The 72089-nt window shown below is 40.5% G+C and overlaps 1 protein-coding gene across 1 annotated transcript; it reads left to right on the forward strand.

Annotated features, from left to right (window-relative positions):
• The first annotated feature begins 249 nt into the window (after positions 1–249).
• ptp4a2b (protein tyrosine phosphatase 4A2b) lies at positions 250–19579 on the forward strand. Its single transcript, XM_079258807.1, has 7 exons — positions 250–346; positions 15425–15725; positions 16106–16214; positions 16327–16419; positions 16505–16635; positions 17971–18045; positions 18293–19579. Exons 2-7 carry the CDS (start codon positions 15721–15723, stop codon positions 18402–18404), a joined length of 525 nt encoding a protein of 174 aa, XP_079114933.1. The 5' UTR covers positions 250–346; positions 15425–15720; the 3' UTR covers positions 18405–19579.
• The last annotated feature ends 52510 nt before the right edge of the window (positions 19580–72089 follow it).

A 72089-nucleotide genomic window follows, 5' to 3' on the forward strand; every position in this document is an offset into this window, starting at 1 on the left:
TTAGCGTTTCGTGTTTATTTATTCCTCAGTTGTTTTTTAATGGTTTGTCTTAGGTAAAATATTTTGCTCGTGCTGCTTGCGTCTATCTACATTCCTCAGAATCACAAGGCACGACACTAGCTTGCCTCGCTTAATTAGTGGAATCTTGTAAAACATTTTCTCCTACAGTCCCTGAACATCTCGAGGAAGAACAGAATAAGCTCCTCCCCACCAACAGAGCCCGACCTCCAACGAGAATCCAGTCTGCCACATTGAAGAGGAACAAAAAGGCGACCTGACAGCGGTGTCTGCACTCCCTCCACTTTCTCCGGGTAGTCACGGGATTTCAATGTTTAGCCTGCTCTTTGTAAGTATTTTAATTAAAAATAACCATTCAAACGAACCATTTCATTTTTGTTATAATAGTGTACGGTTATAATATTATATGCTAGAGTCCGATCTTGAAGTTGTGTCTGAAATTGTAAGATGATTTCTATACAGTGCTACAAAATAAGTTGCATTGGTTGTCGTCTGAGTCGACAAACCATTATGTAGCCTCGCTAGCTTACAAAAGAAAAAAGAAAAAGCTTTGAAGCATGATCGCTACATTTATTAAGTCTTCGACAGGCATGTGTGGTTTTTGACTGTTTGTTTAGTTTATATTTGCCACTTTGAGATGAATTCACTGCAACACATGGAGTTAAATATCTATAGTCTGGCTTCAAAACGCTCATAGTAAAGGCAGGCAAAGTGCGAAGCTGAGCTAACCTGCTAGCTAATGTAGCATTGCTAGCTTGCTACTCTGGCTGTTACTATTTCCAAAAAGAAGAACATCAGAAACGAACTCCTTCATTGTTTTCTACTTTTTATTGTGAGTTACGTCGCACGCTGGCTACTAGTTATCGCCATAATATTTTCCAAACTCAGTGTGACCCGGAGTTTCTGAGACTTCACGTTACCCTCAGCTATACAATGAGCTTGTGCATCTGTGCAGGTAATGTTAGCATGTCGCTCGCACAATTTCCAGCTTAAGGTTTACTAGTGCTTGACAGCTTTTGTAACTATCATTCACATGACCAATTACACGGTAGTGTGTGTTGATTGCTTTGGTGCTTTACTGGTGGTCTCGACCATCTTGAGGAGTATTGAAAAGGGTGGCTAGAGGTAACCAGATGGCGACTGAGCTAGCTAACAGCCTTCCGCCCTTTGTGAACAGTTTTGACCCACATCATGGTTGAACCCAGGAATTTCAAGCCATATATCGGACTTTTTTTTTTTTTTGATAAACAAACTGATATAGAAAATATTTTAAAATCAAAGGTTCCCGTCGTACCAATAAGTCACTGTCCTTATTTACATTTAATTTGACCCGTTTTATTCGACACGCTCACACGGAAATATGTTGCTAACTCTGAGGTTAGGTGGGTCTGTAATTTATCCTTCTCTGGTTTTCCTAAAACGGAAAGCACCCGTCCATTTAGCCATGTGGGTTGAAGTGAAAGGAGGAAATGCACTTTGGGAGGAAGTTGACTTGAGCAGCTGTGACACTAAAGGCCGCGGCACATTCCCATGCCTCTCAGTTTTCAATTTATGACCTCCCAATGATTTCAGCTTCCTTGCTGCTTGTAAATCCGAGTGGGCCGCTGATACAATAGGGTCGCTTTGAACATCCCTGCCAACATGAGCGGATGAGTCAATGAGTAACTGGTGTAACAGGTAAGCTAATTATACATTCCTGCTGATGAGTCACAGCAAGGTGACCTGTTATACTTGGAGATTATATAGAAGGTAAGGCGTATTGTAGCAGTTTTCAGAACAACTTGAAGGCATGAAGTTCTTAACTCTATCCGAAACCTGTTATTCTTTTGTTTAGATTTATTCTAAGCAGCAAATACTCTGGTTTGTTCTGTGAAAGGGCAGGTTTTCACACATTATGTCCATGTCATCTTGAGTCTCCGTGCTCACCTTTTTATAGTAGATTTAAGTCTATCAATATTAAGAATTAACACACAATGTACTTGCCAATCTAGAAATAGCATTTAGCTAAACAGTCCCCATACGACATATCTTGCTTTTGGAAGCAGTTATTCACAAGATGGCTAACACACATAGTACTACATTAAAAGTACTACATACTACAATTAAAAGGCTGTAACTTAACAGCCTTTCAATTGTTTACTTTTAAATTTACAGATACGCAATGCGGGCCTATGATGTCAGAGAAACTCGTAGTGTTCTATTTGCGTCACTTTAAGATCTCTTGCAACGTTCACAGCATTTGCAATATACTGTCCTAAGCTTAAATCGGTATGTAGGAATTACAGTATGATAATTGGTATAAATTTAGCTCTGTGTCTGCATTCTGTTTAACAGTAATGAAAGGGTTGTATACTGGCAACATAAAAATACACTGACAAGAAGGGAAGTTCTCAGCCTTGGTTACTGTAAACTGTGAAAGGTGAACACAGTGTACTGCAACATGATGCCAAATTATCAAGGCGGGTTACTGGGGGAGAAGAACACCTATGTTGTTGCCTGCTGGCATTCAGCCCAACTAGCCACAGGGTTCCTTGTGAGTGTTGAAAGGTGGCTTGAGGAGGTTTTAAGAGATATGGCCAACTTAAAATCCAGTTTTTTATTTTGCCTGGTCACTTGCCTGTGGTGAGAGTGCAACACAAGATGTGGTTTTTAACTGTGGGTTAGCTTGCTACAATCTCTGGCTCCATAGGAAAAAAATGTATTGATATCAGGCCAAAGCTTGGAGTATGTGCCCAGTCTTGTCTCTTGAAGCCATTAAGTAAAAGTCTGTGCATAATTATGCCATTGTAGCCATGGGCACTGTTTGTGTGCATCTCATGTGTTTCTTGCGCAGCGCTTTGGGTAATGAATTGGGCCCTGGTCGGCACGGTGTTCGTTTACAGTTGTTGCCACAGCGTTCACATAAAGCAAAGACACAGGCCCTCTAGCATCCACAATGTGTGTGACAGACTGATATCTTGTTGATGCTGCTGCAAAGCTGTCTCCTGATAGGAACAGGTAGGGATAGGATCTAGCTTCTTTTCTGTGTACATCCCCTATGTCTTGCTACATCTGGTAGAGCTGCAGTTTGCAGGGAAACACTCTGTTCTTTGCCTAAATTTGCAATCGTAAATACAATTTTTTTTTTAAAGCAGTTGTCACATGTTGCTGCTCACTTTTTTTTTATTTATTTTTTTTTAATAAATGTAGAAGGTGTTTGAGAGTAGTAACAGCTGTGTTAAAGTGCTGGGCTATCCCACAAAAACAACCATGCTGTGTTTTTCCCATTGCATCTGCACTATTAGGCCTTTCAGAACAGCTTTTTTTTCCAGCACTTCCTTAAGCAGCTTATTAAATGCTGGAAATCAGCGGCCGTTTCTCGCAACCTGACTCCAAACCATGTTCAATGTGGGCATAATCTTTAAAAAGCAAAGGCAGGCTAATGTGAGATCACACGTTGGTGTTAGTTTTCTGCTGGTGGAAGTGAGTTTATGGGTTTAAAATGCCCTTTGATGTATGTGCAGCCATCAGTTTTGAACCTTGACCTTAAACGTGGACATCTAGCGCCTCTTCATCTTTGCTTTGTGAATTTTTAAAAAGAGCACCATTTGCTCTGCTGTGATCTCCTCACAAGGGACACAAGAATTCCCAGCTGAAGTACTTGTTGCTACCACAGAGATAATTGTTGATATGGCAACAGACATCTCCTGATGCTGCTGTCAGAAGGCAAAGTTTGTTTCCAAATGTCAGAAGAATTGATGTTGCAGTGTGACTGCACCACCTGGCAAAAATGTGAGCAGACATTCTCTCATCTGGGTCTGTCTGTTGCTATGCACTGGTCTCCCCAAGTGCAACTGGATCTGTATTGCCATGGATATGAGCATATTTTAGAAAGTTAAACTGAAACATTTTCCGTATTTATTCTTCTATATAGCAATAATATCAGTTATAAGATGAATCTACAGCCCACACACTAACAAGTCCAGTTTTCCTCCTTCAGTAACAGATCAGTAGAAGCCAGTTAATGGCTTGCATGAACACCTGCAGGCACCACTCAAGTCTGTTCATACTACAATGTTGCTAAGTGACATTTTGTTCCGCATGTTCACGTTAGAAGGAGAAAACGGCCATTTTTCAAAGCAGGATTGGCTCTGGTTATTGCAGAAGCACAAAAATAGAAAAGAACCATGTCTAGTCAAAGTGTGGGCAGATCTACAGTCCACACCGACAAAGTTAGATCAGTACTCCTTTGCCAGTTATGTCATATTTCTTTTGGGAAACATGCACAGGTGAGCTTTCTTGCATTATCAATGACGAAAATCTTATTTTAATTGACTGGTGTGGTACTGGGTTTTGATTTGCAAAGTCTGATATGCAAAGCGTCACCACCCTGCATTTAACCATATCAGCTTGCTACTGAAATGAAAGGTCTTGGCTTGTTTTGTTAAGCATTAAACAAGTGTATAGTGGAATGGGAACAATTGTGTCTCCAGTGGCCTAATCTTTTAGCAGTCATCTTGCATGACAAGTAGAAATATTAGTGGAAGAAGGTTGGAGAAAGATTTGCACTTATCTAGAGCAACAAGGCTGGCTGGCTTGGTTAGGATGTCAACAGAAAGATCAACAGGTTTTAACCAGAGAGCTGCAAAGCTTTTTGTTGAGGTACTTTGTCTTTTCTACTTTCCAGCATTTGATCGTCAACATTTCTGTTATCTTTCTTTTTTTTTTTTTTTTTTTGTTGTAGCATATATACTGTGCATGCTAATAAAGAATTGTTTAGGTTTGTTGATACTGATAGTGATTCTTAATGAAATATGCTTTTAATTTTCCTATTGGCTGTATCACCCTGTCCTTTGTCTTGGAGTTGTGCAGTTTTTTTTTTTTTATGTTACAAGCCACCTAATACATATTTTATGTTGGCATACAGGTAGAGGTATGGCTTGTTGCCATGGCACCGTTGCTTGGAGATGTTGTCCAGGAGCAGATTTAGGATTGTGACGAGATTATGACTTATCAGAGGAGCTCACATGGCCGAATATAGGCTCCTGACCCACATTTTAGATTAAAGCAAAGTTAGTTTTCTTCCCTGTGGGGGACTGGAGTTGGAAAAGTTTGTGCTTTTGATGCTATTTTCTTGTAATCGAATTTAAATTTGCATTTATTGTTGTCTGCCAAACCAGGTTAGTATCCCTTGATGCTAAATCTAAATCTGCTATGCACTGTGGTGTGAGGAAGTGCATTCTGCATGGTTGCGTATAGCTATTAATTCTGTTCTCATAGGATTATTTAAGGTACTTTATGAACTTAAAGCATGCTGGTAAATGTATATCTGAGAATTTCATGCTTGTGAGAAGTTAAACTTTTCCAGCTGTGTGTACCATCTGCCTTTTATCGGTTACTGAGACTTCATTGCAACATCTCCATTATTGTTCTGAATGGTTTACTTTCAAGAACTATTTAGTGATTTATTGATGCATTAAGAAGAGAATTGTTCATATGCTTTGAGCTCTACCAGGTTAACATTTCAGACACTTGGGCTCTGTGAGGCTGTCCCGGTGAAATCTGTAAAATTTTAAAAATGGCTTAAACCCTGTTGAATGTAAACATCTTCCGCTTTCTTTCAGTTATTGTCCACAATGACTCTGAAAATAATTGTGTACCTTAGGTGCCAGCACTTTGCATATTTATTAAAAATATAGCAAAACATCAATGCTGTGTGAAATGTTGTCTTTTTCCATCTTTTCATATGTAGGTGTTTGCTGTTTGTGAAGCTTAACTAGTAGCATTGCTTGGCTAGCTTGATGAGTACAGAATAGGGCTTTGTTTCTCTGTTTTGCCCTGTTTCACCCCCCCCCCCCTTTTTATTTTTTTTTTATTTTTTTATTTTTATTAAAGATATTGAGCCTTTGTGTCTTTCAGTCTTCTCCAGCTCTTGTCTCTCCCCCCTCGCCCTCCGGCTTGTAGGCCTTTGATTGTCACACTGTTTATCTGTGCACACTCAGAGGCTGCGGAGCAATGTGATAAGTGGGCTTTGCCATGTGGTAGGATATGTGTGGTGGGTGTTTTTTCCTGTTCATAGAAATAGGAGTGGGGTTTACATGTTCCCTCGCACCCCCTCCCCCAGTATAGGGTGGAGAAGGCTGTTTGTTGTTCTGGCTCTGTGTGTCAGAACAACAAGGACTCCTGGGGAAGATTAGTTTCTGTCCTCTGGGAGTACAGAGAAGTAACCTGTTGTGCTGAATGGGGAATACAGTTAGGATGCCCATTTATCAAAATGACAACAACACCGTTGTTGGGCAATTAAAAACAATGCTGACAATTGACTTTTATGCAATCTAATATTTTTTTAACTTTTGACATTTTCAGCTAATAAATTAACATTTAGCTCAATTTGCATAGTTTCCGCACACAGATGACTAAAATAAATCCAGGTTCAACTAAAAATCAGTTGGTGAAATTGTAATTACTCCATAATATGCACTGTTTTGGGTTACAGCTACTCATAATGTATTGAATTATAAATAAATAAGTAGACATATGCAAGATATTTGAAAAGCAAGACGCGATCGTATCTGACTTAACATTTTCTTTCAATTCAAGCGACTTCTTTGGCAGTATGAACAGACTACAATACGTGGTTTCATGTAAAAATACAGAAAGTAGAAGAGGAGAAAATATTATCAGACCAAAAACAGTCTTAAAAAATGCATGTACATGTTAGTTCGACCAGAGTTTGAGACTTTTTGTCTAAACAAGCTAAATGGTTTAGAACATTGTGTCACCCCGTTTTGTGCAAAATGGGTGTAGGTGCTCTGCATATGCTCCAATGTTATATATTTTTGCATCTTTTTTTTTTTTTTTCTTAATTGTATATTAATTCTACAAAATTCACTATAATGGTATTCTCATCCACATGCTAAGTTTCTTTGGTCAGTCAGTGAAATTCCTCGGTAGCTGAGTTACTTTACTAAAGCAGCCCATTAATAATCCATTTCAATTTGTGGTCACTTTAAGCATTTCAAGACTGTTACTCTGCTCTAATAGTGTCGTCATTTTATAAGTTCAGCATCATCTGACTAAATCGGCTGTAACTAAGAGATATGTCTTCAAAAGAGCAGCAATACTGAATTTGTTTCTTAGACTTTTCACTAGGGGTAGGAAAATCTATTCGAAAAATTAAAAATTGGGATTTTTTGCTTCACAATAATAATCCATTATAAAAGTTGTCATTGTTATTGTTTTATTAATCTTTTTACTTGTCTTTGTGGGGAAGCTGGTGCCTATCCCAGCAGTCTTTCGGCGAAAGGCAGAGTACACCCTAGACGGCTCGCCAGTCCACTGCAGGACCAAGACAGAGACAACCACTCACACTCAAACTCACTCCTATGGACAATTTAGAGTAACCAAGGAGCCTAACGTGCATGTCTTTGGGTGCTGGGAAGAAGCTGAGAGAACCCACGCTGACATGGGGAGAACATGCAAATTTCACACAGAAAGCCCTGCCCCACCCGAGGATCGAAGCAGCAACCTTCTTGCAGCCCATCAAGATAAATGACAAGCAAAAAAAATAAAAAGTTTAGACCTTTTTTTTGTTTGTTTTTAATCTACAGCAATCAGCAATATTGAAGAATTGTGTAAATCGCAATTTAAATCCAATCGGCTCCCAAAAAAATTGGAATTGAATTGGGATAAAACCATATCGTCACAGCCCTACTTTTCAGTGTTCCAGCATCAAACATTCTTTTTTTCACTAATTCAATTTATCCTCTCATGCTTGTATACTAAGACAAGGGAGGTGGTCCACTTAAATGAGCATGTTTAGCTTAGACGAAATTTTGGCACAGACTAGCTTTCATTCTGGAGAGTATGCACAATACCGTGTTATGCCATGTTGATTATGTCAGCCTCTCCCAGTAATGATCATACATATTTGTTTGAACACTGGTAGGCAAAGGCCATTCCGTTCCAGAGTTGTAGTCTTGTAACAAAGAAACAAAGTTTTGATTTAAATGCAAGCAGTTTGCTTAAATACAAGCAATACAACTTTGTCCTACTTTTCAGCATTGACTGTGCTTTACAGACATGTGGTGTTCACCAGTTGTGCCAGTGTTGGCACCAAGTAGTAGCTTGGCTGTTGCGTAGACACATGGCCAACATGATGCAACCGAGTCCAGATGAGGTGGAGGACAACTTGTCAGCATTTGCTGTGGCAGCAGATGATACATTAGCGCTGCTTAGACTAAAAGCTTAACAAGTATTTTCAAGCCACACTCTGGTAACTATTTGATATAGACTTAGTTTTAATTAGTGGAACTTGTGTTAGAGCGGGTTAATGGGAAGTTTACTGTAGCATTAAAGTAAAAAGTTAAATTATTTAAGTAAATAACTTGTGAAAAGAAATGTGTGCTTCCTGTTTTAGTTTGGGTAAACCATTAGTCTTAAGTAATTTTTGGGGAAGCTGTGTAACAGTAAACGCACCACAAACATTTATTTTAAGCTTGTTAAACACAGCATCAGCACTTTTATTGTATCTTGTTTCTTTGCTTAGATCTCTTGGTTGATTGCAATTTAATGTCGAAAGACCTGCACAGAGTTAGTGCACAAATACACTTTCATTTGTCAGTTAACTTATGAGGTTTGCCAGCTGTATCACCTGCTTTTTGTAGATTTTTACTCTTGTTTTAAGGTGAGATGTGAATATTTTTCTCTGAAAGGGGTCTGTGGGGACAGGAGAAATCCAGCTTGTGGGCAACCCTGTGGATATTTGTGTATTGCTTGGTGGGAGGGTTGCACTTAGACTGGATCATTCTTCACCCCTTATCTATTTCTAGACTGGATCAAACACCATCCACCCACTATAACAGAAGTGATGGCGCTTTCTTATGATTCATACAAATGTAAACAGTATTCTTCTTTAAGATTTATCAATTTTTGTGCTTCTTTGGCTTTACTTGTAAGCAATATATTATTTTATATTGTGTCAAGCTATATGTCTTTAATCATAAATTTAATTTGTTTTTGCATTTTTGTAAATTGGATTTTTATGGTTTCATTCTTATTCATAATTTATGTGCCCTTTAAAATAAGCACAAATGACAAAAAAGGATTAAAGTTATTGTACAGCACATTGGTCAGCTGTTTTTAAAAAGTGATTTTTAAAAAGGGCGAATTTGGAATTGAAATGGAGTAAACACTTACTTACTTTTTGAATTGTCTTATTTGTAATGGCCTGGAGTGTATCATTTTACCATTAATGCATATTAAACAGTATTTCCATTATTGGGCAAAGCCAGGAAAACTTTTTAAAAGTGCACTGGTGTAAACAGAAGGTGAGCGCTGCTCCTGCAAAAGGGGAGAGAATAAGAAAGAAATCAAAAGTGAGTGTGGCATATTTGTTTCCCCAACCCCCTCCTTGATTATCTTGCAGCTGAAGCAAAGATACTGTGTGCAGAAAAGGCACTTCCCAGTTTCTTGGAAACGCAGCAAAACATGAAGTCTCACTGAATATTCTGACTTGATCCCCATGAGAGGGCTGCTCATGAGAGAGAGCACAACAACATTTTGAGATATCTGGAGTTGAATTTTGCATATATGCCTCTGTTTCTCAAGGCTGGCTTGTTTAGGCGTGTCTGGGGATTTAAGTCTTTCTTGTTAGACTAGATAAACTGATGAGGCTCAAAAAAGGAGTAGAGGTTTAAGTAGAGTTGCTTATTATAGTTTTGTGTTTGCCTTCTTGCTTGCCTGTTTGACTTTGTGTCCTTTCAAGCATGATGGATGGCAGGGGAGGGTTGTGTACATTACTTCTTTTTATGTGTGGAGTGTTTGCAGAATGCTGTGGTGACCTGTCACCATACCCTACATTGATGGACCCCTTCATTATTGGACTATGCCCTATGAGTCCATGCTTTGCTCTTTCTTTGAAAAAGTTTGCCAAATTATCTGTTCCATCTGGTGACATAAGTTTTTGGGTTTTTTTTTCTTGGGGATGGGTTATTATACAACAGGCATCAGGCCATGTTGCTGCCCCCTGAACCACTGCTGATCCCCTTTTGGTCATTGATATAGACTGAAAGAGAGGCAACTCGGTGCTGCATCAGTGTGTGATTACACACAGCAAGCCACGATAACAGAATCACAAAGAATCACTTGTGGTGGTGGCTGCATTAATAGTCAAAGCAAAATGTTTTGAGATGCCAGTTCTTTGAGTTTCAACTCTGTAACTAATTCTCTTACTGGCTCAGAGGTACATCACTAGCAGATTAATTTTGACTCCTGTTTCTCCCTCCTGAAGTTCAGAGATAATACTGCTACGCAACAGTGGCAGTTCACTTGAAAGTGATGTTTTTTTGTTTTGTTTTTTTAAGCCAAGATATTTCAATTCTGTCCTATGTGATGTAAGACCAACTTCTGTAAAGAGAAGTTTTTGAAGATAAGTGTTTTTAACTACCAAATGACCACCTTAAAAGTGGTAATTGGACAAAAGCTTTCAAAATGGGTTCACATTTCGCATTTTCATAGGCCCTAATGTAGAGATATCTTAGTCCAAGAAAAGCAGCCAATAAATATGGCCAAAAAAATTGTATTTAAGGAAACGCTAAACATTTATTAAGCCATATGTCCGATAAAGAAAAATGTGTAGCACAAAAACTGAGAACGTATGGCATTCTGAAGGCCTTTGAAAGGGACTTTCACTCAGCCTCCAGATATTTCTGGTGCCAGAAATGGAAATGGAGGTGTAATTCTTGATGTGTGCGTTGTCTTACCATGTAAAAGGCTGCTATTCTTGACATCATCATAAAAAAAAATTAAAGATAATAAAACCCATAATCACATTTATTTCAATGATATATGTAGCGGACAAAAAACACCTTTCAAAAGTCTGAGTGGGCATCCGCAGAGCAGCCGGTGTAAAACTGGCCTCTTTGAGGTCGCTGAAAGGAACCATTTGGCCTCCTTGATGACATGGATTTGAAATATATGAATAGTGGTTTGTGTGAAGATGATCAGTTTGAGTTCAGTTCCAGTTTGGGGTGAGATCCTCCCACCCAGCACTATCTGCAGTAGTGACGTCACTGCAGGGACCATCTGGCCTAGCGGGCAGGTGTGATCCTCTCATTTATCTCTGGTATAGTTTTTTGTTTTGGGGTCTTATCGTGTCTTTTACTTTTCTCCCACTTTTTTTTCTTTAATTTTGCAAACCCACCATGGCCTTGTCAGAATCTGCCGAGGACATCACTACATTTTTTTTTTTCCCCCCCTTGAAACTGTTCTTTTGTATCTTTTCTCATTATTTCCAACTACAGCAGTAACCTGCTTGGTTCGTACAGAGGTCACAGAAATAACCTTTCTGACACTTTCCGTCTCTGGGTTTATTCAGACTGATGTTTGTACATACATGTCTCCCAAAATCAGACAGTTATTCATATTGGCCATAAGTATGTGAGAAGTTGTCTATTTCTTGCTATATTGATGCTCTCATATTTGGAACAGGGCCTCTTTTGGCCTGTGTTAGACTCCCCTCACTGTCAATCCTGCCATAGACGACAGGTACTACCCCCGGCCCCTCGACTCTGAACTCACACAACAAATTGGCCCTTCAGCTGCTTCAAGTCAGTATAATCTGGTCATGCCCAGTCTGGCTCCAGACAAAACATCAGTAAGCGGCACAACCTCAAACCACCAGACATAGATGCATATAATCCTAACATTATTCACAAGGAGGAATAGGTTGGACTCAAACATTCCACTGTTTGTTAAAAGTCTAATATTTGCTACTGTCTCTTTCCAGTCTGTATATCTTGTGTCCAGACATTGGAGCTTACTTAGTGCCTCTCTGTGTGTGCAAGTGGTTTTTTTTTTGTTGTTTTTTTTTCCTTTCTAATTTTAGAACAACACCCCTCTCCCTTGTGGCAAATGCATTACCGAAGCCACCCTGTGGCCATCCACTTGTGTGTACAGTTATTGTGGTGCAACAGTTGGGGACCTAATGGCTATTAGTGCCAGTTTCATTCAGTTTTCTTGGCTAACTGCTTATGATGAGTTATCAGTTTTAGAACACCCATGTCCCGGTTCCCTTTCTTTTTCTACATTATCACCTGTTTTGGGTTTGCATGACCTGCTGTTCTAAAACACTATTGTCCTTATCAGCGAATACGACTACTCCCTGCTCCCTGACACTTGGCATCTTATTCTGTCTCATTCTGTTCTTTTTTTTTTTTCTTCTTTCTCCTTAGTCACTAAAGATTTCTTGGAGAGACCAGCTGAGTTTTGAAACCCTTCCTGGTCCAATCAGTCTCTTTGCCTGCTCTTTCTCTTCACCCCGTTGCAGCACTGCTTCATCAGTATAACACGTGATGTCGAATGGGGAAGAAGGAAGCCCACTGCATGGGCCTCAGCCTCTACTCTGACCTTTTGCCCATTTTTAGCTGATAACTTAGACAATCCAGGCACAAAATAGCAGCTGTTACTCTGTCTAGTGTTTCTAATTTGCAGCTCAATAACTGATATCACAGCAAGCCTTAACCCTTGGCCTGTAGTTTACCTGGTACCCTCTACTTCAGCATGATTATTGGTTTTTATTGTATTTCTTACATTTTCTCAGTTGAAGATGACCAATAGAACCCTATCTAATTTGGTTATAGTGTCACTCCATTGGGGTGCTTTGGCCTGGATAGACATGCTAAAATGTGTAAAATAAAATGGCTACGAAAAGGAGGAAAATGGGGATTTATGTCTTTTCAATTTTTAGAACAAATTGTAGCACAAGCCTTGTAAATGTTGCTCTCTACCAAAGCACACAGACCATCCTTAAGATTTTTTTTTTTTTTTTTTTTTTTTTTTTGCATTGAACAATGATCTGTTAATGTAGACAATGATTAAGTGCATGACTTTTGTCCCCTTTACAACATTCCCAGTGAACAACACCTACCAGCTATTTACACTTAAGCTTATCTGAATGTTGCCAACTTGTCTTCACATTACAGCTTTCAGTTTCTCTTGTCTACACCGGGACCTGCTTCCTGTGCGGTTAAACATGTTTTTGCTTCTACAAACAAGTGTATGCGTGTGTTTTTGTGCTTCCTACTTGTGTGCAGTGTATAACTGCAGAACCAGTTTGCAAATTGAAGCATAATTTGCATGCCTTCCTGGCACTGTTTTGATGGCAGCCAGCTGGGCTGGTCGGGTGTTACCGCAGTTTACTTACTTCTCCCTTTGGGGAGTTTTCTCAAGACCGAGACCCAGAACTACCCCATCTTCGGAGAGATATCATACTATAGTATTTATCTGTTTCTTTAGGTGATCTGTGAATTGATGGCTGGCAAGCATGCGAGACATTGCTATATGCTAAGAAACGGCTTGTTGTTTTCTTGACTGCGCTGAAACATGGTCTGTTATGTCTAATTTCTTTTGGATGGCAGTAAATGGTAAGATACCTGCTTAAAAGGTTGTCACATTATAGCTTGTTTAATGTTCTGTGTGTAAAACAGAAAAGTTTCTGAATTAATTGGCCAATTATTACAGCTCTGGTACCTGAAAATGTGAAGAGTTTTACCATTTAGGTAAATAAGCAATCCTTGGATTTGAGCAGAAGGTACATTGGAGGGTCTAATCAGAAAGCTTTGATCCAATCGGACTCCCGTTCAGTAGAATATAAATGCTTCTCAGTTGACTAAAACTAGCAGTCACTTTCAGTCTGTTTCAGTCGACCTTTTTGTCTCCAACCCTGTAATTGGCCACATTTAAAACTGTCTGAAGTCAGTTTGTGCGTCTGGGCAGCTATTCACAGTTCAATTGTTTCATCTTTTAAGCAGAAGCTGTCATTGCGGTGTCCCTGCTGCGTCTGGTTCTTTTGTTTGTTAGACTAAAATGCAGTGAAAAACAATGAGCTTTTCTCCTCCCCAGTCTGGTCTCGCAGGTGAACAGCACGCTAATGCCCTCTTTTAGCTACTTGTCTATCCTCCTTTTCATTTGTGGAGGATCAGTAGCTGATGAAAACAAACCTCTGAGGTACATTGTTTGAGTTATAGTTTAGTTATTTGGACACACTTTTGCCACTCTGTTTGGTTCAGCTCCAAGGTGGTAATTAAAGGCGTCGCAGAGGATCTCGGCCATCACAAACGAAGAAAGAAAGGGAAATATCAAAGCTGCTTTTAGTGCTTTTGTAACTCTTGCCAGGCATAAAAGACAGAGACAGGAGGGTAAATTTAGAGTGGGTTGATGCACCCTTTTGACAGCAGCTGGTTGGCAGTTAACTGAGGATGAGTGAGTGTGTTAGATCTTAGGAGTAAAGGAAAGATAAGAAGATTGGTGTGGTTTCGCAGAGTGGCCTTATGTTGCAAGATGCTTTTTAACTGGCGCTTTGTTTCCCCTTTAAACCATACAGTAAACTTAAACAGCTTTATTATGACTCAGGGAAATGGAAAGGAGTGACGAAGGAGCACACAGAATCTCTTGTCATATTCAAGCAGGCAAAAGGAGCGTGGGACTGAGAAGCTTGAGCTGTTTGAGTCTTTGCCCATTCTTTAATCCTCACCTTGTGACTGCTGCCTGCGACACGGTGCTAAAGTCCAGACCTTTTACTGCCCAATACTCTGTGTAGTCCCTGTTTTGATAGCCTGCACTCGTCATCTTTTTTTTTTTTTTTTTTTTCCTTTCCTTTTCCCCTTCAACACACTCCCCTCTCTCCCCACCTTCAATACACACACACACACACACCCACGCACCTCCACACGTTGCTCAGAGACGGTTCCAGCCAGTTTGTTGCGGCTGGGTTCAGTCTATCAAGGACTTGGCAACAGTTTGAGTGACTGCTCTCTGGCAAGTTGCAGACCAGACGTTACCTGTTCTGACAGAGAAGTCCTTATGAAGTGTGTGTGTGCCCTGCGGTGCGCATTATTATTATTATTATCGTTTCATCCGAACTGCATACCATGCTGCGGGCCATGACTCGGTTAACTTCTGAGAATATTTTAAAGGTTATTTGATTATTGCATAAACATGGTGTGTATGAGAGTTGTGCTGTTGACATCATATGTGCCTCAGCCTGTTTAAGTGTGTGTGTGTGTGCAGTATGAGGGACAGGCACAGATCTGCCTGGACAAATCAGTAGTTGTCCAATGTTGGACAACTGGTATCTAGTTGCACATTTTTCACTCATTTTACTTTTTTTTGTTTAATTCATATTAAATATTAGATAATAAAACAGCATTTATGTCCAACCATGTGAATATAATGCATACATAAACACACACAAGTAGTTTTGTTGCTTTTTGTTCTTAATGTAGTGCAGCTGAGTACATATATTGAGTGAAATTAACTCATTGATTATTTTAGCTGTTATATTTCTAAAAAGACGCAGTTGCTCATCATTAGATGTGTGATATGAAAGATAAACCCCGTTAACGCCACTTTTCTCTTCTATTCGCAGGGTTTCTGTGTCGACTTGAGCCGTAGCTATATGGCGTGTGTGACCGGAGAATTCTGCCAGGCACAGCACCTCACCTCTGTGGAGAAGTGAATCGGCCGCCCCCCTCGGGACTACGCTACCCAGAAACCCCCTTGACTGCCAGTAAACTAGGAACTGCTGAGTTTTCCAAAAAGGCCCCCTACCCCCTGGGATATTGCGTAGTCCTTGGTCTGACTGCCCTGCCTTGTCCCAACCAATACGAAAAGTCTTTGCTTTCCACTTTCTCCTCGAACAGCCAATCAAAACAGCTCTCCTGAATGGGGTAAACTCATTGGATGACTCCTGGATAGTGTCATTTTTTTTTCTTTTTTTTTTTTTCTTTTTTTTTCTTTTTCTTTTTCTGTCTATTATTTTTAAGATTTTTCATTCTGTAGACTTTTTTTTCCCCCCCTCCCTGTTATTTTTTTTCACATCCCAGAGTACTGTGGACTAGTTTCTCATTTTTATCCTTCTCTGTGTGCATCATCCCTCAGTGAAGACTTGTTGTTCTCCTGACCCATCCTTTTCCACGTGTTGTCATTTTTATTTATTCAACCCTCCCCTGAAAACATAAATCTCCTAGCAGTCTTTGCTGACTTCTGAGCCAAAAGTCGCTTTTTGTTTTGTAAGAATATTGTATTGTAATTGTTTGTTTTTTTAAAGCCGTCTCGCCAACATGAACCGCCCCGCTGCAGTTGAGATTGCCTATGAATGCATGAGGTTCCTCATCACCCACAACCCCACCAATGCCACGCTTAATAAGTTCACCGAGGTATGCCCCCACCCCCGCCCCTCTCCTATTACGTTATGCATATTTTACATATTGCATTTGCAAACTTGCACTTCACCTACAAGTAAAAGATCTTCTGTTGAATGTCTCCCAGGAACTGAAGAAGTTTGAGGTGAACACGCTGGTGAGAGTTTGTGACGCCACCTATGACAAGGCGCCGGTCGAGAAAGAAGGGATTCAAGTCCTGGTAAGGAGTCCACCTGCAGATTTACAGCAACTCGCTGAGGAGAGACGTGCTCTCTCATTTCGAATCTGTGCCCTCTCCGCTCTAGGACTGGCCCTTCGACGATGGCGCCCCTCCTCCCACGCAGATTGTGGACGACTGGCTCAAGCTGCTCAACACCAAGTTTCGAGAGGAACCTGGCTGCTGCATCGCTGTACACTGTGTGGCAGGACTGGGCCGGTACGCATCATTCAGCGTTAAAACCCCCCCCCCCCCCCCCCCCCCCCCCCCCCCCCCCCACTACCAACTCTTCTGCATCACAGGCAACAAACTGAGATATAAGCTGATCTGGATGAGTTGTGAAGTTGAGCTGATTTGTCTTAAAGCAATGGCAGGTTATCTCTGTCATGTTTGAAGCTCCCCTGCTAGTGTGGAGCGTTTACCAGACAGACAAGGGACCGTTTCTTCTATTGCGGTGGCTGCAGTGAGATGAAGTCAGCAAATTTAAGGCAGAACCACAGGAAGTTTCTTGTCTTCTACTCCTGCTTTTCCTTCTTTTCCTTCACCGCTTGTGGACTCATCAGCCATGATTCCTCTGCTTTTGCTGTTTGAGTTCCATACTAAGTGCATACCAGTGCTTCAGATTCTGACAAAAAGAAAAAAAACACTTCAGTTTTTCTCTTCATCCTCATGCTGGTGGTCTGTCAGCTGATTTGATAATGTGTCATTCATGTCAGCGCTCTGCAGGCCAGCGATGAAGGCGGTTTATTCTTACATGCGAGCTGTTGGTCATGAGGTTGAGGCGGCGTTGTGGAGATACACGCAGTCGTGTTGGCAGAGTGGTGTGACAGCAAATTACAGAAGTTCTGTTGAATAACACAAGTGTGAAAACAATGAAGGCAGAAGCACATGATGTGGGCGAACTAGTGCAAAAAATGTTTCCTGACCACAAGAGCTCAGTAAGCTCATCAGTTCTCAATCGCTTGGAGCGCTTTGCATTGCTGTGACATTCCAGAGGTTGGATAATTCGCAGAATTGGTTAGACTGGTATTTTTAAAACATGTTTTCTTTCTTTATTTATTTTTTTTGCTTTTTTTAAGAAGCAGCTGCTATTCGTCTTATCCGATATATCCCCGATCCTTTCACACTTTTTAAATTCTCTGAATCCTGCCTGTTTCGCATACTTTTCCTCGTGAAAACTTTTGAAGGAGGAGCCACATCAGAGTGCTGAGATCTGACCTGTCGAGCGGCAGAGAAAGCGCATGTATTTATTTTTTTTTCTTTTCTCCCTCAATCTCTCCTCTTGTGAGAAAGAAGGCTGAGTTACTGTAACTTATCACGGTTTTGTGTGGTTTTGTGCATGATGCTCAGAGTGTGAGCACAGGTTCCAACAGGGCAGCACACCCCCTGTTGATTTCCCAGGCCTGTTTCCCAGGTTTAACCTCCCTCCCTCCTTTCCCCACCTTAATGCTATGGAGCCATGTTGAGCTTTGGCATTTAATCTTCTCTTCTCCCTCTCTCCCTGCTCGCACTGACTCCTTCATCTGGTCTGTTGGATTTCTTCACATTTCTCAGAGCTCCAGTCTTGGTGGCCTTAGCTCTCATTGAAGGAGGGATGAAGTACGAGGATGCCGTGCAGTTCATAAGGCAGTAAGTATTGAATTAAGAGTGTATCAAATAGAAGGTTCTACATAAGTAATATATATTTTAAAGATGGTGACTAGTCGATTTGAGTAGCTTTTAGACAATCTGGATTAGCCAGCCAGATGCTAATGTTCGCCTAACATTTGTCTGACATATGTTAGGTTAAGAAGTGAAACGTTTACTTGAACAATTCATGTCTTTAGTGGGATAAGGTCAACTTCCTGCTCTCCTTTTTGTCCTGTGCTTTCCATAGGAAGAGACGTGGAGCTTTAAACTCCAAACAGCTTCTTTACCTCGAGAAATACAGACCCAAAATGCGTCTGCGGTTCAAAGATACCAACGGCCACAACTGCTGCGTGCAGTAGGCTGCCTGTCGGTGCATCAGTCTCATGCACATCTAGTTTGGGAATCTTCCAATGTGGGGAGATTAAAAAAAAAAAAAAAAAGATATTGCAGAGTGCTAGCAGTAATTATTGTGATGATTTGTTAATGCTGAGTCATGGGTAATTGATTGGAGAGCAATTGAGTGATCAGATGAATGAATCCAGATCTGGGGATCCACCAGCCGTACCGATGAATGGAAGGTCAAAGCACACAGACGGGCCCGCCTCCCGGTTCAACCACGGGCCAGAATATTTCTTTTCCACTTGAGTCCATCCTTATGTTTTGTTTTTTTTTTTCTTTTCTTTCTCAACTTTGTTTTGTTTCAGTTGTAATCATGGGATATCAGTTTCCATCATGTGAATTGCTTTTGTTTTTACACAAACATGGTGATAAAAGATGAAGTGTTGTGATATTCTGATTTTTATTTCTACTAATTATTGATAATGCAATTAGGCCAAAATGACGTACCTTTTTAAAAAAGCATTTTTAAAGTTTGAACACACATCATGACTGTCATTTTTTTTTTTTTTTTTAATTTGCACAAAAGAAAAAGTTCACCAGAAAATGCAGTAATGTTTTCCTTTTACCCTTCACATGTTTAAAGTCACTTTCATTTTAGGAGATCACTGAGGCTGAATTTATCAATATTTATTCACATGAAATGTATGACTGTCAGGTGTTTGGTATGGGCGCTTTGTTATCCAGTTGTTTTTATTGTTTGAGAGCCATGTTTTTTTTTCTTTTTCTTTTTTTTCTTTTTTTCTTTTTTTAAATCTTGGAGTGCAATAATCAGTCCACCTCAGATACGCCCATCAAACCCTGCTGTGCATTTTACACACACTGTCATATGTAAGCTACGTACATTTCAGACACCCATACAGGTAGCCAAACAGGAAGAAAATCAAAACCAAAAAAAAAAAAAAAAAAAAAAGAAAAAAACTACACCTGGTACTTTCATTCACTCTAATGAATGGGGTCTCGACAGGATTTCCCAGAATATGCATCTTTGAACTCGTACACACAGAGCCTAAGATCCAATCTGAAAGACAGGGTGGAGAGGAATGAAAATGGTCAGTTTTTTATCATTGTTCCCATTTTGAAAACATCCCCAATTCGTATTGGTTCTTTAAAGATAAATAAATTGAAATAAAAAGCATTCTTGTGTGTTTTCTTTGTTCTTTTTAAACACATATAGTAGAAAGGCTAAATGGGCAGTTTTTGACACTAGATGTGAATACAAGTGTTATTTTAGGAAGTAGTAGGAGGTGATTGTTGAATTAACACTTTTGTTTATGTAGCTGTAAGCCAGTTTTCTAAGGCAGCGCAGGCTGTAAATCCTACAGCCATTCTTTCAGGACGGTGAATCACGTTTTATGCCTGTAATAATAAAATGTTTCATGGATAGCATATGCTCTTCAAATGTCATTCAATAGCTACCCTTCATGTTCTTCCTTCAATAGTGACTCAGCACCACGTGGACGGCACAGGACACCATGATTCTGAGAAATGACTCACAGCCCTGAGCTGGTAATCACGACTCCTCACAGTACAGGAAACCACTGAGACAGCGACCTCCGCTGGTTAGATGATGTAATGACAGGCAATCCAGGAAATGCAGAGGTGGAGTTCTTTAGCTTTGACGCCAAAGGAGATACTGCTTGTTGTAAGCTTGTACACAGACCTGTTAATGATGCATTACTTTGATCTAGGTGAATTAAAACTGGGAAACATCAGTGGCTCTGTGACTGGAGTTGAAGAAGCTTGTGTGAAAAGGTCAGGAAGCAAAAAAAAAAAAAAAAATCTAAAGAGTTGTTACCCTCCCCCTTCTCTCTCAACATAGTATTACTTCCACTGCATGTTGCATTCATGGTCTCATCAGTGAAACAAATGAGTGGAGTGCTCATGAAGGAGAACGTCTAATCAGTGGAGTGTTGTGAGACAAGCACAGATGCTGAACTTGTCACTTTACTGTCACTGCTTTCAAAGTGCACAACAGCTGAGTTCATGTGTGTGTTTGCAGCTCATTGCTGCAGAGCCTGCTTTGAATAAAATGAGGGCAATTTACTTAGAAATCTGATAAGTGAAGCCACTAATTTGCATTGAGCTCGTTATCGCTTTGGTTGATGTTTAGAGGCTTATTGTAGAGTAACAGGCTGTGTTACAGTGTAACAGCAACATAACTCGCATTACAAAGGTTCAGGAAGCAGGTTGTTTTTGCCCTTTTGGTGTACTTAACTGACTGGTCAAATTAAATCCTGGAGCAGGAGTGGACTGAGGGGTCATTTGCGACAGCAGATGGGTGGGAAAAGACGCACGTCACCTTCCCTTGTTTGCCATGCTCCTCACTAGTGGGTGTCACTAAGCTTGCAGGATCTTTATCGTGGTGTAACTGGAGTACATATGACTCAGTATGCAGTCATCCTGACTCATACTGAAAGATATCATCAAAGACACACCTTTTGTAAAGACAAAGCAGTGGCTTGTTGTTCCTTCTTTCTGCAGGTGGAAAGCATCTTTGATTTTCTCTTCAGATGGTCCATCGTTCTGGTCATGTGACTCAGGCAGCTCCACAGGGCAGCTTCTTACACTTACAGTACTGTGATGAAATGGAAGTTTATATATATATATATATATATATATATATATATATATATATATATATATATATATATATTTCATACCATGGAAACATCATGGCTTTGCCTGATCAATCTCCAAACACTGGCAGAGAGTCTTGACCTCCACGGTTTTAACATCTTAATATGAATCCCCCAGAAAACAGGCTTGTTTATTTTCAATTTGAAGTCAGCATTTTAACTGTGTTAACATCACAGTGGGTGAGCATCTGGACTGATGGCAGGTTACTTTCGCACTTGGTTTCTATTTTTATGAGCCACACAGGTGAAATAAGTGGTCTTGTCTTGATGAAATAATAATCCAGGTGAGTGATGTCCGGACAGCAGCGCATGTTGCTCAAAGCCAATGTTGTTCCTCAGTACCAGCACCCCTCCATGTGTGATGATCACCGCAGGTCCTCTTGTGGTTGGTCGTGGTATTAACCTGGATCTGCTTGATCCACACGGCTGTTTACTCTGCATTTTATTCACTTTATTTCACTTAAAAGCAGAAATCATCCTGACTGAACATTTCTACAGCTGTTTAGTTATGTAGTTTTGTCTGAAGATAAGATGTTTTAGATTATTAATCTTAAAAGCCTTTTTTTTTTTTTTTTTTTATAACGGGAAGGGAAAATAAAATAAACACATATTATAGAGTGGACATGACAGTGTGATTTAGAACACCTGTGGCTTTGGCCACTGTTTCTGATTTCTGTGTCTACCATCCGAAGCTGCAACCAGCCCCTGTAGCCTGGTGCAAACACATGCCATCACAAATGCTGGCTTTTTTGCTAACAACACATATGGGGTCCTCCTCTTCTGCTCTGGGATATGTAAATCCCAATTAGCCAAACAGCATTTCAAATTCTGATTAATCAAACCGACAGGACAGGTTTTCACTGTCCACTCAGCTCATCTCCATCTCACAGAAGGTACATTTATGTTTTTATCAAATTAACCAGTTGGTATGGTTTCACCTGCATGTAATTTCCACAGTAAAACCATTTGTCTGTCCATGCAGCCCATTCGGTTTTAGTTTTGAGCATTTCCCCTTGAATAAACTGAATTTTTTGAGTCTATTGATGATATAATGCCACTTTTACCAGTTGTAAGATTCACTGGAATGCCTTTTTTGCCAAACTGAATCATGTCATGGTTGTTTGTCTTTGTTTTGGCCCTGAGATGAACTGGGAACCCATCTGGGGGGCACCCAGTCTCTTGCCTGATTATAGCTGGGGTAGACTTAAGTCCCCAACCTGTGACATGCCAGTTGAAGAGGTGGGTAAAGTAAATGGCCAATAATTTCACAGTATTTTTTGCATCCAATCCAACATTTAGCCACAACAGGACTTTCACCTTTCTTTTTTTGTTGTCCACACAAACCTGAAGCGGGCTTAAAGAAACACTGCAAGGTAATTCAAGGATGAAATTTATGACAGTGAATTAATTAAAGCCATCATTGCTGTTGTGTAACTTTTGAGCTTAAATAAATCCCACAAATACATGAAGCAAAAGCCTCTCTTAGATTTCTTCAAAATCCACATGAGTCACTCATTAAGTGGCCCTTAAGAGCTGACAGATTACTTTTTTTTTTTTTTTTTCAGCTTTAAGTAATGCAGGAGAAAGGGCCGAAGTGGGCAGACTCTTCCACAAGACGACCTTGATCTCTTGCAGCTCTCATACGTCCTCAGAAGCAATCTGGGCCACGCTACTGAGCATCCAAACTCTGCGAGATGCCATTGTGAATCGTGGCCCGTTAAAAATGCATGTTCGCTCTTGGCTCTGTATCTTTAATGAGGTGTGTCTGAAATATTTGATAGCCTTGTGCTCATTTGAAAAACAAATAGATTTATTTCCATGAATATTTGATACGGAAATGAATATATGTAAAACACATACATTAATTAGTCTGTTTTGATCAATTGTCTCTGTTGAATGCAGAATGTGTATTTCCGCACGAGTACTCCCCACAGGCTACAACGCTGCATATCATTCTCCACCGCTGCAGAGCAAAACCATTTAATTTTCAAAGTGGGATTTAACATCTTTGAGGTTTCTGCACACTCAAAGAAGTTATCAGTTTTCACTCAGCAGCAAGGTGGATTTACAAGATGAGTGTGTGTGTGTGTGTGTACAGATTGTGTGTCTTTTCTGTGACAGATGCCAGAATAGGAAATCAAAACTGTGGCATTGTAGATAATAGCTTTCATAGGAGGTGCTGATTTAGCCTCAAAGGCCTGAAGCAGCTGCGTGTTAAACGGTCTAAATTTTCTGTCGCTGTGAACAGTGAAGTGAGGAAAGGGCATGAAGTTAAGTTTAGGATCACAAACCTGTGGTTTTCTCATCCTCAGGTGTTAAACTAACAACCTGATATTTGCCTCCAGAATCTGATGGCCTCCAGTTGAACCCATTCTTCCTTACTCCGGTGAAAAGTCTGTGACAAAAGCCAGGCAGGATCAACCAATCTCTGACGAGAAGTGCAACATTCTCTTCAGACACACGTAAACAGCTTGCAGCCTGCATCTTTTCGGCTTCAGCAGTTCTGGAGACTTTGTTTCCGGAATGCATCATGTTGATCGGTTGTTCATTTGCAGGCTGCTGATGCTGGATTTTGTGGCGAAGGATGCAGCAAAAGACTTGTCTCTGATTCCTCCAGTGCAAGTGTAGCTGCATGAAGACCCAAGCAGGACTACTCCTCTGTCTGTTCCATTTTTTTCTGTTTCTTTTGCAATCAAACCAAGGATTTCATTAATTTTTCTAACCGCTTAATCCAATGAAGGGTCGCGGGGAAGCTGGAGCCTATACCAGCAGTCTTTGGGCAACAGGCAGGGTACACCCTGGACAGCTCGCCAGTCCATCGCAGGGCCACACAGAGACAAACAACCACTCACACCTAAGGGCAATTTAGAGTGACCAATTAACCTAACATGCATGTCTTTGGATGGTGGGAGGAAGCCGGAGTACCTGGAGAGAACCCACGAACCCACTCCAGCCAAACCTCGCCCCAGCCAGCTGGGAGGCCACAGTGCTAACCACTATGCCACCGTGCAGCCCAAGCGTGGATTTGATCTCCATTTTTGTTGGTTTTATTGATTTCCTCAGTTTGAGTTCATAAACACTTTTTCATTTATGTTCCAAACTCCAGGAGTACCGTGCAAAAGTCTCAAGTCTGCAGTTTAGCTTCTAAGGAACCAGACTTTCTAGCAGTCTTGTGAGGTTGTCTTCATCAATAGTTTCCAGGCGTTTTTTTTTTTTTTTTTTTTTTTACAGTGTTTTTACAGTTTTGCTTTTTGCTGCTATTTCACTTGTCCAGTCTTTGTTCCCGAACACTTTAAGAATTGTTTTTGAATTAGGCCACTTTTGATTGTACTATGACTGATTCAAACATGAGACCTTCACTTTATCCAAGCAGTGAACCAGTTTTGTCTGTACACACAACAGACAAAAACTGGCACAAAGACAAAAAAATTGTTCTCATTTTAGCTCAATCTGCAAAAAAAAAAAAAAAAAAAAAATTGATGGCAAGCTCTGCACAAGTCTGAACCAGGATGTAGTCTCCCTGCATGACAAATATTTTTGCACCAACAAAGTGATTCTTAAAGAACAATTAGGTGAAAACACAATATCTCAGCATGATATGCAGTGAGACCTTTAGAATATTCAAGGAAACTGAACAGGTTGAGGACAAAAGAAATGCCAGACAAAAAAAAAAAAAAAACCTATCTGCAGAAACACTCTCCATGCAGACTGACTTCAAAAAACACTTTTAAAGAAGCGGAAAAATCGGAGGGTTGCTGAATTACACAAGAACCGGAGTGGAAGTCAGTCACAACAGGTCTCATGAAGAGATGAATCCTCCACAGAGCTCAAGCATTTTTTATGCAGTGTGGGGTCATCTTGACAGAGAAGTGAACACAAAACCGCCAATATCCAAAGAAGAGCTTCTGGGTGTCCCTCAGGAAGTCTGCAGAATATTCCTGAAGACTGTTCCATTTTTTTCTTTAATACGCTGTATCTCCATGTTTCTGTGACCCACTCCTGCTATTCCACACTTTCCTGGCAGCATGGAAAGAAATGAGAAATCTGCAGCTCACATGCACGAGTTGTTTTCATTTTAATCCTGCCAGGAGGAGGTTTAGATGAGGTTATGGTTGCTGATTCTTTTTCCCAATAAGAAGTTAATTAAGCGTTTATAACAAGAGTTGAGAACGAGCTCAAGTCTTTTAGCCTATTTATTCATCTAGAATATATATAATTTAACTGTATGCCTTTTGCACATATTTGACTCCAATAGCTATTTACAGAAACATATTTATGCTTAAATTAGAGGTAGAGAATTCTGTTAGAGCTTAGATGACTAAAACGTCAAAATGGGGTCTGAGTGCACAGATTAACGACATATCAAGTATCTCAGCTCATGCATATTTTCCACTATTTAATGCTCTAAAAACAACGGGCTGTTTTCTCGCTTCTTCCCACGAGATGGCGCTGCAGACCCATCTGAGCTGCACAGCGGTACACGCTTTGAACAGAAAGGGTGCAGTGCTAACACACCGACCGTTCCTGTGCAGCTTGTGGGCTGCAGTGCCGAGAGAAGTGTGGTGTGTGTGTGTGTGTGTGTTCTCCCTGGCAGCACCTTGGACAACGCCAACCCGGTGAGTCATCTGCCACTGTATTCAGGATGTGTTTGGATTCAAGCAGCAAGCCTTGCAGTAATTAATAACCACATATTTGTGTTTGTTCAACAAAACGAGCGTGTTTAACTTCCCTGTAACTCAACCCTGCCTGACACACGACTCAGGCAGGAGCTGCTGATGGAAAGAAAAAGGTGTTTGTGCTTGCACCAACAGAAACTGACAGCAGGTTGACTCGGCATGTGTGTCATCTCCCTTTGTTTCTTTCTAACTCCTTCAGCAGGATGATGTTGACTTTAATGTTTTTGTTTTTTATTTTATTATTTTTATCATAAATGCTCGACGCGGCTCTTAGATCCCGCGCCCAGAATCACGGGGAGGCCTGTTGGAAAGAGGTGAGGCATTACATGTCTTAAAAGCTCCTTTTAAGTGATGCAGATGTTTGGCAGAGAGCGGCTTTATGTGGGTGAATCTCATTGTGCAGCGCTCGCTCTCAGCCTTTGGCTTCATCGTAGGGCAGCCAGCCAGCGTTGATGAGGATGACTAGATGGCGATTGACAGCCGAAGATGCTGCCAGTCAATCAGCAGCACTGTCTGCCCCCCCTCTTCTTCATTCTCAAGGGGATAAGATATGTCATCCTCCCATGTGGCATCGCACCACTCATCCCTCCTGCCTACACCATGCCAAACCCTCCTCACCCTACTCCAATCCTGCATTCCAGCTTGCCTGTGCCATCCATCCCAGCTTGCTCATATCTCTAAAAGTCACGTTTATTTCCACCTCCTTCTCATCCCCTCCTCATTCATCTGCTTGCTTCTCATGTTTGATATCAACCACTGCTTCCAGTCTTTGTTTGGATCACCACAACCTCACTCTAGTCATCCCAACGTTTGGGTTTCACCGCGAAGCTGCTGAAAGATCTTGCCCATCTGCGTGTAGCAGATGGGCTTGTTTTCTTCCTCTCCTCTTCTAGAGGACTGACCCTCATTTATGTGCCCATTGAGATGAGAATACTACAGAAGAGAGGTGAGGATTGGTTATCTCTGAAGCATTTTTCCTTTTTTTTAAATGCACTTGTCAGCAGACATCTCAGTAGCCCCAAAGCAGCCATGAAAGGCCAATCTATCCTGACACAGCACGTGTTAAGTGGCTGCTTTAACAAGCTCTGCAACTAATTGGCTGTGTTTGAGCTCTCTATTCATTAGCAGTTGGTGTCAAGCCATAGCAGCAGACAGGTGTGGCCATTTCTTTTGGTTTTAATCTTTTTTACGTTTCTCTCTCTCTCTTTCTCTTCTTTGTCACTATTTCCCGCCTGACTTTTGCTGCGTCGCGCTCTCTGTGATTTTTTGTGTCCTGTGTCATCAGAGCATGTCTTCCACTCCAGCACGGATCTGATTAGCTATAGAAGCAGACGTGCAAAACGTGTCATCGCCCCTCACATGTTCACACGCCCTGCGTATGTGCCACCTAATTAGCAAGAGTTCATTCCTCTTCTACCTGTGTGGATGGAAGATGCGAATGAATTAGTTCTGACCTTGTGAAATGAGCATGCACTTGCATTCGTTCTGTTATTTGCTGGTCAGTTGCAACACAAGTGAAGGTAACAGTTTTAATTATTTTAAATCATTCCCAAAAAAAAAAGCAACTGAAAGTCAATAAATCTGTTTGTTTTAGTAAAAGTTTCATATGAATAATGGATTAAATTTAGATAAAATGAAGTCGATATTTTCTGGATTGCTTGCTGCGATACAATCTGCGTAGAAGGGTTTATGCAAAAAAAAAAAGTATCAGTTGAACACATTTATTTGCTCATGTTAACTTCAGCATGATTCAGTCATTTTTTTGTCAATCTGCAGTTGCTGAGTATTTCATAGCAGGTGAGTTTATTCTAACCTGTTGATTAAAAAAGACAAACAAACAAAAAAAAAAAAAAATCAGCTATCCGCCACCATTTCTGTTCACCTTATCATGAAGGTTGCTCGATGTGTGTGTATTTTTAGCAGCATGGATCCTGAGGATCAAATAATAATGCAGAATAATACAGTCAGCAGTGCTTCCACACACTACCTGCTCCTCTGGAACTTCAGGTTGTTTCTATGACCCTGATGGTGATACAATATTTAACTCTGTTCTGTATAAAGGCCACAACTACAGTAGTTGGCATGACACTATCAATAAGTTTGTGCTCTTTTCAAGTAAATTAATAACAACATCCATTTTACATTTAGTTAAATGTTACTGCTCATGAACTCCATGCTAATTTACATAGGCATGGTTGTTAGGAAATGCATCCACTAGAGGGCAGTGCAGAGTTCAGTGTTCACTTACGAAATCTGATGTTGGCATCAGGTAACAGCAAATGTAGTGATGGTGGAGGAGATCATAATAATGTACATCCCTTGGAAACAAAATAAAAAAAAAAAGGCAGAATATATGAGATGGCTTTACTCAAAAAGTACAACCAATGAACTGTCAGTATGCAACTGCGAGCACTCTATAAAAATACAGAAATATGCATTAAAAATATACAGATGATGGACAAGAAGCTCCATCCATTTGCATATTTAACATTTTGCAAAAACTGAGTTGTCTACATCATTCTCTATTTTTATGTCTCTATATGAGTCGGTGTGTTATCATTATGTCCTTCACCATGTTTTTTGTTGTCTACAACAGACATTAGAAGCGAACTCTGCACTGCCCTCTAGTGGATGTATTGCCTAACAACCAGGACATTGACGATATCTAATACTTGAAGTTAAAGGCCACCTCATAGTTAACGCCAGTGCATGGTTTTATTACCAGATACTTTAGCATTGTTATGTTAATCTCTGCACTGCCTTCTAGTGGATGTGTTGCCTAATAACCGTACCAACATAAAGCAAGCATGGAGAGTATGTGGACAGTGACGTTCATTGATGTTTGGTACCTGAGGTGTGTTCTTAACACATATTTGTGTCTATGCTTGTTTTTGTTTTGCCTTTTTACAAAAATGTGGCTGCTCCTCCATTTATCTTTCTCCAGACTCATCAGGTCACGGTCAACAATACTTAATGATTTTATTTGCAGATGCTTTAGCATTCTTACGTAACAGGGACTGCTTGATTATTTTACTCGAGTTTATGCTCAACGATTTTTGACTTTTCTTTTTCAACTTTAAACTTTACGTACAAATTTTTACCTTGTTAAATTAATCTCCGTTAAAATGTCTGCACTGAATGATGTTCAAATGATCTGAAAGACTGCATCCACTTAACCCTCATTTCACAACAAAGCATATAAATGTATTCTTTTTCTCAAAATGTCAAGCCACTCCTTAAGAATAGAACAACCTTTTTACATGTTGCTGATACTCTGCTTTAATAACATTACGCTTAACTGCTCGGGGCCTGATTAGTTCCTCTGAACTTGCATCTGACGATTTGGACCAGCAACTTTTCATCTGTTAATGGATGAGCTTTCATTTTGCATCTTGAGTGTCCTTCTCTGCAGCGATGTGCCATGCACATATCCAGCAGCCAGGCATAAATACCGCTTTGATCTGCCCACAATAGAGGAGCAGCTCAGGGATAATGGTGAGATCACCACTTCAACTCCCTTTCTCATCCACTCCCTGGACCAACACTGGCTGTAGTCAATGAGCAAAGCATTGTATCAGGAGTCAATAGTGGAAAAGGGCTGCAATGAAAGCAAGCCATTATTGAATCAGTGACTGAACCATCTCTGTATACTTTACATTATTTAAAGGATGCTTCAATCTAAACATGAACTAGCACTGTGATGGAAGGTTGTAAGTCAGCACGAGGAGTATTTGTTGTGTGCTACAAAAAGAACAGCTAATGCCTTTGTTTTGATTAGCGGTTTGACCCCAGAGATAGACTTGGCCCACTCGTTTTGTCAGCGAGAGACTATAGGGGAGTGCTGGCATTCCAACCAGATTCCTTGGCAGCCGTTTCGCTCAGCAGGGATCAGCTGTCTGCCAGAGCAGATTGCACCGGGGATACCGACGTCAATGTTTTGACAGCTGACCTCAAGAAGGTGATCTTTTCATGAAAACCACAGTGGAGCAGAGTTTAATACGTATCAGTTTCATCGCTGGTTCAGGTGTGAGGAATGCACATCGATCAGTCTGATGCTTACGGAGTCTGGAACTCATTTGGTCATTATAAGGTGCTTCAAACAGCTTGTGGCAAAAAGCAAAACTTCCTTCCAAAAGATGGGCAGTGATACTCTTTATTTCTTACAGTAGCTGGAACCTCTGCAAGGTTATATGTTCGAGTTTGTTCAATCATTTTCTCATTTACTTTTACTGAACCTTTTTTTTTTGTGAACGTTTCACATCAAGCAGGATGCTTAATGGAACCGACTGCATGACAGGCGTATACCAAAAGTTCTTAAAGCAACAGTATGTGATGGTTATGTAGTGAGACTAGGGTTGTGCAACCATAAGAGAGCAGGTGCAGATACTGGCTGAAGAAAACCAAACTAAAATGCAGAAGCAGCTTGTGTAAAACAAACTACAACAAACTCAACAGATTACAAAAGCAATTTTCGCAGCAACAGAAGTGATATTTTTTTCTGTATGATGATGCCATCAGTCTTGTGTTGTTGAGAGGCGGTTTACAACATTTCTTCGGTTCAGTGATGTTTGCCTCGGTTGTTGAAGGCGGCTCTATTAAGGTCTGGACTTTGACTGGAGCTTTGCAACAGCTTGATTCTTTTCTTTTCTTTTGTAGCCATTCAGTTGTACATTTGCTGCTGTGTTTGGAATCGGTTTCATTTAGCATGACCCAGTTCCTGCCTAGCTTCAGCTGTCAGGCAGATGGTCTCACATTGTGACTCAGTACTTTAGTATACAGTAAAGTTCATCCAACTCAGGCTGCCCAGGTCTAGTAGCCTCAAAACAATCCTTAATAAACTACCTCCACCACCGTGCATGACAGTTTGCATGAGGCACTTGTGCTGAAATGCTGTCTTTGGTTCTAGACAAATGTGGTATTGTGTGATGCAGCCAAACTTTCTTCTGGACGTCTTGTGGATCGCTCGGATGCAGCTTTGTACATCTGCAGCTGTGCTGCCATGTTCTATTTAGACAAAAGAAACTTTTATTTTCTGGCAGCCCTTCCAAACAAACCATACTTGTTCAGTCTTTTTCCCGGTTTTACTGTCAGGAAATAAAACATTTAACGTTCTAACGGAGGCCTGTAGAGGCTGAGACGCAGCTTTAGGCATCATACTTTCTGGGACATTCGATGCTTTTGAATGTTTCCCAGCTGTTAATAGTCTAAAACAGAATCACAGACTGCAACTATTTGGGATTTCCCTGATGAAGCTTCTCATATTAATAACAGATACTGATCACTACTGATGTCTTTCCTTCTTTGCTCCGTGCCAACACACACCTGAATGCTCCTAATCAGCAAACTGCCTCAACATGACGCGAAGGTCATGTGGTCCATTTCCGTGAGAGAGGTAGGTGTTGCATACTAAGTCCTCTTATATGTTATTAGCAGATATTTTTATAATTTCACACACTATTTAATACCAACTTGTAAGAGGATGCCACCCTTCCTTGTGCTGTGTCTTAATCCCATCCATTTGGTGTTTTATGTTCATGCTTAAACAGGATTAAAATGCTTACACCAGGACAGCCAAGTAGTCTACGTACATTGCCAAGAGATTACTGTATGCTGTGTGGTCACAATTGCTGATCAAAAATTAATTGCATTTTATTAGCAGTAGCTTGCTGCTATTTATCCAAATATTTCCAATGTGAGCGGTAAGTGTGTATGTACATTTTAGCTACACTGCTTTTGCATTTCAGATTACCTGCTAAGAAGCTGATGGTTTTGTATTTTGTCCTCTTGCATAAAGCTTTAGAAATGAACAGAGAAATGAAGCTCCTTTTTTTAAAAAAAATTTTTTTTCATTAAACTGTTAAAAGAATTGTGTATTTGCTTTTAAAGACACCATTAAGCAAATTTATTATTTATCAAAGGCAAAAACTCAAAATAAATCTAAACCAGAGGTTGAAGATGCTTGTTGACAACTGCTGTTTGTGCAACTTTTAGGAAGCTTCTTTTGCCTCAGCTGTGATCATTAGTGATGTCTGCCTGTTCTCGAGATAAAAGTGAAAGCACTGATGTTTTCATTAAATGACAGACAGGAAGCATCTGTCAGAAAAAAAAAAGCCTTTAATCTCCAGAAACCACCAGAAACTCTGAGTGCATTAGTCTTCCTTAAGAGTTTTAGACAGCAACGCTCTGCACCTGTCAAGGAACACAGTGCTGCATCTCTATGATCATGCAATGTGTGTTTTCTTTCAAAATAGAAATGCCCGAAATTCTACACAATATCAATAATTAAGTTGTTGTCATTTGTCAAAAAATCTGGATGCTTGGTTTGCTAAAATGAAACAGCAACAATCGCTCACTATCTTACACTTTTAAAAGAAAAAAATGTAATATTTATATAGTTAGTAGAAAATTCAACCTCAAAGATTCCATCATACAGATTCAAGACACACACACACAAAAATAAAATAAAATGAATAAATAATTAAATAAAAAAACTGGGGATGGTGGGCAGGTTTTGGTCAAAACAAAACGATTGCCTTCTTTACATACACAAATAATGTGCTTGTTTGCAGATGCACCTTTAAATTCAGCATTTACCCCACACACATCACTTTTCTTTTAACTACTTGGGCTTACATTTTTCCTCATTTTCCTTTCCTAAGTCCTCTGTGTGTGTGGGAAAAGCTGGGCGTTTTTGCATTTGCTCAGAGAGACTGCATGCAGCTCGGCTTGCATGCTCAGTATCGGAAGTCTGAAACTCAGATCGCAATCAGAAGGACTGAGTGAAGGCGGCAGAGGGAAGGGACAAACAACGATTCACCCAAACTCAACAAGTGCGGTTGACAGAGGGCAGCAGATACAGGGAGAAGAGTGTGTGAATAGGAGGAAGGCGTGAATGATAGCTACGTCTACACAGTGCATCTCCAACACACATATTCACTGTGATCTCTATATTCATGGATAATTCAAGCCTGTTTCCCAAGCAGAGCTTGTATAGAAGCATCCTATAATTCTATTTAGTATTCCAACCATTTACTGCATGGCACACCGGCAAACACCCACCACTGTCAAGATATATAACAGGTTTCTTGTCCGTGGAGGTAATAGAAGTGGCTGTGGAGGAAATCAGGGGGTGACAAGAGGTTAAGAAATGGATGAACTCGGCTTCATGCAGATTCACTAGTGTATTAAACTGTTTGCTTCCTTGAATATGTTTGCTGTGCACAGCCAGACCAGGCCATGCTTAGACTTAGAGGCAAACAAACAAGAGGATGCAGAAATCAACTGATGACGGGTGAAGGTTTTTTTTGTGCAACTGCTTGTATGTAAAGCACATTATTTTATATTTAATGTCTAAATAAGGCATAATGCTGCAAGATGAAGTATGATCCATGGGCAGAGTTTGGTTGAGTAAGTTTCCAATTATATGCATGCATTAGGCTTGTCACACATTACAAAGACTATTTCTTTAGCAAATATAAACCATGGAGCTAAAATTAGCCGATGAAAGCCCAAAAATAAAATAATAAAAAAAATTGAAATGCTTAAAAATGAATATCCTCAAAGAATACTGGAAGGTATTAGCGCACTTCTTTTTTTTTTTAGTGTATAAGATCATTAAATAAGTCAAAGAATTTCATTGTGTTGTGGTCAAGGGCACAAGCCATAAGATGGACACCCATGATCTCCAATGTGTTTGACTTCACAGCATAAAGACTTGCCATTCAGCACAAACTGATGGAACCACATGGGGAAGGGATTACAGAGGGAGACCTTTGTCCAGTTTTACAATAGGAGCCACATTCACTTTAATATGAAGATATTAAGCCATATATTAACCTTGTCCAGAGGTGATGTCGACTGGGTTTGGATGGGCTAGGATGGACTATTCAGCGGTCGACAATATATTTTACATTCACTGCTGTGCTTCCATGAATGTAACGTCCTTGGAAAAACGAAGACATTATATTTTTATCTAATATAATCACTTCATGTTTGCAGTGATGGAGGAAGTGTCTAATGCAAACACTGCATGTGTAGCATGGCTTCAAGTTAGAAGTGTAATCCCAACCACACTCTCAAAAAATAGAGGTACAAGATCGGGACATTTCTGTACCGATAGGTACATTTTAAAGGAATGTTCTCTCAAAAGTACAATTCTGGTCTCCAAGAGACCAGAAGCACACCTTCAGAGTATGAAAAAGGGTCCAAAGTGACATAAAGTTCAAATTTGTACCATTTTAACCATAAGGGTACCTACAGCATTGAAAAATGTTTGTTGTGACAAAAACTATTGTTAGCAGCAGTGCTTTAAGTGGGCCGGTACGCAGCGGTGCGCAGTACCGGCACTTTTAAATTCTATCCTTTTGTGTACCGGGACTTTTTTTTTACAGCGTAAAGTGCATACTGGGACTTTTACCAGCGTTTCTTCAGCAATCAGTAAACCCCCCTATGACTTCATCACATATTACAACTGATATTTGATGATTTTATTTAAAAAAAAAAAAAAAAAAAAAAAAAAAGTTCCTTCGAAAGAAATGTATTGTTAATTTTTGAGTTTTTGAATATTATTTCTAGATTAAAGATACGATAATATTGCTAAGTGGCATGGACCAGGCCTAATGCTGTGAAAAACATAACTTGATAAGGTACAAAAATAGACCAGAACTGAAGGGTACAGAAATGTCCCTCAAAAGAGTACACCCCCAGCGACAAGCATTTGTACCTTTTTAGGTACAAGCTGGTACCTCTATTTTTGAGTGTCGAGGACCACAGTGAGGGTATGCTCATCTTGTTGGCTTGTTGAGATTACAGATCAGATTTTTCAGTGGAACTTACAGACAGTTGTGTAACAGGACTCCGCAAAGAGAGCAAAGCTTCTGGAGTGTAACCTGGAACAAAGACAACATAACACATCACACTCGTTTTAAAATCTTTACACTGGTTTCCAGTCGGTCACAGAATAGATTTTAAAACTTTAATGTGAGTTTACAAATTCTAGAATGGTTTAGGCCCAGCATACATCTGTGAAATGCTCAGAGAATATAAACCAAGCAGAGCTTGAAGATCAGAGGACTCCGGTCAGCTGGTCCAGGCCAGAATCCAGACTAAACATGGAGAAGCAGCATTCAGCTCTTATGGAGATTAAACTTTCACCAAATGTAGACCGTTTCAAAGCCAGGTTAAAGACTGTACAAAACATCTCAACTTCTTCTTTTAACTGGTCTAAATTGCTGCTTTTAATAATATGAATGTTGTGATTTTATACATCCTTTTTTAAAAAGGATTTTTTAACACCCTTTTAAACGAGTCTTGATTTAATTTCAACTGTTTCCCAGTTTGTCTTTTTCTTTGTGGAACTGCTTTTATGAAGAAAATGCACTTTACAAAATAAACTTTCCTTACCTTTTCCTTAGCTTTTTCCCTTAACAGAGCCAATGAAGATGTGTTTCTTCTCCTGCTCATAGTCACCTTATTAGGCTGAAAAATGATATCTTATAAAAGAACTGGAAAGATAAAAATCTGGTTACAACTACCCCTTTCTGGTGGCAATTCTTGATGAATATAGCCTCAAAATCTACGTTTAAACTGCCTGGAGAATCACAGTTGAATGAAACTCTGACCTTCTTGCTTTGTTGATAAAACTGCTCCACAAGATGCGACATAAAGCTTTCATTTTCAGACATTACTGTGGGTTTCGAGGATCTTGCAGCATGTCCTGTTGTATACAGAAACCATGTATTCCTTTGGTGTCAGAGCAGACCTTCATATCCTCATTGTGTTTATTGTATTGTTTCTACATTTGGATCAGACTCATTATAGACTCTCTTTAGCTGTCTTAAGAAGAGAGAGAGAGAGAGCAAAGACAGTAGAGGGTCTTGGGAAAGGTCTGTCAAGGGCTCGGCCCCTTGTTGCCAAGCAGACTCTTCCCAGACTGCTTGTCCGTGCAAAGGCTTTGCTTCTCCATGACTGTGGACAGAAACTTGTTGGACATGAACTCCTGGTGACAAATGGTGATGTTTCCCTTGGCTAACACATGTCGGTGCTTGCACATAGCTTGAAGAAACTAAACTTTGCAGAAATAAAACAGAATTTCACTAATTTTCTTCCTCCGTGTAACGTTTATATGTTTTTCGCAACTCTGACGGTACAACAACGGTTTCGAGTAAAGCTTCTTTGATTGCAATTATTTCAGTGATCAATATAGAAGACGAGGACACTGCAGCTGATAGACAAATTAGTTTAATGTGTGAAACAGACGACTGGTGAGGAAACTCAATACTAGAGCAGGTTGTGGGGAATCACAAGCCAGCTATCTTCATTTAGTCAGAGTTTAGGAGGGAAGTTCAATCAGATGCAAGCTGGAATTGCAGAAAAAGATGCAAAAGTTTCCTTACTCCCCCTGCAGCCCCCACACCGCTTGCAGAAGCTTTGCAGTCAATAAATATCCCAGACAATCTCCCCTTTCCACCCTTATATCAAGCAGACTCTAAATCCAGTCTGGGATGCATTCACTGCTATCTGATCTCGGTTGTCACACTGCAAGCAACACACACTCACAGTTACATACACAAACCTCGGGGACAACGCACCCACCCAGTTTGCATGGTTGCTTCTATATTTCATAACATGTCATGTACCGGTGTGAGATATGGTTCCTGATTTCATTTATGTGGAGCAATGGTGGCTCTCTTATCTGTAGTGCAGTGAAATAGCTGTGGATCTGTGTCGTTAACACGTCGGTCTTCAGCTGATGGAACGCTTAGAGGGCCACCGTGGAAGCAACAGCAGTAATGAAGAGTTGTGGTGATTGTGGAAACGTCTCGGTTTAACAAGCCGATGATCCTTCTGGATCAACCAACACTGCAACTTCTAAATTTGGGATTTTATCATCTCTTTATTTTCACACACACAACGGGCATCAGCTTGTATTATAGTTGAACTTTGTTTATTGATATGGGAAGGAGCAGAAGGGAGAAAAAGCTAAAAACAGCAGTATCATACACAAATGCTTTTCCTTACAAACAGTGTAATTCTGCAGGAAAGCTGGAAGTTGGCATTTTTTCAGTGCTTACATGGCCCAAAAAACGTTTTAAAATTTCATGTCAGTCAGAGTGTTGGGGGCTTTGGCCCAGCTTCTTTTGAAGGTACCTTCTTCTAGGCTCAAATCCAGGCGTGACAGAGCCTTTTCAGTTGCAGCTCCAAAGTTGTGCAATAGTTTGCTACTCCGCATTAGAGCAGCCCAGTTTGCTTCAGGCTTTAATTCTTTGCTCAAAACTTTCTTTTTTAGCACTAGCTTTTGAATATTGTAGAGCTTTATAATAGTTGGTTTTTATGTAAATTTGTCTAACAGATGTTATTGTTTTACTATTTACTGTATGTATTGTGCGGTTGTTTTGTTGCACAGAGCTTTGAGAAACTCGTGTATTAGTAAATGGGCTATACAAATAAAAACTAAACTTGAACATTTAGTCAGTTTCAGAGTCAAAGTCAGAGCAACACAACCAGAATACTTCATATAAATAATATAACAATATTTGGTCGATGTATCTGTGTATCCCTATATATTGTTATCATAAAAGAAACATTATGTTTCTGGATAATTGATTTGTCAGTTATGGGATCATTTGATCAGCCTTTACAAATAAAAATGGGGCTGGGAACCTTTTGGTTTACATTCTTGGGTTATTGTAGCCTGTTGGCAAGGCATGTATGCTTCCATTGACTAAGGTTAATTGTCCATTAAAGTATTAGGTCACCAGTTCCAATGATGTCCTTCCCCAAATGGAGACTAGTACCTTGATCTTGAAGTCTTGTTTATGAGTAAGGCGGAACAAATAGAGTGGGAAATGCAGTGGACCAATGTGGTGTCTGCAGGGATGCTTGCTCTGCAAGTGTGTCATTGTGAACAAGAAGCTGATCCAAACGAGCAAGCTCTCAGTTTACTGGTCAGTCTACGTTGCCTAACCCCATCTATGGTGGGAAGTGACGGAATTAACAAGGTTGTGGATGCAAATTGCCAAAATGAGTTTCCTCTGCTGAATGTGTGGGCTCCTCCTTGCAGGGTGAGACCTTCAGCCTTCTGGGGGACGCTCCGAGTAGAGCCTCTGTTCCTCTCTAGAGGAGCCCGATGAGGTGGTTCAGGCATCTGATGAAGATGTCTCCTGTTCTGGGCTTGCACCACCAGGGGGATTCTCTGGGAAAAGCCCAAAACACACTGAAGGGATTATGTCTCACGGCTAGCCTGGGAATGCCTTGCAATCCCCCCAAGATGAGACGAAAGAAGTGACCAGGGAGCAAGCCTGGACCTCCCTGCTGAAACTACAGCCCCTGCAACCTGACCACAAATAAGTTGTGGAAGATAGATAGATGGAAGATAGTTTTTTTTTTGGGGGGGGGGGACTAAATGGTTTGATAAATGGTGTCTTATGGACTTTTGCCAATGCAACAATACTTTTTCCTTGACTGACTGATCAGTGGAGAGTTGATTTAAAATGTTGTTTGACTCTTGAAATACTTTGCACTGCTACGTGGCATAGAAACATGTTTTTAGTCAGCGGCTTGTACAACGTGTGCAGTAAAGTTACGTAACAGTGGAGCGTCTGTCAAAGTGGCAAATCATTAAAACAAGTTATGGGAGCCTTAGGGCTACAAATGCTGAACCCAAGACACCAGCAAAAGTTAAAACTTGATATTTTAGAAATTTACAATTAAACTAGAACAACATTTCCAAAGTTGTGTGTCTTAGCATAAAACACTACATTGTCTGGGTTTTCTTTGATTCGTTTGTTTTCAGAAAACTCACTTCCTGTTAGAGGTCAAATTCTACATGTGTACCCAACTGTAGCAGAGCATCATAATTTTATACTTGGCACATGTTGCATGAGCAAACTGCAGTAGGTTAGAAACATATCTGTGGTAATAAATAGAACAAGTTTGTTAGATTTGCTTGACACATGTTGCAATTACATCCCCTTGAAAACACTGGTGTAAAACTTAAAAGCAAAAATCTATAACTACTCATTCCTTTTTTAAAATATTTAACTATCTCATTTCAAGAAGAACTGACTGCAGCTCTAACTTCATAGTAATGTTTAACATTATTAAGAAAACTATTATAGAAGCTTGGAGCCAAATGTAAATCTTGCAAACACGTGATTTCTTTTGGTTGTTTTTAAAGCCAAACTTAATAATAGATATTATTAATATTAATAAATATATAAATATAAATACAATGATAATAAGAAATGTATAAATACAAAGAAATAGAATAGAATATAGCAGCATAAAACAGGTTTTAGCTGTAAAGAGGTCATTTTAACCCACCATTCAGTTGGTCATAAACATTTACGCCCCCAGGCCAAATCGGTTTGCTGACCCCTACCCTTGGAGCTATACCAGCAGGAGCTTTGGTTTCAGGTGGGAAACCCAAGCTGGGCAGGTCTTAAGGTAGACGCCTGACAAATTCCAATCCATTTCTTGGTAGTTTGACTCCACTAACAACCCAGTCCCATTAAGAAAAGACTTATTAACTAACCACAACAACAAAATGGGCTTAAGCATGATGTGTACCCATGATGCCCCCTTCACATTTCCGCCTGCCCCTTCATATACACATTCCTCGATCCAACCTTGGTTTGAACACATCTAAAGGTCACTGTAAGGTCAGTTCGTGGGGCATGCACATTCCAGGACCAACATTTTCCGAAAGACATCTCTAAACTGCTTTATGTTTTGCATCTCAAGGCCATTGGAATAGATAAAAAAAAAACATGTCATGAGATATTTTTAATTAATGAGCCATATCATGAGGTTTTTATCTCCCTTTGTCATCAGAACATTCTGTTTATTTCCATCTGTTTTGGAATGCTGTGCTCACTAATTGACTTTGACAATCTGGTCCAGATGGGAACTTTGTGAGGTGAAGACACACAAGCTGAGCTGTTTTCTGGTGGGGAGAGTAAGTTAAAAATAACAACAACAAAAACAAAAGTAAACAAATAAACATACAAAAACAACCCTAAACAAAGACAACCATTGATTCACACAGTGCATATAGATTGCTGTAAGCGCTGTATGCAGGAAAAACATGCAGGGATTTTTACATTCACTGTACATGAAGACTCAGCATAAGCCCGAGTGTCATTTCATTTAATTTTATTTATGTAGTTTATTTGACAGGGAAAATGTACATCAGCATTATTCACAAATAAAACATACCTAGCACCAGATTACAGCTCTCAGAACTAATATCGATCTAATATCAAACATGAATTAAACACAAAACAATATAAAAAAATACAAAAGTTCAACATTTCATAATAAAACAGGAAAAATGACCATTTTAACAAGTGCTTCTGTGTGCTGTAACTATAAAACTGTACTGTCAATCCCCTGTCCCCTGTGAAGTGCACTACAACGCTACAAAGTCGACCGTTGCTGGGTAAACTTGCATTAAACCCCTAAGCTTCCGCTTGAGCGCGTTGCCTTTGAATATGACATCTAGCTACATGCTTACTGTCAGAATCAGCAACAAGCTCACAAATGCATTAAAATACTTGATTATATTTGACATATAATAAACTGCCAAGCAGCGGGAAATGGTAGAAACTACTGTTGTCTTGCAGCCACTGTACACAAAGTTCCATTAAGGGGGACTCTTGGAGTTGCCTCTTGCAGACTTGGCATCATAAACTTAATCCCATTCACTAGTTGACATTCTTGTTCTACATAAGCAGTCCACTGATTCCCTAAGGTTCAAGCAGACTGAATAATAATGACTCTGAATAAGAGACATGAAGTTTTAACATTTTAAATTATTCCATAATTTCTGACTAATGCGTGACTAATAGCTTTCTTGCTCTTTCCGTCTTCCTCCTATCTCAACCCCTCTTTCCTCCCCCACTTGGCTCTTAGTTTCTAAAAGCCTGCTTCCGCTGCTTTTTTTCCCCTTGAATTTGTGAAGAGATGTGGCCAGGAAATGAAAAAATAAAAGCGAGGGATAAAAAAAGCAGCCACTTTGCCAAAAGAAGTTTTAATTGGGGCCCAGGGGAGAAGAGCTCCTTCGGTTTTTACAAATTCTCGCTGCTCTTTATGGAAGCAATGAGCAACAATCTGATGCCCATCAGAGAAATGAGATGCAGTTATGTTGACAAATTTGAAAAAAAAGGGGGACTTTTAGAAAATGCCTGCTTTTGTTTGTATTTATAAAACAGCTGGGCTTTCTGTCTCACAGAACTGATGCAGTATTTTGCTCTCCTGTCATTCCAAGATTTCTTTGTGCATTGTGAGACGCCTCACGGGACTTCCACATAACTAATGCTGGAAAATATATGTAAATAGCAATTAAAAGATGCTAAAACAACTTGATCAGGGCTTTTTTTTTTTAACAACTACAGCCTACAGCACAATTGTTGAAGTCTTTGAGAGGCTTTTCTTTTTAAAATTTCTGTCTTTCACTGTCACTTATAAAGCTGTTGTCTCACTCCATCACCCTCCATTGCATTATTTCCCTTCTCACCCCCTGTTCTTTCTCCAAGTTCATTCATACAAGCAATGGTCCATATTGAGTTTCTGTCCAGATACGGCCACAAACTGCCAGCAATGCTTGGTCTAAACTCTAAAGAAACGTCTATCATGGATAGGGCGAACAGGAGGAGCAGTGCATAACAACAATGGTGCCAAGAGTGACCCTTTGACAGACTGACATCACCAAGAGTAATTGCCTGTCATGCAGTGTACTGTTTCACAGTTCACATTAAAGTCCCCTCTGTTATTCATTTAAAGTTAAGCCGGGGTGGCCAAGGTCACTGCACTCGTCCTGTAAAGAGGGAGGGATAATTGAACACCACACCTTCTCTCTGGACTGCCACCAGATGGAGTGACAGCAGAGGCGAGAATGACTGGAGGTTAAGAGGAGGGTTATTTGACTTTGAATGCTGCTTGTGAGATGTGTTGGGATTGCTGAAGTATTTACACACTTCGAGATGGACTCGAGGTGACTTGTTATCCTGCTTGACATGTTTTCTTCCTCTTTGCTGCACCCCATATCCTTCATCTCCTCCCATTTTGCCCTGCAGATGAGTGAAAAAAGAAGAAGAAGAAAAGATTAGGCAATGTTTCATGTCATCTCTTCTTTTCCTTTCCATGAAAGATTGATGTGTTTATGTTGTGCATCAGTTTCCTCTGTGAAAAGACAGACGTCGCATTTTATGGTGGAGGCAAGGGTCTAAAGTTATCCACCATCAATACACATATGAGCTGGCAAGGGAGGAAACTGGGCTACTGTCTGTGTGTAAAGGCTAGCCAATATTGTGAAGCTTGCCATATGAATCAACAAAACTGGCGTTGCTCTGTTTCTGCCACACTGACTTGATGTGTGTAAGCACATGCTGATGCAGGGCTAAGTAGCCTCTGACATGTATAAAATACCAAAAGAAAGAGAGGCAAGTAAATGACAGTGTGTTCTGTTCACGATTAAGGTGCGACTGATGTGTGAAAAAGGCTATTAGGCTGTTGTTGAACAGAAAAAAAGAGATAAGCTGATTTTTCACCAGCCCTCCATGCATTTCCAACAGCCAATTGTTGGATCAATGAGCATGTGGAATTAAAGCAGCACTACATAAGTTTCTGACCTGAAAACTTTGTGCTTCTGGCTTCTTAGATGACACTCTGACATTCATGGAGCCACTGTTGTCCTGTAAAATCCTAATAACTTTGTATTAGAATGTAGGATGTACTTTGTGTTTCTCTTTAGGGCAGTGCACAGACCATTTGGAAGGAGCACCATGACTGGTTTAGCAAAGAAACGCATGAGGACTTCATCAGAGGAAGCAAGAGAAAGAAAGAGTGACTGCGACCAAGCAAGAAAATAAAATCACAGCCAACATCAGACTGACTTTTACTGACTGAAGAGAGCAAAGAGATGAAAAAGGATGCAAGATAGAGGCTGCATTAGTAGAGTGCACAAAAGTATAAAAATCTGGCAATATTTAGTTGTCCTGCTTTAAATTTTCCAGTAGGAGAGAATGTTTCTTATTTTCATATAGCGTGTGCCTTTTAATTCATGTCATCTGTTTCTCCTTTAGTTGTTCAGAAGTCATGCTGGAAGAAAGCAGGAAGAAAATGGTTGCCCAATTAAAATATTCCCAACAAGGTGTACAGCTTGACAACACATAACTGCAGCTAGGCGGTTACGTTAGCGCCACCCGTGGTTCTGATTAGTCCTCCCGTGGTGCACATTGGAGCAGGTTTAGGTAAAACTGTAGTTTCCCATCACAATGTGAATTAATCACCTCAATGAGGTGGACAGAAGATAATTTTAAAAAGTTTTTTTTTTTCTTTTTTTTTAAACGAATCTACATAAGCAACAGCCAAGACTGGATTAATTATATCCATCACGTTCTCAGTTCATCCATCCCATTCACATGAATGGGATATTTTGGTAACACCTTGAGGAAATTTATTCAAATTTGACACAAATATTAATTTGTTCTGAGAACAAACCGATTAGATCCTTCTGGTCAAATGTCAAGGTAACAGTGACCGCAGGAAACAAGCTTTTGGCCATAACTCTAAATAAGCTAAAAAATACTCTAATTACAACAACACTTGACAAATGTGTACAAGACTGAAATGAGGGATTAATAGTCAGCTTCTCTGGAACAGCATAATGATCCAATTACTCAACAGCTTAATTCAGGGACACAAGAAGGGATGAAATAACGTAAACCTTGACTGGTAAGTGGAAGCATCCTGCTACATGTCCTGAATTGTTGTCTTGTTTTTGCTCATATGTGTCACATGTCAACAATTTATAAAAAATGATCCACTCTAGACAAAAACTACAATACATTTAAAAGTATAGCTAAAAGATGTTAAAGTGGTTTTTAAATGGATTGTCTAACCAAGTTTGAGTGAGTGTGGGCTGACGTGGAGTAATGGCATTGATGCTAAAAGTGTTTTAGGGGCTGATATAGAGTGAAGGTGCTCAATGCTGCCATTGGTTTTGCATTGGCTAGCTGTCTTTGGTTGGTGCATGGACTTCATTGACTTACTTAGCTGCAACAGAGAAGGTGTGGATGTGAAGCCTGCCAGTTGGCTTTAAATCTGCATCAACTTGATGGACATATGGTTTTCATTGTTACAAACCCACCATATATTTTTTTTTTAACTTTAATCAGCTTTTATTTTATGCAGCGACTGAAGTGTGAGGTCATAGCCAGTTTCTCAGTGTTTTAAAGTTCTCTTAAGTCGGCAGCCTGTTCATGTGGTTATTTGCGCAGTGTGATGAGGAGGGAGCAGAGAGTGAGAGAAGGCGGAGAACATGGGGTGGAGAGAGCAACTGTTGCAGAGGTGATGTAATAAAAGATTCATAACACAGCAGATCCAAGGTCATCTGGGGCCTCTGCAGCTTCTCCATATCACTGGCAGCAGCTTACTGGCATGTGTGTGTGTGTTTCAGAATATTACAGACAGACTATGGAAACAGAGATAGTGAAATTCTTTTCTCTAATCTCAGTTTTAATAAAGTGGCATACAAAAGTTGAAGATGAAACTCTGTTCATGCAAGTTTACTGGTTGGCCAGATTTCAGAGTATTTGAACTTTACTTTTCACAGCAGTCAAAGGTTTGTGTTATATGTGAGGGAAGGGATGAAAGAGTAAAAATCAGTATTTTTTCTGTGAAGATCGTGCTTCTTAGTTAAAGTAGCAGCATTTTGTCCAGCACATTGTTATATTAGTTTATTAGGTACATTTGTTCAATTGCTGGTTAACACAAGCAGTCAATCAGCCAGTCACACGGCATCAATATACTTAGCCATGTAGACATGGTCATGGTCGAGAGAAGTTCAAACTGAGCATTAGAATGGGGGAGAGAGGGGATTTAAGTGAGTATGAAAGTTACATGTTTTTTTTTCAGAGAAAATATCCAGTGACCAGAAGTTGTTTGGTCAAAAATGCCTTGTTGATGTTAGAGGCCAAAAAATGGGCAGAAGATTTAGAGATTGTATCAAAGTAACGGAAACACAGGTAACTTTGTTGTAACCAAGGTTTGCAGAATATCATCTATGAACACACATGCTGAATCTTGAACCAGACCTACGAGAGCAGGAAAAGATGTGCAAGGTGCCATTCCTGTCAGCAACGAACTGGAAACTAAGGCTACAATTCACACAGACTCACTAAAATTAGACAACAGAAGATTGGAAAAACATTGCCTGGTCTGCTTAGTCAGTTTCTGTGGTGTAATGGTGTGTCAAACTCCCATCCTCGAGGGCTGTTGTCTATATATCCAAAACACATCTGATTCAAATCAAAAGGATCCAACAGGTTCTTAGCAACCTATTCATTCATTTCAGTCAGATGTGTTCCAGCATGGAGACAACAAAAACCTGCAGGATACTGGCCCCTGAGAACTGGAGTTTGACACCTGTGGTGTAGGGGATATTTTTTTTGGCACACTTTTGGCCCGTGAATATTAACTGAGCATCATATACCAAAGCCTTCTTCTTGCTGACTGTGTCTATCCCTTTGTGACCATAGTTTGCATATCTTCATCTTCTGGCTCCTTCAAGTCACAATGTTAAAATCATCTTCAGCTGCTTTTTGAACATGACAGTGAGTTCACTGTAGTCCAAAGCCATCAGATCTCAATCCAATACAGCACCTTTTGGAATGTGGTGGAACTGGAACAAGGGATTCATGTCATGGATGTGCAGCTGACGAATCTGCAGCAACTGTGTGACGCCGTCATGTCAGTATGGACCACATTTTCATAAGAATGTTTTGGACACCTTCTTAAATCTAGCCACCAAGAATTAAGGCAGTTTTGAATACAGAGGTGGTCAAACCTGGTAAACAACAATGAGATTTTGATGTGCAAAATGATGTTTAATCCTCTCTGAACGACCATTGATTTCTTAGTTTGAGCCACTAAATCCTGGCATTTTAATCTCAATAACATCTCCATGCCATTAATCAGGGAAAAAAATGATATAAAAACACTGCTTATTATAGAAACAATCAGATGGTGACTTTTTAGCAAGACCTATTTTCATCATTGTCTTGGATGAGGGTCATAGCTGGAAATGTTATGATTGTGAGTTTCTCCATCTTTTGTTCTATAGAGATAAATTGTTCATCTCTACAGCTGTTCCCTCTAAACACAATTGCTGCTGCGTTAAGGGAAAGTTGTTGGGAAAGGAACAATTACTGTATATTTAATTTAAGCTTTGACTTGGCCATGTGATTAAACCATCGTCTTTCTCCAAGAACAGCTCAGTATGCTCAATCATGCTGTTGGCCAGTGTAGGGTGCCTAGGGGAGGGACCAGACCAAGCACGGCTCATCGACCTCTATGATGACGACCGACCTGGGCATGAATGTTCCCTTGCCCGGACGCGGGTTACCGGGACCCCCCTCTGGAGCCAGGCCTGGAGGTGGGGTACGAGAGCGAGCGTCTGGTGGCCGGGCCTTTGCCCATGGGGCCCGGTTGGGCTCAGCCTGAAAGGGTTACATGGGCCCCACCTCCCGTGGGCTCACCATCTGCGGGAGGAGCCGTAGGAGTCGGGTGCAATGTGAGCTGGGCAGCAGCAAGGGGCGGGGACCCTGGCGGTCCGATCCCCGGCTGCAGAAGCTGGCTCTAGTGACGTGGAACGTCACCTCTCTGGTGGGAAAGGAGCCTGAGCTTGTGCGCGAGGTTGAGCAGTTCCGGCTAGATATAGTTGGACTCACCTCGACACATGGCTTGGGCTCTGGAACCAGTACCCTCGAAAGGGGCTGGACTTTCTTCCACTCTGGAGTTGCTCATGGTGAGAGGCGCCGAGCAGGTGTTGGCATTCTCATCAGCCCCCAGCTTGGTGCCTGCACGTTGGGGTTTACCCCGGTGGATGAAAGGGTAGTTTCCCATTCGCCTTCGGCTGGGGGGACGGGCCCTGACTGTTGTCTGTGCTTATGCGCCGAACAGCAGTTCAGAGTACCCACCCTTTCTGGAGTCCTTGGAGGGAGTGCTGGAGGGTGCTCCTTCTGGGTACTCCATTGTTCTGCTGGGGGACTTCAATGCTCACGTGGGCAATGACAGTGAGACCGGGAGGGGAGTGATTGGGAGGCATGGTCCCACCCCTCTGAACCCAAATGGTGTTTTGTTATTGGACTTCTGTGCTCGTCATGGATTGACCATAACGAACACCATGTTCCAACATAACAGTGTCCATATGTACACCTGGCATCAGGATTCCCTGGGCCGCAGTTCGATGATCGATTTTGTAGTCGTATCGTCGGACCTGCGGCCACATGCCTTGGACACTCGGGTGAAGAGGGGGGCGGAGCTGTCAACTGATCACCACCTGGTGGTGAGTTGGCTCAGATGGTGGGGGAGGAAGCCGGTCAGATCTGGCAGGCCCAAACGTGTTGTGAGGGTCTGCTGGGAACGTCTGGCTGAGTCCCCCGTCAGAGCGAGCTTCAACTCCCACCTTCAGCAGAGCTTCAACCATGTCCCGAGTGAGGCGGGGGACATTGAGTCTGAATGGGCTGTGTTCCGTGCCTCTATTGCTGAGGCGGCCAGCCGGAGCTGTGGCTGTAAGGTCGTTGGTGCCTGTCGTGGCGGTAATCCCAGGACTCGTTGGTGGACACCAGCAGTGAGGGATGTCGTCAAGCTGAAGAAGGAGTCCTATCGGGCCTTCTTGGCCTGTGGGACTCTGGAGGCAGCTAATGGGTACCGGCGGGCTAAGCGGCATGCGGCTTCGGCTGTTGCCGAGGCAAAAACTCGGGCATGGGAGGAGTTCGGCGAGGCCATGGAGAAAGAATTCCAGATGGCTTCGAGGAAATTCTGTTCCATCATCCGGCGGCTCAGGAGGGGGAAGCAGTGCTCCATCAATACTGTGTACAGTGGAGGTGGGGAGCTGCTGACCTCAACTCGGGACGTAGTGGGTCGGTGGAAGGAATACTTCGAAGACCTCCTCAATCCTACCAACACGTCTTCCGATGAGGAAGCAGAGCTGGTGGACTCAGGTGTGGACTCTCCTATCTCTGGGGCTGAAGTCGCTGAGGTGGTCAAAAAGCTCCTTGGCGGCAAGGCCCCGGGGGTGGATGAGATCCGCCCGGAGTTCCTTAAGGCTCTGGATGCTGTGGGGCTGTCCTGGCTGACACGCCTCTGCAGCATCGCGTGGACATCGGGGGCAGTACCGCTGGATTGGCAGACTGGGGTGGTGGTCCCCCTTTTTAAGAAGGGGGACCGGAGGGTGTGTTCCAATTACAGGGGAATCACACTCCTCAGCCTCCCTGGTAAGGTCTATTCAGGGGTCCTGGAGAGGAGGGTCCGCCGGATAGTTGAATCCCGGATTGAGGAGGAGCAGTGTGGTTTTCCCCCGGGGGCTCCTGTGTGGGGTACTCCGGGAGTATGGGGTACCGGACCCCCTTGTACGAGCTGTCCGGTCCCTGTACGACAGGTGTCAGAGCTTGGTCCGCATTGCCGGTAGTAAGTCGGATTCGTTTCCGGTGAGGGTTGGACTCCGCCAAGGCTGCCCTTTATCACCGATTCTGTTCATAACTTATATGGACAGAATTTCTAGGCGCAGCCGAGGTGTTGAGGGGATCCGACTTGGTGGCCTCAGGATTGGGTCCCTGCTTTTTGCGGATGACGTGGTCCTGTTGGCTTCATGTGGTCGTGATCTCTGGCTCTCGCTTGAGCGATTCACGGCCGAGTGTGAAGCGGCTGGGATGGGAATCAGCACCTCCAAATTTGAAACCATGGTCCTCAGCCAGAATAGGGTGGATTGCCCTCTCCGGGTCGGGAGTGAGGTCCTGCGTCAAGTGGAGGAGTTTAAATATCTCGGGGTCTTGTTCACGAGTGAGGGAAGGATGGAGCGCGAGATCGACAGACGGATCGGTGCGGCGTCTGCAGTAATGCGGGCTCTGCGCCGGTCTGTCGTGGTGAAGAAGGAGCTGAGCCAGAAGGCGAAGCTCTCGATTTACCAGTCGATCTACGTTCCTACCCTCACCTATGGTCATGAGCTGTGGGTCGTGACCGAAAGAACGAGATCTTGTATGCAGGCGGCTGAAATGGGTTTCCTCCGCAGGGTGGCCGGGCTCACCCTTAGAGATAGGGTGAGGAGCTCGGTCATCCGGGAGGGGCTCAGAGTAGAGCCGCTGCTCCTCCGCATCGAGAGGAACCAGTTGAGGTGGCTCGGGCATCTGGTCAGGATGCCTCCTGGATGCCTCCCTGGTGAGGTGTTCCAGGCACGTCCCTCTGGGAGGAGACCCCGGGGAAGACCCAAGACACGCTGGAGGGATTATATCTCTCGGCTGGCCTGGGAACGCCTCGGGATCCCCCCCACAGAGTTGGCAAATGTGGCTGGGGAGAGGGAAGTCTGGGCTTCCCTGCTTAGGCTGCTGCCCCAGCGACCCGACCCCGGATAAGCGGCAGAAGATGGAGATGGAGATGGAGACCTCCGTTTGTAAGGGGACAATGTCCACTTCTTTGATCTGAATCAGAATTTGTTTGTGCATGCACATTACCCCAAAATGAAGCAGACTTTCTGAGCAAACGGACAAGGATTTAGTAGCTCAGGAGAAAGGACAAAGCTCTCGATTTACCAGTCAGTCTATGTTCCTAACCTCACCAACGGTCACAAGCTGTAGTGACAGAAAAAACGAGATGGCCATTACAAGCATAGTGTCCTCTGCAATGTGGCCGCACTCTCCTTAGAGACAGGGTGAGAAGCACAGTCATCAGAGTAGAGCCGCTGCTCCTCCGCATCGAGAGGAGCCAGTTGAGGTGGCTTGGACATCTAGTTCGGATGCCTCCTGGACGCCTCCCTGGTCAGGTGTCCTGGCACGTCCCTGTGGGATGAAATCCGAGGGAACACCCAGGACATGCTGGAGGGATTATATCTCATGGATAAAGATGATGTCAGGGCGAACATGTACGTAGCAACTTGTGTGAATATCCAGCTTCCAATTTGTGTTATCAAAATTTAATGACAGATTTATACTGGAGATGAAAAACCTGGAGGAGAATCATGTTTGAGAACACCTGGAGATAACTGGATCTGGTAGACCTCCAAGCCAACATGGGTCCACTGATTCTAGCAGGAGTCTCATCAATGAGCTTCAAAAAGCCTGTGGAATGCAGACTGTGGTAGGGTTATGTTCCAGGTACTTATGTCCTTTAAACAAAAATACGCAGTGCAATGTCAAAGGCCGCCCATGTATGAATTTGAATGAAGAGCACAAGTGCATATATACACACACACACACACACACACACACACATATTTAACATTACACTGAATACATTTTCAGTACCTATTTGTATTTTCACTGCAGTTATTCTGTTAACCACAACTCTGAGATGTCCACAGCTAAAAACACAGTTCAACAAAACCATTGTTGGGATTAATGTGTTTTGCAATAATTAAAGAGATTTAAAAAAATGTCATAATTATCTGGGAACACTAAAGTAAGGAGAGGGTATGAACACCACAGGAGGGTTATTATGAATGTTGACATCATTACTGCCTGAGGCAACTCAGCCATTTGGTTTGTGAATGTGATCCCAAAACAAGCCTTGTTAACCCATTAGTTTCAAGTTTTGACCATTTTACTATTGTTCCTATGATATTAACTTTTATCACAATCATTTATTTAAAAAAAGAGAATCTTATTATTCTACAAATGGAAAAGAAATACAGTTAGAGTTTTCTTGTGGTTTTAAAAAAAAAATAAAAAATATGGCAAATATAAAATTGTGCAGAACACATAGCAAAGAACTCCAACTTTCTGGTGTACCAAAACTTTTGCATGGTGTCCCAATTCTCATTTTTTGTACAAAACAAAAATAAATCACTGAAACAGTGGCTAATCTCTGACCTTTCATGCCTTTTGCTTTGCAGCCGTAGCAGCTTTGATTAAAGTTAACATTTCACTTCAGTCTCTGATAATAGCCTTAAACAAATTCGATGTGCAGCAATTTCCAAGTAAAAGATCAAAAACATGTTTGAATATTTTAACCACTGTATATATCAACTTCTTCATAAATCAGGTTCCTGTATAAGCATCCTAATTTTACCTGTGCGTGTCAAATAGAAATGCCAGAAGTTGAAGATGGGTTTGTAGGGATGTGAACATGAGGCAGCTTTTCCCTGACTTTATGTTATAAGTGTGTGTGTCTGACACCACGGATGAAAATGTTACCAGATCTGTGAGATAAAATGGGATAGTACCACCCTACTTCTTTGTTGTCGTCTGCAGTTTTCCTATTTTTTACAGTTTTTGGCTTAATTGGTGCCTTCCTTTGCCCTGTTCTCTTTCTCCATCCACAGCTGTCCTGATGCCATCCATCCATCCATCCATCTTCTGCCGCTTATCCGGGGTCGGGTCGCGGGGGCAGCAGCCTAAGCAGGGAAGCCCAGACTTCCCTCTCCCCAGCCACATTTGCCAACTCTGCGGGGGGGATCCCGAGGCGTTCCCAGGCCAGCCGAGAGATGTAATCCCTCCAGCGTGTCCTGGGTCTTCCCCGGGGTCTCCTCCCCGAGGGACGTGCCTGGAACACCTCACCAGGGAGGTGTCCTGATGCCTCAGCGATAAATGCTGCACAGCTGCTGTCTATCAAACTCTCCAGCTTAAAGCACGGTTTTTCCAGCCACTCTCAGCCAACAACTCTTATGTGAGTTCTTCTTCTCTTGAACCAAAATGTAATTAAGATCTCTTGTCCTCAGATCCTGTTGTCTGAACTGTCCTTGTGCCCTTCTGAGGACTTCCTCGTTTGGACTTGCTTTTGTTAAAGAACTCTTGTTAAATGCTCTTGCTCTTTTTGTTGTGTGTGTGATCAGCCCTTCAGTCTACACAGTCATGACAGGGAGAAGCAGAATGTTCCATATGAAATCATGTGCAAGGCGTTCGCACCTCTGCCACACATTTATCATCCCATGTCAGATACCCCTCCCCACCCTCACCTCTATGTTCCCTCCTGTTCCGTAATGCTGTCAGAACGACACCTTTGGTATTAGCTGGATTTCATCTCTCTCCTCACTTCCCAGCAAGAAGCAGAGAATTAGGGCAAAAACTGAGTGATCTTATGATGTGTTAAGTGTGATTTATAATAAGATTTTCCAGTGAAAAGTGAAAAAAAAAAATCATTATTTGAACTCTTTTTGGTTTTTTTTTAAAGCCTGAGATTCTGTAATGATGATGTAGTGCTGCATTACCTGCAAGCTCTGACTTGATGCTGGTACTAAGACTGGGGACCATATTGAATTTGCTTTGAGGCTGTTTTCCTGGTGGTGGAGATGGGAGAAAATGTACTTTACTGTTGATGAATTTTCCAGAGTATATTTAGGGTGACAAAGGCCTGATGGCTTGCTGGAGAAAATGCCACAAAAATATTTTTTTCGCTTCTTTCAGCAGGAAGAGTTCACCTGTTGGCTCATGGAGCAGAACATTGAAGGCAGTTGGACCAGACATATTTTGACCAGAGGGATGTTGCTGACACGGTAGAAAAAGAAAAAGGGTGTATTTGGAAATCCTGTGTTCCTTGCCCCTTCCTCGCTTGTTTGTTTTGAACGTGCAACGATCCAGAAATAGAAATTGATGTAAACAAACACTTTTGAAAGTGTGCTGCAGTAAAGTTAACATTAGATTTATGAGTGCATGTACTTGCATACTGCATCTGTGGCCATGATCAAATATCCATAATGCCAGTGTTGCTCTGTCACTTTCGATTTTGCTGAGAGCCCCCTAACATTGCCTGAGGCCTGGTGTGTTTTCACCATCACTCCGCTTGTTCTGTTGGCTGCTCCCATTCATTGTCCTTCCCTTCATTACTTTGCAAATGGTAGGCATTTCTCAGTGGATCTGACATTGCTCATTTCATTTCATTCTTCTACAGTGGAGAGAGATTGAAACAAAGAAAGAAGGTGCAGAGAGGAGGAAAGATATAATATTAAGAATGAGGAAATCGTGGACACACACATTGCCAAACAAGCAGACAGCGTTTAATCATCCCAGCTACACTGGCTGTATGTAGTTCTGGTAGAGGCTTTTAAAAGGATTGCTTCAAGACACCAGACGGCCAGACATCCAGATAAAAGACAATACACAAATTGTTAGAGATTCACAGAGCGGGGCTTACTGGAATGAAGCTCACTGTCAGAAATGTATTGACCCTGAATGCTGAAGGACTGTGAAAGAAAGGAATGACATTTCACAAGTTCACAAAGTTCACAAGCACAGATCTCATCATTATGTATTGTGTATGTATGTATGTGTATGTATATTTATATATATCACACATATAACACACACACACACACACACACACACACATATATCTATATATCTATATCTATCTATCTATCTATCTATCTATCTATCTATCTATCTATCTATCTATCTATCTATCTATCTATCTATCTATACATGCTCAATACACATATTCATTGAGTATTAATATGTCACAGATATACTATAGATTCTATTCTAGGAACATCCTACTGTTTTTGTCCAAAGCCACTTCCACATTATAAGTGATCAATTAACGATAGCAAATAACTTAACACACATGCCTTGTGGATGGGAGGACATTGGAGTACCCGGACAGAACCCGCATAAATGGAAAGAAGATGCAAACTCCACACAGAAAGGCCACTATTTAGACCTCCTCCAGACAAGGCTTGAACCAACGACCTTTACCTTTTTCCTGTGAGGCTGCAGTGCTAAGCAGAACACGATTGTGCGCATCTATTGTGGGAAACTGTGCATAGTCTGTCTAGAAAAGATGTCAACATGTCTCCTAGCTAATTACAGAACAGTCCGCTGGCAGTAAAATATGATAAAAAATGCAAAGCTAATTTAAAAAAAACATGGCAAAGTTTATCATATCAAATGCAACTAATTGAAGGTAGGTCTATTTTTAAGCAATTTGAAGTAACAGTGAATTTGTCCTGTTACTCTACATCGCTTAGGTCAATGCAGGGTCACGGGAAGGTATCCTATCCCAGCAGTGATTGGACGGGATGCAGGGTACACTCTGGACAGGTTGCCAGTACGTTGCAGGGTCACACAGGCAGATTAGCAGCCATTAACGCTCACACATACTCCTTGGGACGATTTTAGAGTAACCAATTAACCAAGCATGCATGTCCTTAGACAATGGTAGGGTATTACCTGGAGAGAACCAACAGATACACAGGAAGAACATGAAAACTCCACACAGAAAAGCCACTGTTTGAACCCCCCCCCCCCCCCCCCCCCCCCCCCCCCCAACCCATCCAGCCGAGGCTCAAACCAGCAACCTTCTTGTTGTGACACAGTGCTAACAACTCCGCCACCGTGAAGCCCTATGATCACCTTTTTCTTTTAAAGACTGTGAAAAATAAATTTTCAGAAATATAATTTGGGATTAAATGCACTCATTTCATCTTGCCGTAATAGTAAGTATTATTCTCTTAATCTCATGTTGACACGCTGTCATTGGAATAAACGGAAATAAATTAGAATAACAGGTCTCCCACATTGTTATAAAGGTTGTTTACTAAGACCTGGACTAAAACAGGGTGTAACATTCCTGAAACTTGTGTGAGTGTGTGTGCGTGTATGAAAGAGAGAGAACCTCTTCCAAATCTCTTCAGTATTACCAACATATGTGACCTTTAGCACAAATGCTTTCTCATTAGTTGTGTAATAACTGGAGTTTAAAAAATTTGCACTGACTGACATTCTGTAAATGTCATGTCTCTCAGGATTTTCTAGAATACACGGTGTAACATTAGAATCACAGAAGTCCACTTCATTGAGATAATAGAATATTCTTTATACGTTACTGCATTTAGAGCCAGTGAAGAAAAAATTATAAAAGAAAAAACTTTGCAGTTCAATGAAGTCAGCATCCAACAAATTAAATACGTTCAAGAGTTTTCCAATTCACTGCGATTCTTATTTTTTCATTGAGAGTACCAACATTGTTACATATATGTTGCATCACAAGAGAAACCAAACAACTGGCTTTTTCTGTTGAATGTTTCAACTATCCATCCATCCATCCGATCCATCCATCCATCCATCCATCCATCCATCCAATCCATCCATCCATCCATCCATCCATCCATCCATCCATCCATCCATCCATCCAATCCATCCATCCATCCAATCCATCCATCCAATCCATCCATCCAATCCATCCATCCATCCATCCAATTCATCCAATCCATCCATCCAATCCATCCATCCAATTCATCCATCCATCCATCCAATCCATCCAATTCATCCATCAATCCATCCAATCCATCCATCCATCCATAGATCCATCCAATCCATGCAATCGATCCATTCGATCCATCCAATCCATCCATCCATCCATCCATCCATCCATCCATTCTCTGACACTTATCAGGAGTTGGGTTGCAGGGCAACAGCCTAAGCAGGGAAGCCCAGACTACCCTCTCCCCAGCCACATCTGCCAGCTCTGCGGGGAAGGGCATTCCCAGGCTAGCCGAAAGATATTATCCATCCAGCGTGTCATGGTTCTACCCTGGGGTCTCCTCCTGCAGGGATGTGCCCAGAACACCTCACCAGCGAGGCGTACAGGAGACATCTTGACCAGATGCCTCCTGTACGCCTCAACTGGTTCCTCTCGATGCGGAGGAGCAGCAGATCTACTCTGAGCCCCCCCCCCCCCCCCCCCCCCCGGATGACCGAGCTTCTCACCCTATCTCTAAGCGAGAGCCCGGCCACCCTGCAGAGGAAACTCATTTCAGCCACCTGTATATATGATCTCGTTTTTTTGGTCATGACCCACAGCTCATGGCCATAGGTGAGGGTAGGAACATCTGGCTCAGCTCCTTCTTCACTACGACAGACCGATGCAAAGTCCACATTACTGCAGACGTACACCGATCTGCCTGTCCATCTCCTGCTTCATCCTTCCCTCACTCGTGAACAAGACCCTAAGATATTTAAATTCCTCCATTTGAGGCAGGACCTCACTCCTGACCTGGAGAAGACAATCCACCCTATTCCAGCTGGGGACCATGGTCTCAGATTTGGGGGTGCTATTTTTCATCCCAGTCGCTTCACACTTATCTGCAAATTGCTCAAGTGAGAGCTGGAGATCACGGCCAGATGAAGCCAACAGGACCACATCATCCACAAAAAGCAGAGGCCACCAAACCAGATCGCCTCAACACCTCAGCTGTGCCAAGAAATTCTGTTCATAAAAGTTATGAATAGAATCAGTGATAAAGGGCAGCCTTGGTGGAGTCCAATACTCACTGAAAACAAATCCGCCTTACAGCTGGCAATGTGGACCGAGCTCTGACACCTGTCGTACAGGGTATCCAGTACTCCATACTCCTGGAATACCCCTCAGAGGAGTCCGTGGGGGACACGGTCGAACTTCTCCAAGTCCACAAAACACATGTAGACTGGTTGGGCAAACTCCCATGCCCCCTCCAGGACCCCAAAGAAGTTATAGAGCTGGTGTTCCGCGACAGGGACGAAAACCACACTGCTCCTCCTCAATCAGAGATTATCTTTCTATGTTTAAACAATATGAAGTTAATTCTGCAAGTTTTAGAAGAGAAAAAAATTGTTCTGAGAACAGATAAATAAAATATTTAGTGCTATCTTTAACCAATGGGTAAAAAAATGCACTGCAAAGTGACACTTGAAATTTCCACATCTATCATTATGGATCTTTCCATTATCATAAGACAAAAAAAATATCATTTTGTGGCTTTTTAAACTGACAGCAGGCCGAGTTGCATCTTTGTTTCTGACCCAGAGAGCTTATTTCTTTATTTGTGCTGCTGCCTGTGAAGACATCATCCCAGTGGAGGGTTGTGTCTTATTAATCTGAGCTGCAAGCACCACAAATAACAATAGGACCATTGAATAAATCCCCCATTTTTTGTACCCTGGGCATGTTTCTGGAGCCGAGACCAGATCTTTTTCCTGATTGAAGACCTCCCAGTAATCTCATAACATGTGATATATCTTGCCCAGGCAAAACCCACAAAAAGTAAATTTATTGATTGCATATAATACACACAAAGCTTTCCACAAGGTCACGGATTAGCACTCCTACTCATATACACTGATTTTAACCTTTGCAGATCTTGTGAGTTTGCTTTTCTGTTTGTAAACCTGTAAAAAGTTAACTGTAAAGCAAAATGAAGCTATAAAGAGTTGTTATTATAGGAAACTTTTGCTGAGGTCTTATAGTTGTATCCTTTTATTAGGATGTGACCAAATTACAACACTACTGCACTATTGTCGTGTTAGTGTTTATAGGTCTGCCCATAGAAGCTGGATTCAGGAGGAAGAGGGAGCTACTTAACTACATTCTTCACTTCCTGCAGGTATGTTTTCAATGTTTTATATGAAGCAATTTTAATTATCTTGCATATGAAAGATGGTATGCAAATAAACATCTTGCCCCCTGTAAGCTGTAGGTCTTTAGAAATTTGTGCATTTGCAGTTTAGGAACCAGTACTTTATACCATATGTTAGCATACATCAACATAACTCCACCATCAGTGATGGCACAAATATCTTGCCCTGGTTCAGAGGGCCACTATCCTGCAAGCTTTTGATGTTTCATCTACTTAAATTATAGTGTTGGTTCACAGAACCTAACAACAAGCTGTTTGATTCATTTCATTTGATAGACAGTGGATCTCTAAGGCTTGAAATTGAATAGCCCTGGATTATTGGTTTCATTTTATCGTCTGTTTTATAACCATTCCAGTTTGAAAACAACTATGTTTTAAGATGAAAGGCATTTTTCTTACAATAAAATCATCACTGTAGGGACTATTATAATGGTTAACATTAAAGTATATAAACAGAGCATACACTAATGATACTAATGTAATAATAATAATAATAATAATAATAATAATAATAATAATAATAAAAATAACAACACTGCAGTCATCAAAGCCACAGAAGCTAAAAAGGCACCTTTTTTTTAACCTTTTCCTCGAGTTGACTCAAAAAGAAGGATTCTGAGTTCGATTTGTACTCAGAAATCAGATTTTCCGAGTTCCCAGTGGGAAATAATGAGAATTCCCCCTGAAGTCAGAAACCGACTCAGAAAGTTGGAGCAGACCTACATACCCCGAAGTAAAGATGGCCAAAAAAAATCAGCATTGAGTGAAGCCAAGAGTAAAGATATATTTATGTCTAAACGTGTTTGTTCAAGCATACATTAATTAGAGTTCCAGGTATTACTTTGTAACTTCTACACAGAGATTAAGTTTATAAAATTTCATGCATGTTGTTAATGTCGGTTTTTCAAGTTTTACGACATTGTCAACATGAACACTCTGTTATGACGTTCTTTCCAGTTCAAACTTCCGACCTCTGAGTCAAGTGGAACACATAATGACCAGAAAGTGTCAGAGACAGGAACTCATCCGTCATTATAAACCTGCTGTTTTACAGAATGCAACACAGTTGCCATTCAGGCGTTGGGCTGCACACTTATGAAAGTCCATGTTTTTCAATGAGACCCTTGTAATCAAATGTGTTCCAGATTATTCTGCTGCAAAACAACAAGCGAGATAAGACCATGTGTGTGATCAAAAGAGACATGCTTCCTCCCTTTTCCCAGCTACCCTCCCCTACACCCCTCCAGCCTCATTGCTTTCAATCCATTTTCTCATTTTGCCTCTTAAAATAAGCCTTTTACTAATGTTTCTAAGTAATCTCTGGTTTTCTTTTCCTGTCCTGTGTCGTTGCATTGCAGCTTGTTTTCCCTCCATCTTTCCCCTGCTTCCATTCATCATTAATTCATGCGATGCAGCGTAGCAGAGCCTGAGTGATACACTTCAACTATCACAAACAAGCCCAAATATCTGCACTCAGCAGGAAACATCTGCATGAACAAGGACAGAAAGAGTGGGCTGAGGAAAAAACATGTTTACATTTAGTCATTTTGGGGGTTTTATTGGGCGGTCAACAAACCTGCAACTTGCTGTTTAATCACAGGATTTCTTTCCTTTTCTTTTTTTTCTCCATTAACATTAGTAGTTTGATGGGTAGATTTAATTGATCCAGAGCTAAAAAAATACAAACAAACAAAAAAATATATACTGAAAAGTGTTTGAATAAACCTTGGTTTTTAGGAGATGAAGTTTTAAATGGAAATCTTCTCAGTACGCAGTGTCTAAAACTACACACTAATTAATGTAAAGCTAATAATAAAAACAGATAAAGTGTCCAAATGCATTCATCTAAAAATCAACCAGTGGTCTCCCTCTATAATATTGCAACTGCTTCCACCTTATTTGTGTCTTTGTTCATGATTATGCCACACAGACACCTACATAGTATATTAACATCCATCTAACACAGAACAAGAATGAAAAACACTGCTGCCTTCCTCACATCCCTGATTAGCAGTTAATGTAACATCACAGCTCCAGCGAAAAGCCCTAATTTCAGTCTATTTTCTGATAACCGCCTCATCTGCTTATCATGCCCTCTGCCTGACAGAAAGCTCTAATTTTGGCACATGGATTTATCCACAACAGTGTTTGAAAGTTTGGCCTGACAGGAGAAGCCAGAGCACTCATTGTTCTCATACGGCAGCCTGTCCTTGAAGTTGCGCAGCCTTCCAGGACATTGAGTAGACTCACTCCCCGGAGGAGAGCGCTGCCTCTGAGTTCTTTCTGCTGGCCCATGTCCTTCCTCTGTGGACAGACCAGCTCTGGCAGGCTGTTTGTCAAAATGCCACATTATTGAGTGTGCCTATAGGAATGTGTTCACAAAACTGTGCGGTTAGCCAAGACTGCACCTCTCATGGATTACTCTGTCAGATTTGTGCATTGCTCTGCACGCTCCTGCTATTACCGTTTAGTTTTTTCTTGTTTCATTCTTTTAAAGGCTTTCTGTGCACACTTTAAACCAGAGGCTTTGGCATCTAATTGAACGTGTCAGTAGATGCGTTTATGTATTTCAGTGACACACACAAATTCTGTGAAGCTATACTAGTCAGACACGTGCCATGAGCTCTAGAGTTAGGTAGGCAGGCAGTCACCAATTGGCACACAAATGATCATTTGAATGTATGGCCAAGTAAGTGGCTGCTAAATCTAACACAATCATTTAAAACACCAATTGTGACACCATTAAAAACTTTCAAAGCTAGCTAAATGATTCAATAGCAGCTCCTAGACTATTTAACTTACATAGCATATGTTAATGTTTTTCCTCAAACAAAAGATGCTGTCTGCTTGCCTGTCTAAGCAGGTCATCCTTCTGGTAAGAACGTCAACCAACTTTGAGAGCGAAGCATAATTTCAATAATCCTTTTGAACATACCTAGACCATTGCCATAGCGCAGTAAAGTAAATAGGTACCGTAGCAATCAGCCTTTTTATGTAAATGATTTTATATGGGGGAATGAACTGCATATACATGAACACACCGTTGTGATGATATGAGAGGAAAAGGCAGTGCAGCACTGTCCCTATGGCCTCTATAGTACAGCTCAAGGGTGAGCTGGGCAACTTCTTTGTCTGACCAGGAGGAGGTGCTGTTGAGTAATTTTTATTGATCTATGAAAAGCACTGAATGCTATCTGTAACAAATCGACATATACTACAGGATATGGGTTATTATTATCTGAAAGATTCTATTAAAGATAAGAAAGTGAAAAATATATAAACTAATTATTACAATGAAATGATTACATCTCACCTACAGTCATGTAAATACAAATCCTGCCTTTTACATCCATCAACCTTGAATAAAATAATGATAAAATCATTTTTACTTTATTAATCTTGACTGGGAAATTGAAGTCTGCATTTGACCCATCTGTAGATGTACACGAGAGCAGTGGGCTGCTGTGTTTTGGCGCCTGGAGAGGAGTTATGGGAGATTAAGGGCCTTGCTCAAGGGCCTACTGTGGTTTACCTCTGTTCACACTCTGGAGGCTCCAACCCAGGTTATCCAGACTTTAACCCACCTCAGTAATCATTAGGCTACCTCCATCTTGTCCATTACACTTTTTGCCCAATGTAACAGTCTCCTTTTAAAGGGAGGTAAACTCTCTAAAATGTGTGGTTTTTATTGTTTTATTTTTTACAGCTTTAAACAATATATATATATATATATATGTGTGTGTGTGTGTGTGTATGTATGTATATATATTTTAATTGTTACTAAATGCAGCTATGCTGTAGTTAAAATAAACATTAAAAAAGTGAAATTGAGATTTGATGGGTTAATAGTAGCTTACAATGCGACCCATAAAACCAGACTTATTTATTTTACACTCAAACTCGATGGAGGATCAACCACCTGGAACCGTTGTGTGTCAAACTGCATAAACAGTGAATGTTCTGGCCAAACAAGGAGCCTGTTTTTTTTTTTTTGTTTTGTTTTTTTTTAAAATTCCTTTTACTGTTTTTCCTCTAGGTCAGTGGTCATTTCAGGAAACATCTCCACTAGCAAGCAGTAGTTGCAACTGCATGATGTTGTACAGGTGGTTTGTTCCTGCCCAATCAAAATGAGTTCCCTAGACAACTCTCTGAACTCACCCTCCTGCTCATTCCCGACATCCCGGTATACTTTTGAAAACATTTTGCAGTGGGTGGAGTTTCTCAAAAAAGTAAACTTTAATAATCATTTCCAAAATTAAATTCATAACTCTCCAATCCACTGAGCTCTCTGTCTGTGTACACATTTGCTTTGTTTTCCATGAAAAAGCTGAACAAATACCTGTATTTGCTTAATGCATGTAAAAGCTCTAATTTTTCCTAACACAATAGATACTTCTTGGCTAAATTTCTTTGTTTGGAATTATCTTTGTTTTCTTCTTGCATTTGTATTGATTTATCCTCCAATTTGACTTACAGGCTGATGCTGTGAAATACAATCACAGTAAAGTGTTGCTTTAAAAGCAAAACTACTTTACTTGGCAGCTCTAAATCCATTTCACTTCAGCAAAATATGGTTGAAAATATCTAATGTGATTTATGCAAATGAACTATCCTAGAAGTTGCATAATTAGTGACAATAATAAGCTCCTGTCCAAGTCCCTGGAGTTCTGCCGGCACCAGACATCAGAGATTTCCCAGCAAGGAATTCACCTCTGCAGACTGCCTGACCCTACATGATTAATATGCTCACTACACTTAAGGTTCATGTCAAAACTTTGCTCGAGACTTTGCTTCAGATTCTGTTCTGCTACTTTGGGATTCATATAGTTCAGTATTTTCTGCTGCTCAAAGTAAAACAATAGCTTTGCACATTTGCAAATAAAATCTATTTATTTGAGTCAAAAATGTGTTAAATATCACAACTGGTTAAGTTGTGATATTCCCTTAATTGTTAAGTTGTGATATTCCCTTAATAAAGGAAGAAAAGCTTTAGTGTGTGATAGTTTTTGTACTGCATCCAAATTTACAAGCACTGTTGGGTTTTATGAGAATTAGTTAAAATAATCAAACATGCTAATTCATACAAATCCTTGTAAAACCCTGAAAAACGTTATGGACAAATGTAGCCAGATCAAATGGATGCTGAGTGAGTGTAAGTACACAAAACATCACTATTTTATGTCGATGCTGCTTTGAACATATGAAGGTTTAGTGTCCTTTTAAAGAAAGCTGGATTCATGGAAATAACTGTTGTCAACAGAGCTGCTATTATTAGCGGCATGTTTTGTAGCTCCTGTTCTGCCGACATGTCGATTTTCTCTGTGATTATCATCGCTGCCAGTTCAGACATTCGTCAAGTTTAACCCTGTTGTCACACATGAACACTGGGGAAAGTCTGGAGGAAAAAAAGGTGCTTATGAATCAGAGGTTAACAGGTGTTTGTGGGATTTCTGAGCAGAGTTTGTTAAAAAAAAAAAAAAAAAAAAAAAAAAAGAGTTCAGGTGCTCATACATGGTTTATTTTACCACTCATGAACAGAAAGCATCTGCATTTTTTTCCTGTGTTGATGCACGACAACTACCTGGTAGCAGATTAATGAAAATAATTAAAAGAAAAGGGGGGAAAAGTGTTGGACCCTCAGGCTCTGTATGATTTTCTCAATACTCTTATTCCATGTATTTAAGATGTAATAATGCTATCAGTGCAGATGAAGGCATTATTGATCAGCAAAATAAATACCAAGCCATTTGAAATGTTGAAAAAGAGCATAATGTCAGACTGGAGGTCATGACTTTTTAAAACTCCAGGTGTACTTAAGCACTGGAACACATGACAGTTTAGGGATTATTCTGCAAGTGGTGAATGTGTTGACCTTCTCCATGTAGGTGAGGACCTTCACGGTGCTGACTGGCCAGAGGAAATGGTTTCAGACTCGCCGTGAAGTCATTCGACCAATGAAGGATAACCTGCTTTTCCCATTGAAACTGATTCAGGGCTAAATGGAGAAACTCATTTGAATTATGTGCTGAATAATGTTAATCTTCTGAATTTAGTGCTAGATGGACAGACTCGACAAGGCTTTGGGCAAAGCTGTTGTCTTTAGAATACTTGTCTTGTGTCAAAGATCATTAATTTGAACTTATTTTTTGTGATATGCCAAATCATCCACAAACAACCAATATTTTATGTTTTTATCCTCATTATTTAAACGCTTTCTTATAAACCATCTCCTTACATCTCTTGTACATACTCCTGCTTCATCACTTTGCATTTTGTTCCACATTAAACTTGCAAATAATCACGTAACCTCCGATAAACAGAGCGCGCCATAGCTGTCAACACTGATAAACTGTGTGTCTTTCAGCAAACTGCCGTTCAATTGCCATAACTATGCCACTGGGGCCAGTTTAAGAATAATTGAGTGAGATAGAAATAATGAATTAATATAAATGCATTGAAATATTCTTCTGCAAAGGGAAAAAAAAAGAAGAGATTTTAACAATTTGATAGTTGGTGCAGAACTGATTAAAGGGACCCTGTGGGTGATGGCAATTAATACCGGCATTTAAACAGCTTTCACAAAATAATTTCTAATTTCGATTTTTGCAGCTGTATCTGAAGCCACTCATACACCTGATTTATCACTACTTGCACATCCACAATGCTAATGACCAACAAGCTGGATAAATCTAATTTGGACTTCAGTCATGGTCAAAAGTTTGGCCGTTGGCAGTCGAGGAATAACATGTAATAGTGGGAGAACCGCTGGGCCAAGTGCCAGAAATGAGTCCTGACAATTAATTAACCTCTAATTACATACTGAGATAAATAGGGCTGATGAATGCTCATGTGCCTCTCTAATGTAAAACATGGAAGAAACCGACACTTTTAATGGCTTAATTTTAAAAAGCTGTTGTGGAAATACACAAGTAAAAAGTGTAATTTTGTACAAACTACTAAACTTGATTGTTGTGTTAAGTCTACTTTAATTAATTCCTAGATGTTTTGGGAAGCAATAAATTATATACAAAGTGTATGGGAAGAGCCCTGGTCATATCTTCAGGAAAAAAACAACAACAACAAAAAAAAACATATCATGTTTCTGATACTTTTTCTGTAAATTCCAGTCAAAGCAGAAACACAGAATTTCTATCTTTACTTCATTTTTCTTCTCTATTGGAGAGAGTATGACTTCCTGCTGACAATTATTCCATATACACAGATGTTATTGATCAACTAAATCATTTCTAATCATGATATTTTTTGCCTAAGATAAATTTTACTTCTAAGTCTTTATCCTGTTTCTTCCTAGCAGGTGATTATGGCTGAAATTTTTCCAGCCCTTGTGAGGGCTAACAAGGCTTTTAAAGTTAACATACTATTAAGCAGCAGCAGAGACAAAAATGTCCCACTTAATGAAGTTTGGATTCTTGGTGAATTCTGCTGAATCCCCGAGTGATAGCTTGAATTAATTATGGTGCACTAAAGATAATGATGTGGTTACTAGGAATGAAAATCAAAGTGAACTTGAAGTCTTTAATATTTAACAAACAGTCGGCCGTTGAATGAGGCTTACAGATCTCCTGTAACTATTCTTTAAAAAAGTAGACGGTTTAACAGGATATCAGATTCATGTATATATATATATATATATATATATATATATATATATATATATATATATATATATATATATATATATATATATATATGTATATGTATATATATATATATATATATATGTATATGTATATATATATATATATATATATATATATATATATATATATATATATATATATATGTATATATATGAATACATATGAATATATATATATATATATATATATATATATATATATATATATATATATATATATATATATATATATATATATATATATATATGAATCTGATATCCTGTTAAACCGTCTACTTTTTATATATTGTTTAAAGCTGTAAAAATTAAAACAATAAAAACCAGAGAGTTTACCTCCCTTTAAAAGGAGACTGTTACATTGGGCAAAAAGTGCAATGGACAAGATGGAGGTAGCCTAATGATTACTGAGGTGGTTTTAAGTCTGGAGAACCTGGGTTGGAGCCTCCAGAGTGTGAACAGAGGTAAACCACAGTAGGCCCTTGAGCAAGTATATGTGTGTGTGTGTGTATATACTAATACTAAATGTACTAAATATACTAAGTATACTAAATATACTATTTACAGTTAAGGAAAGCATATTGGCTTACACACACACACACACACACACACACACACACACACACACACACACACACACACATATATATATATATATATATATATATATATATATATATATATATAGAGAGAGAGAGAGAGAGAGAGAGAGAGAGATAGATAGATAGATAGATAGATGGATAGATAGATAGGTAGATATACTGGGCACTGTTTTTGTGCTAAATAAAATGTGATGAATAAATTAAAATATTTTAACATATACTATTATTTAATGACATTATTTAATGTAATTTATGACTGCAAAATCATTCCTGTCAGGCTTGATGTACCTGGCAACAGTTATGGGGTTGGTGCTCGTATTTTAAAGTACATTTCACGCTGCGTTCCATTACATATGAGGATCTGAGGTTCATCCTATGTAGACATCAGTTTACACAAGATACTTGTTTAATGAAGTTATGAGACTGAGGTGGTCTCTCAGAGCCCCTTCTCTTGCCTTCAGCAGTGCATTATACAGACAAACTGTCTGCAATGCCACACATAGGGCACCCTAAAGGTTACTTTCTCCTGCAGGGATTATTGTTAGAATACTTTGCTTGTTGTTCTGACTTTTCTTCCTTTCATCACTGATTCACTTTCATCACACTGAGCTGCTGGACCCATGTGACTCTCTACCTAAATACCTTTTGTCTGTTTGTGCCATTCTCTCGACCCCACCCTGCCCATTCTCAATCCTTTCCACTTGCTGTCTTTTCATCCAGTCTTACATTCCCCTGACTGCATCTCTCCTTGTTCCTCCATCCCTCTTCCACATCCTTTACTCCCCTTTTCTTCCTTTTCTCTTTTTCCTTCTGTCTATCTGTGTTTTTCCTTTCTTCCTTCCCTCAGCTGCCTGTCTACTTCCCCATTCCTCCCATTTGTTTTCTTTTTTCTCTTTCTTTTCTTCACCTTCTTTATCAGGTAGACAGCTTAGCCATATGTCCACTCAACATCCTCTTTCCTTCTACCTCATTAAATTGCTGAGACATGGTCTTTGCTTGTGAAATATGTCTTTAAAGGAGAAATGAGCCAAGTCATCTAGAGAAATAACTGGTCCTGCTTTATTGTTGCATTTCTAAAATAAACTGGAAAATTAAAAAAAAAAAAAAACAATTCAGTCATACAGCAAATCTCATATGTTGATCTGTCTCTCCTGTCCTCTCAACCCCAACCAGTCGAGGCAGATGGCTGCCCTCCCTGAGCTGGGTTCTGTCGGAGGTTTTCTTCCTGTTAAAGGGGAGTTTTTTCCTTCCCACTGTCGCCGCGTACAGCTCAGGATGGGGGATTGGATTGAAGTCATGACTCGATGCAATCAGTTGGTTTCTATTATAGGATATGTATGAATTGACTGGAAATGATGTGTGTGTTAATTCGTGTATGTAAAGGGCCCCGTGACAACATTGTTGTGAAGTGGTGCTATACAAATAAAGTTGAATATGTTAGACCTGAATGGGAGCACAGCAACTTCCTTGTAATATTATAATGGATTCCAGTCTGTTTCCTATTTGTCCTATTTGAGCGGAGGCAACATTTTATGTGTTTTCTTTCTGTGCTGATTATAACCAATCACACACAAGGCTGTAAGACCCCCACCCATATGATCCCATCTAAAGTACATTGTACTTGAAGGCATCTCTGCCCACATGAAGCAGCACTTTAGAGAGGAAGCTACAGAGTTTTATGTGTCTTGCCTCAGGTTTGGTTGGATGTTCTTAGTGTCTGGCGATGAGTGCTGATCAAAAGTGCTCCAAGAAAGGACAGCCTGCTAATCTGCTAGCAGCAACAAAGTAATGGGCTTCTTACGCCTCACAGGAGCATTGTAATGCATATTAATAGAAACATTTAATGATTGATTTGACTTAAAAACAGAATAAAAAGGCACAGACCAGTCAGACTGCTCATACTGACTGCTGGTATTTCACAGTGGAAGAGTCAGAACTGAACAATGGAGCAGATGAAATGTGATTTTGTATTGTCATGTTTCATGTTTAATGTTATTTTACCATATAAAATTTGACCATACGGAATCGCATAGATTTGATATTATTATATGGGTTTTACATGTTCGTGACCACATTGCCTGCCATGTGAAAATGGTTGCCTTTGCTGTAAATAATATGCTGTTTATAATCAGGGCACTTTGTCTATATATTTGGTTGTTTCTCTTCTGCTTTCGTGAGTTTCTACAGATTTCTTAGAAATGTCAACATGGAGAAGAATAAGAGGAATTAATTAGAATGTAATTGTTAAAAATAAGCAGTGAGGAGGAGAGCTCAGAGTGAAATGTGTTGCTGGTTTATCATGTGTGTTGACATACATGCACCTGCCTTAACATTCATGTTAATAGTATTTTCTAAAGGCTGTTTTTTTCTTCCTGTAGCAGGATGAGACACACTGCTACGCTGAAGATTTTACTCATGAACGGTTTGATGAACATTGCAAGGAATTCAAAGTTTTGACTTGGCCTCCATATTTTCCAGATCTACAAGCACTTGAGCAGCTGTGGGATGTTCTGAAAAATGCAAGTCAGATGCACGGAGGTGGAGCACCTTGCAGCTGACAAGGCTTCCGTCGGCCGCTTTAACGCTGTTGCTGAATGGTGTATGATGCGTATGTGTACGTGACTGACATGGCAGTTTGGCCACGCAGATGGGAGGAGGCAGGCTGGAGAGCAGAGAGGGGGAACGTTTGTATCTCAGAAGCACTACAGGAAATGAAAAATGAAAATGAAGGAGGAAAAAAAAATGAATGCAATGTGGGAAGCACTTGTCAAAGGAGGCAGCTGCCATTTTTGACAAGAAAATAATAATATATTCTTGCAAATTTGCTGTTACTCTGCATGGGAGCTTGAACAAATGCTTTTCTTTGGACTAGAGGAGAAGAATGCCAAACAACGTGAGGAAACAGATGCATCCATCTAATTTGCACATGTATTTGGTACGTGCTTAGATATTCCATTTCATATCCTGAAACTCATATTCCATCCCTTACTATGGTAGCTAATATATTTTGTGAGCAATTAAAATCCCTATTGAAAATTGATTGGGGAAATTCAGCAGGTCTCTGAGAGGGATGAGCTTTAGGAAGCAAAGAGGAATTGATTTAGACGGACGAGTAAAATGCTTTCTTTTGCCGAACGGCAACGTCTTGCAAATGATACCTCTGGAGAAGAACCTTCCCTTACATTTGCATTATAATGCAATCATCAGAAAAGATAAGAATACATGCATATCAGGAATGTGAAGCATCCCTGCGAAACCAAGGAAGCATGTTGCGCTCTCAATTGCAATTGGGTTTATGGCGCCTTCATTAACTTTAAAATGTGTCTCACAGCCATCAGTTGCGTGAAGACAGCAGTAAAATACAGCAAATCAGTCACATAATAGATGCTTGAATAAACGGGATTGTGGGTGTGAGCTAAGCGGCACACGGCTGAAGCTGGCTTGTTATTACCGAGGCTTCACACTCTCCTCCGTGTCAGTTGGATATTGCTTCACCGAGCGTGGCAGGTCAGCTCGTTTGCTTTACTAATATCCTCAGGTCCTCTTTTCATTTTCTCAGGCGCTGTCTTGTGCCCTCCGACTACATTATGTGCATGTACGCACTGTTGCGCTGGGTGTAAGGGCTCACAAGACCTCTGTGTTTATATCAGTTTTATGAGTTGCTTCATCACAACTCCACATCTTTTAACTTACATCAACTCCACTTGGTTGTTGTTGTATGGAAACACAGTCGGTGCCGCAGACAGCAGATCAACTGTTGCAGTCTGTTCCGATTTACTCACAACATAGAGATTCGTGTTCATTTTGTTGATTTCTCCGCTGAGGTTCGGCTCTCTTTATGGCCAGCTTTGGTTTTAAAATCTCAGTGAGTACTAAAGGTTTGATTCATTTTTATTTTGCCTGCGTCCCCCTCTTTCTTTTTAACCCATCCGTCAAATCATATGCTGTTTTGAATCATATGCATATTGAGTGTTACCAGTTGTTTTGAGTACAGTTTCCTTGTTTTTCCCCTTTCCTGCAGATGATGGAAATAGGCAGACAAGATAGATGAGAGGGGTAACGGCATCTTATCACTATTTGGGTAAATAGACACATCCATTAATAATTGACACGGTCCCCTTGTCCCAACATTTTCTAGTCTGTTGCATGTCATAAGGGATGTCTCAATCTACAAGGGGGAGAGATCAAGGACAGGGCAGAGCGTGACTTCCACTTTGATGTTACCATCTACAGAGTCATGTTAGGAAAAATATGGAGTTCATCCATCACACACACACATACACAAAAAAAAAACCTCTTACATATATATCTATATCTATTTATATATCTATATCTATATCTATATCTATATCTATATCTATATGTATATCTATTTCTATATCTATTTGTATTTATATAGATAGATGGATATACACACACCAGGGTAAATATAGATAGACAAACACTAGAGTACACATAGATATACACACACCAGGGTATACATAAATATACACACACCAGAGTATACATAGATATACACACACCAGAGTACATATAGATATAAACACACCAGGGTATACATAAATATACACACACCAGAGTATACATAGATATACACACACCAGGGTAAATATAGATATACATACACCAGGGTAAAAATAGATATACACACACCAGGGTAAAAATAGATATACACACACCAGAGTACATATAGATATACACACACCAGAGTACATATAGATATACACACACCAGGGTATACATAAATATACACACACCAGAGTATACATAGATATACACACACCAGAGTATACATAGATATACACACACCAGGGTAAATATAGATATACATACACCAGGGTATACATACACACACCAGAGTATACATAGATATACACACACCAGGGTAAAAATAGATATACACACACCAGGATAAAAATAGATATACACACACCAGGGTATAGATAGATATACACACACCAGAGTATACATAGATATACACACACCAGGGTAAAAATAGATATACACACACCAGGGTATAGATAGATATACACACAACAGAGTATACATAGATATACACACACCAGAGTATACATAGATATACACACACCAGGGTAAAAATAGATATACACACACCAGGGTATAGATAGATATACACACACCAGAGTATACATAGATATACACACACCAGGGTAAAAATAGATACACACACACCAGGGTATAGATAGATATACACACAACAGAGTATACATAGATATACACACACCAGAGTATACATAGATATACACACACCAGGGTTAATATAGATATACACACACCAGGGTGTAGATAGATACACACACACCAGGGTATACACAGATATACACACACCAGGGTATAGATAGATATACACACACCAGGGTATAGATAGATACACACACCAGGGTATAGATAGATACACACTCCAGGTTTTAGATAGATATACACACAACAGAGTATACATAGATATACACACACCAGAGTATACATAGATATACACACATCAGGGTATACATAGATATATACACACCAGGGTATCGATAGATACACACACCAGGTTTTAGATAGATATACACACAACAGAGTATACATAGATATACACACATCAGGGTATACATAGATATACACACACCAGGGTATCGATAGATACACACACCAGGCTTTAGATAGATATACACACAACAGAGTATACATAGATATACACACATCAGGGTATACATAGATATACACACACCAGGGTATCGATAGATACACACACCAGGTTTTAGATAGATATACATACACCAGGGTAAAAATAGATATACACACACCAGGGTAAAAATAGATATACACACACCAGGGTAAAAATAGATATACACACACCAGGGTAAAAATAGATATACACACACCAGAGTACATATAGATATACACACACCAGGGTATACATAAATATACACACACCAGAGTATACATAGATATACACACACCAGAGTACATATAGATATACACACACCAGGGTATACATAAATATACACACACCAGAGTATACATAGATATACACACACCAGAGTATACATAGATATACACACACCAGGGTAAATATAGATATACATACACCAGGGTATACATACACACACCAGAGTATACATAGATATACACACACCAGGGTAAAAATAGATATACACACACCAGGATAAAAATAGATATACACACACCAGGGTATAGATAGATATACACACACCAGAGTATACATAGATATACACACACCAGGGTAAAAATAGATATACACACACCAGGGTATAGATAGATATACACACAACAGAGTATACATAGATATACACACACCAGAGTATACATAGATATACACACACCAGGGTAAAAATAGATATACACACACCAGGGTATAGATAGATATACACACACCAGAGTATACATAGATATACACACACCAGGGTAAAAATAGATACACACACACCAGGGTATAGATAGATATACACACAACAGAGTATACATAGATATACACACACCAGAGTATACATAGATATACACACACCAGGGTTAATATAGATATACACACACCAGGGTGTAGATAGATACACACACACCAGGGTATACACAGATATACACACACCAGGGTATAGATAGATATACACACACCAGGGTATAGATAGATACACACACCAGGGTATAGATAGATACACACTCCAGGTTTTA

This window comes from Telmatherina bonti (assembly GCF_933228915.1).
Source record: "Telmatherina bonti genome assembly, chromosome: 19".
Classification (NCBI taxonomy): Eukaryota; Metazoa; Chordata; class Actinopteri; order Atheriniformes; family Telmatherinidae; genus Telmatherina; species Telmatherina bonti.

What these genes read in the sequence shown, in the direction of transcription:
- ptp4a2b (XM_079258807.1), top strand. An exon ending in CGCTTAATAAGTTCACCGAG is followed by an intron (nt 16,215 to 16,326) that starts GTATGCCCCCAC and finishes AATGTCTCCCAG; the next exon opens with GAACTGAAGAAGTTTGAGGT. An exon ending in GCCGTGCAGTTCATAAGGCA is followed by an intron (nt 18,046 to 18,292) that starts GTAAGTATTGAA and finishes TGCTTTCCATAG; the next exon opens with GAAGAGACGTGGAGCTTTAA.